The 72,089-nt window shown below is 39.6% G+C and overlaps 1 protein-coding gene across 6 annotated transcripts; it reads left to right on the forward strand.

Annotated features, from left to right (window-relative positions):
* Window positions 1–1,048: 1,048 nt before the first annotated feature.
* SLC16A9 (solute carrier family 16 member 9) lies at window positions 1,049–53,089 on the forward strand. 6 transcript variants are annotated; one of them, XM_055308899.1, is made up of 7 exons: window positions 1,818–1,938; window positions 4,982–5,077; window positions 22,745–22,976; window positions 34,377–34,520; window positions 46,625–46,720; window positions 49,665–50,582; window positions 50,986–53,089. In XM_055308899.1, exons 3-7 carry the CDS (start codon window positions 22,781–22,783, stop codon window positions 51,162–51,164), a joined length of 1,533 nt encoding a protein of 510 aa, XP_055164874.1. In that variant the 5' UTR covers window positions 1,818–1,938; window positions 4,982–5,077; window positions 22,745–22,780; the 3' UTR covers window positions 51,165–53,089. The 6 variants fall into 6 exon arrangements, with proteins under 6 accessions (XP_055164877.1, XP_055164872.1, XP_055164875.1 ...); XM_055308897.1 differs by lacking the exons at window positions 1,818–1,938; window positions 4,982–5,077 and adding an exon at window positions 1,051–1,175; XM_055308900.1 differs by lacking the exon at window positions 4,982–5,077 and having other exon boundaries at window positions 1,798–1,938.
* Window positions 53,090–72,089: the final 19,000 nt, after the last annotated feature.

Here is a 72,089-nt window from a genome sequence, read left to right on the forward strand (position 1 = left end):
GCGGGGTCTTTGTCTTGGTCAGAACCGGAGGCTTCAGGTTATAAAGGGATGGCCCCGTGATGGGCGTGGCCTTAGGCCCCTTTGAGAAGCTGGTAGGAGGAACGGGGCCCCTTCCCAGAAATACGCGTACACCGAGAGTGCGTATTACTTTAGGGGGTCCCCTCACGCAGTGAGCCCCAGCGCCCCCGAGCTGCCCGCAGTCTGCTGCAGGGGCCCTCGTGCAGCTCGGCTCCCGACCCCGATCCTGCAGCCAAAGCGCCCCCGGCGCGACCTGCGAAGGCGTACTCAGGCGCACCGGCTCTCGGCACGCCGTGCACGCCGCGGGGTCGCCCTCCTTCCCAGGGAGCGGTCACAAAGGACAGCACTTGGCATCCGCGCTCCTCACTGCCCAGGAGCACCGACTCCACTAGGTTCTGGTGCCCGGTTCTCTGGGATCCCTGCCAGCTGGGGATGCAGCTCCGGCCAGAAGGGCGCCCGGCGGCCCGGGGGCCCGGGAGAGCGGGGGCGCCTCGCCCTCACCTCTAGACCCGGCTCCCCCCGACGCCCGGGGTCTCGGGACCGCGGCGGGAACGCGGTGGGCGGGGGGCGGGGGGCGCGCGCGTGTGCGCCCCGACTGGGCGCCTGGCCCGCGCTGCCGGCTCTCCCGAGGCCTTTCGGGGGCCCCGAGCACCGCGGCCTCGGGGTGCCCCCCCCACCCCCCCCGCCGGCCGGAGCCGCGAGAGCAGGAGCAGCGCCCCTACCGCCGGCTTCTCCGCCTCCATCGCCGCCGCCGCCGCCTCCTTCCCCCGCCACCCGCGCAGTCACAACCGGTTCGGACTGGCCGGGGCGCCCCGCAAAGGAGGGAGACGGGGGGAGACGGCGGGGAAGAAGTTCGCGGGAGGGAGGTGCGGGAAGGGAAGCTGGAGCCCCGGCGCGGGCCGGCCCCGCTCTGCCTGCACGCGGGGCTCGGCGGGGGCGGAGGGCGGCGGCTCCCGGGGCCGCGCGTAGCGGACCGATTGCCCAATACGCTGGCAGGGCCGGGCGGCCGGGCCGGGCCCCCGGATAAATAGCGCCCGGCAGGCCCGAGCCGCAGGGGAGAGCGGCGGCCGCGGTCCTCCCCGCACCCCCGGCCCGGCTCGCCCGGGGCTCTGCGCCCGGTGCCGCGCCCCGGAGCCCCGGCCGAGGCCGCCACTCAGGTAAGGGGCTGGGGCTGGCGGGACGGCGCCGAGGCTCGGCGGGCGCCTCCCGGAGGCGAGCGGGGCCCCTCTGGCTCGGGAGCGGCAGGCGGCGGCGACGCTGTCGCCCGCGGCAGGCACTTCGGGGCGGGCTGCTGCCTTGGGATGGGCACCGGGGCTCGGGGCGCCCGCGCCCTGGGATGGGGAGCTCCTGCGGGCTGCCAGGTTTCCCCAGCAACCGGAGGGAGGCGTTTTGCACGGAGGTGGGAGAGAGGGAGACAGACAGACAGACAGACAGACAGGCAGAGAGAGGGTCTCGGAGGAGGGACCGGGCGCAGGGCGCAGGTCTCCCGGTGAGCGGGCGGGGACGCGGTGGGCTCGGCGGTCCCCGTGTGTCCCAGGGCCGCGGGCCCGCGCTGCCCGAGGGGACTGGGGCGCGCCGCCGCCCCGGGGAGGGTCGCCCGGCGCCGGGCTGCCCAGGGCGGGGACCGAGGCGGCGCGCGGGGCTGGCGGGTTCCGCGCCGCCGCGCCAGGTTCAGCACCACCGGGTCAGTCCGGGCGACGGCCGGGGAGGCGGCGGCACCTCGGCCGCCCGGACCCCGGGCGCGAACCTGCGACGACGCGGTGCCCAGGGCTCGTCTGCGCCTCGCCCCGGATAGGCTTGCAAAGAGCTGACGACCTCTTAGGAACTTGGTCGTCAGAAAGAATCCGTGCGCCTGCGGCCGCCAGGTCTGGTTCAGTACAGGTCAACCCACCCGGGCTGTTGAGGCGGGATTTGCACTAGGTAATATGCTTACACAGTAAGTTACGAAAATCACCAATTTCCTGGGTCACAATTACTTTGAGTGTATTTTTTTTTTTTAAATCAAATCTTAAACTATCTGCATAGTAGTTAGATTGCAGACGGGTCCCACTATCCCCGGAGTAGAATATTTAGTTGTTCCATCAAATTGTGTTAATTTGGTATGTCCTGACAGTTTCTTAGATTCACGTTGGTTTTAGCTCTGAGAAATTGTTCTGGCTGGTCCAGGGGGAAGACTGTGGAAGCTGGGGAAGGTGCTGCAGTGAAAGTATCAGTATTCATTACATGATCACACTTTCTTTTAAAGAACGTGTGAATGAAAAGGAGAGGGTTAGTATCCATATCATTGCTAGAAATAAGGTTTTTTTTTAAGGCCCTAGGAAATGGAAATTGCATGATAAAATAGTTCAACCTGCAATTTTGAGACAACTCCTAGTTTTAACAGCGTTAAGAACATCCTCTGTTGCTTCCCTTTTGTAGGTAGGCTGGTGGGGGGTGAATATAGGGGAGGACAGGTAATAGGGGGAAGTGGACCAGGATGCTAGGAAATCTCCTCCAGTTTCTGGCTGTGACTGAGAGATGGAGGTGACAGTGTGTGTTGGTTGGTATTGGAATCTGTACCAGGACAAACCAGACCGTGGCGCTTTCGGTTGGTTCTGGTCATGAAACTGGGGCTAGAGGAGGACAATTAAAAGATGAGGTCAGATATTCAAGCTTTATTTCCTCATCTCAATCGTTTGAAACCCCGGTTTCTGTGATCTTTTACTCAGGTGAGATATCTCTTGAGTTTATAGAATACCAGTATATTGAGTATAGAAAGCCAGTGGGAAGGTGCAAAAAACCACAACGTCTTGCTTGTATAACTCTAGGCTTTCAAGAAAATTTCACCTAGTGACTTTAGTTTAATTTATTTAATTTTAATTTTAATTTGTTTTAAAGATTTATTTATTTATTCATGAGAGACATAGACTGAGCAAGAGAGGCAGAGACACAGGTAGAGGGAGAAGCAGACACCTTGCAGGGAGCCTGATGTGGGACTCGATCCCGGATCCCGGGATCAGGACCTGAGCCCAAGGCAGGTGCCCAACCACTGAGCCACCCAGGCATCCCGTGACTTTAATTTTAATTAAAGATGCAAGAGTGCATATATCTTAAGGCAGTTGGCCTTTACTTTGAGAGGCTCTTTGCAGATACCAAAGTATTCCTGTAGATGATAAGATTGAACTAGAATTTACAACTGAGTTCAAGCAAAGAACACATGGTCTCCGCCTTCAAAGAGTTTAGTCTAGTGGGAAAAATGGGTATGTTTACAAATATCTACAATACAAGATAGTATAAAAGGAGTCATATGGCAGTAACATCAATAGTGTGCTATTGAATGGCAGAGAAAAGGAAAGGTTCATTCAAGGTTAAGAACTAAAAAAAGTTACATAGCAGGTGTAGCATTTGAGCTGGGATTTGAAGAAGGAAGAGGATTTCCTCCACTGAAACGAGCCTTGCTGGAACAAGCAAACAGCACAGAGTTCTGGAAGTCCAATGTATCCAAAGGAAGCAGAGTAGTTTGGAGTGGCTAGAGCCTGAAATTTAAGATGATAAGACTGGGAGGTAGGATGGGGCTAGACTGTGGAGAATATGGCAAGCCATGCAAAGAAATTTAAAAATGTTATTGAACATCATCATCGTTATTGTTATTATTATTGATACCAGCAATGTTAGCATCCTTGACTGTAGTTTATACCTTGAAGTTCAGTTTTGTTTATACCCTAAAATAAATAAATGGATGAAATCTCAATGGTATTTGTTTCCTATAAACGTTACTGTAAAAGAGTAATGTGTTTCAAGTTTTTCCCCCAAATCTGGTCTTATGGCATACCAACTCTTAGTTCGATGAAAACTCTGGATAGAAAGACACTTCTACTTCCCTGGGCAATATGCAGAGTAGAGTCATTGTCTATTCTCTGTTTCAGTTGCCAGTAATAATGATAATTATTATTAGTGTTTATTAAACATGATATATCATGTGAGCCACATACCTTATTTCACTGAAGAAGGCATAATTTTGGTCTTAGGTTGATAATTTTAATAAGGTCATTCAGCTAAGTAGATGATGGGACCAGGTTTTGAAGCCAAGAAATGTCTGTTAAAAGCCCATCCTTTGACAAGTTGTCACGTACAAGATAACTTGTTAAAAGAAATTAGAAATTGAGCCTGCTACCTATAGAAGTGTTTCTCTATTTTAAAATTTGCGTCTTCATTCCTAGCATTCTGATTTTATTTTTTAAATTGAGTTATAATTGACCTTAATAGATTATCAACCTAAGATCAAAAACATTAGCGAATGTGACAACATTGAATACAAAGACTGGATCTGCCAGATTCTCAGGGAGAGTGTCCATTTCAAATCTTCTTCTCATTATTTCCAATAACCCCCCCTCAAATGCACCAGCTCTTTTTGTATTTCAGCATCCTGTGTATGTTGCTTTGTGTCTTGAGTTTTTACTCTGAAAGTGACATAGCAGATATACTAGTTTGTATGTGACATAGTCAAATGCATGTTCAGACAACAGATTGGACTCTGCATAATCATGTACAAGTTATGCAAAACCTACAATAAGCAAAAAACACACCAGTGTGGATATCATCATCACACAAGCCATATCAGTGTAGATATCATCTACTGGAAAAGAGAAAAACTGAAACAAGAGCCCAGTAGCATAGGGAACATGATAAGAGTATCAGATGCAGGGAAATGATTATAACAACTGTCTTTAAGTGTCTGGCCCTTATTTTGCCTATTTTTTTAAAAAAATATTTATTTATTCATGAGAGACACAGGGAGAGAGAGAGAGGCAGAGACAGAGGCAGAGAGAGAAGCAGGCTCCATGCAGGGAGCCTGATGTGGGACTCGATCCTGGGTCTCCAGAGTCATGCCCTGGGCTGAAGACGGCACTAAGCCGCTGAGTCACCCGGGCTGCCCGATTTTTCCTTTTTGTAACTCTGTTAAATCTAGATCTCTTCTTCTCAGGCTCTGAGTGGTTTCCAAATTCTGCTACTTTCTCTTCTGAGCCTCAGAGGACTGGAAATGGGTGACTGCTCCCTGGATTGGTCAGTGAGGACCCAGGTACTGGTCTTGCCTATAGCGTGACATCTCTAAACCTGTGTCTTCATACAGAGGGGCGACTGAGAAGTTGATAAAATCAGTGGTAGCAAGTTCACAAGGTTCACCCAGAGGAGACCGACAAAGCGGATGAGGAAGGGAGAGTGGAGAGAGCACAGGTGAAGCTCTAAAAGCAGGTCAACCTTGGTCCTGTGTCAGGGAGATGTTAGAGAGTGGAAGGAACTGGAGAGAACATGTTCATTCAACGAGGGTGAAAGCTATTCAGTCCCAGCCAACTGTTATTTGGGAACAAGGGCCCAGTGTTGCCAGATCTTCTGATGGATTTTCAAGAGAATCCAAAAATTCAGATTTTTACGTGAAATTTTCCAGTTTTAAAACTTTGGCAATTCTGAATGAATAAAAATAAGACAAAAAGAAAAAGAAAAGAAAATATATATTATGCAGGCCAACAAAATGCCTCTAAGAGATTTAGAGATCAGATCTGGCCTGAGGGCTGTCAATTTGCTAGAGGATTCCCAAGGCTTCTGGCTTTATTTATTTATTTTTAAAAGATTTTATTTATTTATTCATTTATGAGAGACACACACACACACAGAGAGAGAGAGGCAGAGACACAGGCAGAAGGAGAAGCAGGCCCCATGCTGGGAACCCGATGTGGGACTCGATCCCGGGTCTCCAGGATCACGCCCTGGGCAGAAGGCAGGCGCTAAACCGCTGAGCCACCCAGGGATCCCCGGCTTCTGGCTTTACACTTCCATGATCCCACACTCAAACCGTGTTATCTCAACCTATTTCTTCCATTTTGCTAAAACATAGGCTAGTACTCACCATATATAAGTTGTGCTTTGGAGGATAACTTAGCTTTGGAGGAGCTCTTTGCTAAGTGCTAAACGATGATAGATCTATAAGGTCTTACAGAGTCAAAGGATGTCCTTTTTGGATGGCTATGCTATTTTCATAACTCAGAGGCTCCAGCAGTTAATTACTTGTGTTAATTATACCTTTTGGGGACAATTAATGTGATGTAATTCCAGGGCCTAGGGTTATTTCTCTAAAACATTTTCCTTCCTGCTTTCCCTTCTCACCCCAATGTGAGATAATAACCAGTTGCGAAATTGATCCTGGTTCCCACTTGGGCAAGTTGCGTTTGTAGCCTGACTTATGGTGCTCAAAGAAATCTTCATTATCTTTACTCTGGCAAAATTTCACCATGTGGTCTGTCTCTCTTTAAACTTGGAAGTATTTCGGAATGTTCTTGAACTGCAGACAGAATTAAGGTTTGGCTTTTGAGTTGTGTTAATACAGCAATTTAAGTTTTTATTTTTTTAAGCATATTTAGATGGACCTCAAAGTAAAAATGAAAACAAAAACTAATGGATTTTTGTGTGATTCCAATCGCAAATTATTTTTAAGAACTCTGGTTCCTCTGCAGTGAAGTTCTTCAATATAAGATTTTTTTAAAGCTCAGTTTATTGTAAAGATTTGACTGGCTAAGATGTGTTCCTCACTTTATATCAATGAGCTCTCTTACAAACAAGAGAATCTGACTCTAACTGAAAAGTTCAGGGCAGATGTTGACAATAAGAAGGAAGCATTTGAGTAAATAAAATAAGAATGGCATGTTTAGAGAAGCCACATATCTTTTTGAGACTGAGCTAATTTCAAGAGGACGGACATCATTTCTGGACGATGGCTCTAAACCACAGTGTGTCCTTGTCCTGGCTCCAGTAATGAGTCAACGCCCCCGTTGCACTTCAGAGTGTGCCAAGCATGTTTAACATTTAAAACCAAATCTGAGAGAATCAGGTAACTTTCTGACCAATAAAGACATACCATTTGATGTTATATTGGTAAAAAATTTAAATTAAGAAAAAGCATAATTTCTTTATTTTTACCACGTATTTGGCTAGTCCTTCAGATGCAGTGATAGAAGCAGGCTGTAAGCTCCATGGAGGCAGGGACACATTGTCTTCATTCCACAGAGCCTTCTAAATGCATTCATTTCATTTTCTTCTGAATAAATGCACAATACCTTCTAAATGCACTTAATTCATTTTGTTGAATGAGAGGTGTTTGATTACTTCTTTTGATATACAGGAGAGTTAGGTAAGTAGGTTTTCTAGCATTCATTAATTTCCTAAAGATTTACTGACCTTTTACTATGAGGCAAATACAATTCTTATTACTTGGGATACTGGCCAGGCTTGTAGGTTAAAAAATAATAACAAATCATGACAATATATTGTGATGAATATTATAATAAGGTTGCCCAGACTGGTGTGAGATCTTAGAGGAGGAACTGCTGACTGTTGCAGAGTCAGGATGGCATCAAGCAGGAGGAGACAGGAGAAGGAGAAGTTTGTTGAAGCAAAGTGGAGACATGCATCTGGCCCCTCTCTAGAGGAAGAAAGGAGCGTGGCTCAAGTGCTGAATTGCGACAGTGGCTTGGGGACCACAGGTTTAAGGGACATCCTGGAGGGGCTGGATTGTTGCAAATCATTAGAGGAAAACAAAAGGAATCTAGTAACTTGCTGGGCATTTGAAGATGTAAGTATCTAATATATGGACAAAACATGGATTTGTAAAACCAATTTTTCATTTTCATTTATGAGTTTTAAATAATGTTATTCATTGATGGGGGAGTGAACGCTTGTTCACTCTTTGCCAAGCCCTGGGCCTCGTGTTTCATAGAGATTGTTTCTTATATTCCTCCTAAAATAAGAGGAAGGAATTCTAACTATTTCCATTCTACAGTTGAAGAAACAGAAAGTCACTAACTTGCTTAGAGTCATATGCCTAATGGCAGAGTTCAGCCATGACCCCAGAAGAAATGACGCCAGGATCCGTGTCCTGGCCCATGGACTTGTGGTGGTTTCGACCGCCACCTTTAGTGATATGTGTTTGTGGGCCTGGCCCTGCACAAACACACACAGGCAGACACACAGATCCTGGAGCACAGTTTCACAGACTAATACTGAGCGCTTACCACAGTGTAGGAGCTGTTCTTACATTTTAGATTCTTACCTATTTTATTCTATTCTAAATTCCAGTTCTAGAACATGCTACTCACAACCCACAGTTGATTTCATGACCCGTGATGCAGTGCAGGGTTTGGACAACACTACTCTAGCCCACTGCTTGACATTCCTTTCCTTTTGTTAGTGAAAAGAAAGGGAAGGAGATGAGTAAATGACTAACTATAATGCATGCCAGAATGGAATAAGAAAAGAATGCTGTACGCAACATATCATGGGAGCATTGAGTGATCAGTCCGGGCTCTAAACGTATATCAATTTGACTAGTAGTGTTTAGTGTCTTTTTGTGCTGTGATAATATTAAAACTTTTATGAAATTAATAGAAATGTCTTTAGTAAAGACTTTTAAGAATAAAGGCCAAAGGAGATTTGAAGACCATGATAATCTGTATATTTTTCTCAAAGGTCCTGAAGTGGTTAAAATACTATTATTATTTAGTCATCAGTTTGTTCAGTGTAAGCCCTTGGAGGATATTAGCAAGCCCAGTCATATACTTTAATAAAAGGGAACCTGGGTGGTTCAGTCGGTTAAGTATCTGCCCTGCCTTCAACTCCGGTCCTGTGGGATTAAGCCAGGCAATAGGAGCCCTGCCTCACCTCATTCTGTCTCTCAAATAAATAAAATCTTTTTTTTTTAAAGATAGCATTCAAAAGTCATTGGTACTGTGTCTGATAAATAGAAAGTGTTAATAGAAAATGATAATTTAAAAAATATTTATTATTTATTTATTTATATTTATTTATTTGACACAGAGAGAGCGCGCGAGCAAGAAAGAGCATAAGCAAGGGAAGGGGCTGAGGGAGAAGGAGAAGCAGACATCTCATTGAGCAGGGCTCCATCCTGGGACTCTGGGATCGTGACCTGAGTCGAAGGCAGATAGATGCTTAACCGACTGAGCCACTCACGTGCCCCAGAAAATGATAATTAGAAGTTACTCCATGATATGGTTAGGTAGTAGTGCGTTTAAACCTCAGAAAATTTTCTTAAGTCCGCTGTTTAGGGAATTCCTAAGAAAGTATGATATCATTGAGATTTAAGGACATTTCAAATATTTCTCCTTTGCCATGATTGATTGAAATGGGTAAAAAAAAAGAAAGAAAACAAATTTAAATAAAAGCAGCCAAGTCTTTCATTTTATGATTGTACATTAGGACATGCAATTATTGAAGATGGCCTGTAGTGCTCTTGTCTCTTCTTTAGCTCAGTGACCACATGATAAAATCACCTGGAGCCTCCTTTCCAGAGATCCTGTTTTCATTGCTCCACCCACGGGTCATTCTTAAGCTCCCAGGGTGGTTCTGTGGTGTAGCCAGGTTTGCAATCCCCTGCACATCTTACTGTGCTAAGTGCTTAGGTATGTATGTGCTGAGTAAGCAGGTTAGGATGCTTTTGATGATTAGAAATAAGCTCAAGTGGATATATAGCCTCAAAATGGGGTTCTTCATTTGCCCATTCAATGCAATTGGAGTTACCACCTTTTCCTGAGACCTGGTTTAGAAAGGCAGAGCTTAAGAGATTAAAATATTTAAGAGTATTAATCTCTTAATATTTAAGAGATTAAGTATTTCTTAAGAGATTAAGAAATACTGGTTTAGAAAGGCAGATTTTAAGAGATTAAGAAATACTTAAGATTTTAAGATTAAGAAATACTATTTCAGGATCTAGTTTCAGACATCAACTCTGTCATTAGGGTTGGTGTGGTCAGTGGGTGAGAACCATGTCTCAAAATGTTTATGTGCTAACTTACTCTGGAGCTGATACTGAAGAATATATATCCGAATCTGTTAATTAATCCTTATTAAATGTTTATGGGTTCCTCAAAAAAAATAAAAAAATAAAAGTTGCTTGTAGCCTGCGTCAACTCTGGTGGTCAATGCTCACCTCCACTCTACCCACGAATACCCTATTCACTGTACTGCAACTGTGTGTGTGTGTGGGGTGTGTGTGCTGGAAAGCTGTGTGGCTTCCTGAGGTGGGAAGAAAAGGAAGGAAGGAAATGAAAAGGAGAAAGAGAACAAAAGAAAGGAGATGATAGCAAACCTCATTTGGACTTCAGCACCTCTTTGTTTTTGTCTTTTCTTGACAGTTGGTGACCTAAGAGCAGACGGTCATTGTCCTTGTGTTCTTTCCTCACTGAATCTTTCCTCTACCCATTTGCTGACCTTTTCTTTTACTGTCAGGAATTATATGAAATGTTGAGAATGTCATTTCCATATCCCTTTTTTTCCAGAGAGGAATTTGGTAGTGTGTGTGTGTGTGTGTGTGTGTGTGTGTGTGTATACGTGCACATGCGCACTGTCGTGACAGAAGGAGAGCAGTCATGAATGTTCTGGCCAGCTGTATTTGTAGGGATAGTACTTTCAGATTTTGCGAGGCTCTCTGCCAACATATAAAAAGAGTATTTTTATGACAAGCAGTTGCATTTAACACGATAAAAAATAATCATTTACATTGAGATTACAATGTGCCAGGCACTTTGCTAAGTGCTTTACATAAATGAGCTCATTTCATCATCACAATAGTCTGATGATGTAAGTGCTATATCATTCCTTCCCTTTAGGGATGAAAAAATCGAGGCACAGAGATATTGCAGTAACTTGCTGAAGGTCACACTCTTAGCTAGTATCAGACATGAGATGTACACCCAGATTGGCTAGGACCCAAGACCACACTCTTATTCCTTATGCTAAATTTTCTAGAATATATGTCTTCCTGTATTTATAAATATAAATATCTGTATATGTACTTGTATGAAGCTATAGCTTTTGACATAACAGAAACGTGGAAATTCTACTAACCATTTTTTGGGACCACATAACACTGTTACTAGAAGATCTCAGTTTCTTTCCACCTACCTTCCCCAACTGGGAGATTGCTTGGCTAATTTGAACAAATTAATAAGTGACTCCATCATTATGTTGACAGCTTTATTATAATTATCACCATCAGCAGCAGCATTATCATCATGATAATCTGCTCAGAGTTTTACCTGCCGCAACATGCTTGCTCTGTTGGGGACTGCAGAGCTGAGGACTGCAGATACTCTCTGTAGGGGCATGTAACTTGGACCCAGAGAAGTGGGGTGACCATTTTTTGCACTGACTGCCTGGAGATTTATGGAGCTGCTTCTGCTCAGGTTTTTCCTGGGCTCCTGTACAGCAGTAGGATAGCATTATGGGTGATTGAATGACTCTCTAGAAGTAACGTGTCCAGGCTTGGCCATTGTGGACAAAGGGAAAGAGAGGAAAAAACTTTTCTCTTTTCTGGCTGGCAATGATGTGTACTTGCTCTCTCTGGAGCCACAAGGGTGGAAATCTGCTCATTCTCCAGCCGGAAACCAGCCAACAGATTTTGGGGAGTTGCCACATCAAAGTGTGGGGTTAATAGCATTGCCACCACCAGTGGGGACAGAGCCAAATGTCACAAATGAAGAGAGAGCAGGCAACCATCCATTCCTTTGTTTGCCCTCTGTGCTTCGGGGTGGTTAGAAAAATAAAAGCTGTGCTCTCCTGAGAAGGTCCAATTATTCTGCTCTCTTGTTTTGTAAAGTTAGGATTCTTTGGAGAGAGATGCTTACTTGTCTATAGCCTTCCAATTCACTGGGAAGCATTAATATGTTGGAAGTTTTTTGAGTTGATACACTTTCTGACACTATTTTCTCCTATTTTCATTAAAGAAGCTTTTGCAAATCTTCAGATAAATGGATGTAATCATCTTTTAAATTTTGTATCAGAGATAGTGTTCCCCTTTTGCATTTTCTCGAACATTTCATAGAAAATCAAGAAAATAACTTCATCATGGTCATCACTTCTATAGGAATTTTTACTTTTGATCAATAGAGATCTGGGGGTAAATAAGCTTTGTCCTTCACAATATTACAGACAACAGGGTTGAGCTAAAAGAAGAGCAAAATGCTGGCTGCTGTGCTGGGGTGGATGGGTTCAGGTAAGAATTTTCACATGCTCTAGTCTCCCTTTTTATCCTCAACTCTTAACCCCTTCTCTCGTTTGCCTGTATCCCTTTTCCACTGGGAGAGATGTGACAGTTGGTCAGAGGCTGTTGCTCCTAGAGGACAGTGATTCTTAGCCCTGGCTGCACATTAGACTGACAGGATGGTCAGGCTGTATCCCAGAGCAGTGTGGGGTGAGACCTCCATCATGGATATTTTAGGCTCCCCAGATGATTCCAGCGTTGTCAACGTCAAGAACCACTGTGGTTGGGCAGCTGTTTTCAGAGTGCATCTGTGCATGACCTCCGTCAGAATCACAGGGTGATTTTTTTAAAAAAATATAATTTCTGAAATTGCACTAAAAATTCTTAGGCCTTGAACCTGTAATAAAAGGAAACCAAATCCGGTAGTAAATATGATTTTTGAATTATCCCAAATTGGAATCTGGCAATATCCAGATCTTGGTTTAAATTTTCTAAATATTAAGGAGTAACTAAAGATGAAAAAGTCTTTTATAAACCATAGGTTTAAATATGATTCAGTAACTAGCCGCTATAAAGCTGTGGCATGAGTAACTAGTACCTACTCCTTAAAGAGGCTATCAAGTTACCAGAAATCCTTTATGATTTTTAAAGTAATAGCTAACATTTATTAAAATGTTTTACTGTGTGCTAGGCACTGAGCTTTGCTCTTGAAATTCACTGTTGTTCCATTTTAAGACAAAAAAATGTGGTTCAGAGACATTAAGTAGTTGGCTCAAGAACAAATGGTAAGTAGCATAGACTGAATTGGAAGCCAAATATATATATATATATATATATATATATATATATATATATATAATATACATGCATATAATTTATTTATTTATTTATTTATTTATTTATTTATTTATTTATTTATTTATTTATATTATAACGAAGCTCCTAAAATTCTGGAACCACCTACTACAAAAATCTCCCTCTTCCTCTCTATCCCATCTTTATGGTAAAATTAAGAAGAATAAAAAGAAGCTATTAAACAATTGAAAATGCTAACTTGCTTCGCATCATTCTTTTTACGTCCTTCTGGTGTATATACATAAAACATCCAAACACCACTGATGTACTTCAGAAATCCTGAATTTACGTTTCATTTTCATTGCTTAGATTCTTCTCTTATGATGTGTGGTCATTCCTGCACCTGAATAGAAAGCAGCTTTGCTTTCTGTTAATTCTTTGTTCAAGGAGTTACACATCGAAATAAGCAACTCATCATCTCCTGACTTCATTTCCTTAGTATAATTTGTTTCTAGGTTAAAAGTCTGGACATGTGTGTTGGGGCAGTGTGTGTGGACATGGCTGAGGAGAAGTACTATTGGCCTGGAGGAGGGGCCTCCCATGGCTGAAAGACCTCATACAAAGATTGTAGGATCAGGCCCCATATCTGGTCATTGTAACTGTGTGTGTGTTTGTAGAATTAATTTTTTTCCCTTTGTAAAGTCAGCTTTATTGAGGTATAATACAGTAAAATTCAATAAGTATAATTGTATAATATAACGAATTTTGACAAATATATACAGGTGGAGTTTACATTAATTTAATAAGTTTTATTAAAATATAATCCACTACTCTATAATGCATCTGTTTAAAGTTTGTTTGATTGTTTTCAGTATATTCACAGACTTGTGCAACCATCATCACAATTAATTCTAAAATATTTTCCTCATGCCCGAAAGAAACCTCATACCCATCAGCAGTCACTTCCTGTTTCTCCTCAAATCTCCTAGCCCTAGGCAACCACTGATCTGTTTCCTGTCTTTGTAGATTGCCTATTCTGGAAGTTTCATATAAATGAGAATCATGTAATATGTGGTCTTTTGTGTTTGGCTTTTTTTTGTGTTTGGTCTTTTGTGTTTAGCATAATGTTTTTAAGATTCATCATGTTGGAACATTTACCAGCAGCACTTCATTCCTTTTTATTGCTGAGTAATATTCCATTGTGTGGCTAGACTATATTTTATTCATCCATTCATCAGTTAATGAATTTGGGTTTTTGCACTTTTTTGGCTGATAGCATTAATTTTTAAAGTGCAAACTTCAAGTAGATATCTTTCTAACCTCATTTTAGCTTCTTTTTCTTCAATATTTAATATACCAGAAGTCTGAAATGGCTTAATTCTCTCTTAACTTCTGAGATAGTCCATTTAAGGCCACCACAATTGGACTTATGGTCATACTAAAATTATTATTTGGAGTTCACTTCCTTTTATAGCTATGGCATATTGTAGAAAATACTACAGAATTGTAGATATAGAAATGTGTATTTATATAAAATCAGAATATCTTAATATGATTTTAAAAAGTTTTAATAGTTTATTAGAAGGACATTTCTTTTAAAAATGATCTTGATCTATAACTAAGTTTATTTTACTTCAGAAGAGAAATCAAGACTGTACTAATTATGAAATGTCATTGGAAAGTGACAAAATTAATTCAGTGACTTTTACTTTTAAAGGACTGACATTGGTGTTAATGTGACTATGTTCACTAATATAGAATCACCAAGTGGAGTAGCTTCACTTGAAAGTTTATATCATTGACCCAGAGGGAACTTAACACTATTTTAAATCTCTATGCTACTCCCAAATGATCAAAAATCAGTATGTTGACTCTTTTGCAATTGATGACTACACGTGTTGCACTTTTTACTTCTCAGACATTATAGAATGAAGCTACTTGAGAAATAGGAAAGTGAAAGTAGAAGTGAGATCATGGCTGTGGTGGAGGCGGACTCCAGTGCCAGTGGCAGGCATAATTACTTGTACTTCTGAACTGCTTCTCTTGTTCTTGCCTCCCATTAAGTGGAATTTAATTAACATATCTGAATTATGAAGCTCAGTATATGCTAAAGGGTATTTTTAACCTATATTTTATTAGAATTTCCAAATAATTATTTGCTTATATTAATTTTTGTTAAAACACCCAAAGAATGATTTGTTTACTTATACATATATATATATATTTTTAGAATTCCCTCTAGTTTTTTTTTCTTAATTTCCAGCATCCCTGGACCCAAACTGAGGTGGTGGAGAATTCATGATGGATGCTTGGAGTGCCAAAAGTCATGGTCGGGAAAGAGTAGTTATCAATGCTAGAACTGCTTCTGGCAGAGCAGGTCTGCTCTGTAGTTTGTAACTTGTTACCGACGTTGGAGTCAGAATGAAGCCATAAGATCCAGTAACTTTAGAACATGTTGTGCTTTAACACGTTTAACACATCTCCACTTTGTGGAGATATAATTAATCTATGATAAAGTTCATCTTGAATGTGTACATTTCCATGGATTTTATTCAGGAGTTGTGCAAGCTGTACCATAATCTACTTTTAAAATATTTTTAAATAATTTAAAAAGATTTTCATTACTTCAAAAAGAAACTTTGTGTTCTTGACAGTCTGCACTCATGCCCACCATCAAACTGTTCTCCAGAGTGACTGCTGTGTTTTCATCCCCACCAGTGACATGCCAGGGTTTCAGTTTGCCTCATCTTGGCCTGTGGTTTTAGAGCCTTTCATTTAACAAGAGTTGCACCGGTGTAACTGAAGGAACTCAAAGCCCAGGATGATTCAGACTTTTGACACACCTGATGAATGACCAGGTCAAGACAAAATCAATCTGGAATCAACCACTTCTTTTCCGAGGGTGTATCACATGATCTTAGGCTCCTAATTAGAATAAAAAACAAAACCAAAAATCAATCAATAAACTAAATATCAAAAACATGCTTCAACACCAGCTAATTTGGCAGTGATGGAGATTTTTTTACTTTTTATTTTTTTAAAATTTTTATTTATTTATGATAGTCACAGAGAGAGAGAGAGGCAGAGACATAGGCAGAGGGAGAAGCAGGCTCCATGCACCGGGAGCCTGACGTGGGATTCGATCCCGGGTCTCCAGGATCGCGCCCAACCTTTGGCGCGCCAAAGGCAGGCGCCAAACCGCTGCGCCACCCAGGGATCCCAGAAAGAATTCTTTTTTTTTTTTTTTTTAAGATTTTATTTATTTATTCATGAGCGCCACAGAGAGAGAGAGAGAGAGAGAGAGAGAGAGAGAGAGAGAGAGAGGCAGAGACACAGACACAGACACAGGTAAAGGGAGAAGCAGGCTCCAATGCAGGGTCCTAGGTCTTCAGGATCTGGCCCTGGGCTAAAGGCAGCGTTAAACTGCTGAGCCACCCAGGCGGCCCCGATGGAGATTTTTTTAAAAAGTTATTTTTACATCCTTTGATTTGAGTGAAAAATGTATCTAGAACTCTTTAATAAGATATAGGTAACAGTCAAAAGGGGGTTATTAGAGAATGATTATTGTCTTATTAGAGAATGTTTATTGTGAGGGGAACAAAGGCAAGAGGAACCATGGACTGAAAGTAAGATCAATTGTAAATCACTCTCAATTTGGTGAATAACAGTATAGCACTTATGTACACACTTCAGGGATAGAAAACTTCCGTGTCAACAGTGAATGTTCATAAATGTCAAATATGCAGTTCTGGGATCCTATACACGGAGAACAGACATTTTCTGCTGGTGTAGACTTAAGGAAATAACAAAGGACTGGAATTATTTGAATAGAACTAAATGCAATCTAAGATATTGGAGCTTAATCATCGTGAGTAAAATGTCAACTTTCATCAAGAGTCCCTTTGATTTTCCAAAGAAAGTATCTTGGAATTTGCCCTTTGACAAAACAAATTCTGGCATTAAGAGATATACTGTCCCTTTTATTATGATAATCTGATAATTGCTCCTTGACAAAACAAATTTTAGCATTGAGATATATTGTCCTTTATACTATGATAATGTAATAGTATCATGTTATGGTTAGTTGTATTTCATACTGCCCTCTCTCTCCACTCCAAACAAGGTTTATAATATGTAGAACCTATTTAATATTTAAATTAAGAACAAGAAGTACACTTAAAGTATAAGTTAACGTTAATTTTGTGATGTTCCATTAAATTGTAGTGCAACAAGCTGCCCCTAATTACAGTGCTCTTCAAATGGTCTTCTCAAAATGGCTTGTAATTTTGAGTTTTATAAGGTGTCTTGTCATGCATAGTCTGGATTTGTGAACACTCTGGTTAAAAAAGATTCCAAATTGTCAAAGAATGTACTAGAAAATACTACAATGTATGTATTTTATAGAAGCTTGTCTTCATACAGTTATATGAATAAGAGCCCCAAACTATGAATATACTTATGGAACACTATTCCAAATAAAAGAGCACTCTCTGATATTTATAGATCTTATCATTTTTTAGGACAAAATAGTTCATCACTTAGATAACATAAATGGATTATTAGTGCCAGCATATATTATGTAAATATGAAAAAAAAATACTATCTTGGGGTTATAAGCTTCTTGAGACACTTTCTTCTTAAATTTCAAATGAGAGTGCTACCTTTCTAATCTTGTTTTCCTCTGTGACCCCTCGAAGATCTACCTTCTTTGTTTCCCATCAAACCTAGTAGGCCTATCTTGATTCCACACCTACATTCATGTTGTTTTTCCTGCCAGACCCTCGCTTTCTTGAATCTCTCCATTGTTCTTTAGGACCAAACTTCTTCATAAGGCCTTCCATTCCTGCTTTCATTTCCCTCTGACTCCCAAACCAGCCACCTTTTTGGGACTCAAAGATCCCATGCCATCTTACACCCCTCACTGGATTATAAGGTCTTCGTGGGCAAAGGCCATGTCTTATACTTCTTTTGACTTCCCCTGGTATCTAGTGCAATATAATTTAATTTGTAAGTGACCAAAAACTTGTTGAATAAAGATAACTTTTATATACTGTATTTTTGTAAATATTAGTATAAGTGTGCTTAGTGGAAATTTCAGTGAATTTGAAGTTTTTACTTGAAAGAATGGAAGAGAAGAGATTTTTTTTTTTTACCATATTGGGATCATAAGATACAAAGAAAGGATAATTAGAAATTTCAGAAAAAAAGATATGGCATATCTATATTTCTTATGTGGTCACGGATTATATTCCTAAATTTACCATTTAGCCCAAATGGAACAAAGTGGGGTATAGAAAGTTAAAATAATCAACTTGAAATTACTGCACACTCAAATTTGTTTATTCTGTTCCAAGGAAAAGAAACAAATAGCAGCTAACTTAACCAGCTAATTGGGTTTGCTCTTAGAGTGAAATGAAAGGCTGGAGAAACCAATTTTGGGTATCCCCTAGGTAGCAAGGTAGTAGGAACTGCCAGAGAGTCTCTTCAAAATGTACTACCTTTGGTATCAATAAATATCTATTTTTTTTCCTTATGGCATTTTTCTTAAAATTCAGAATCCTGGGAGAGAGGTCCTGCTGCCCTTGTGTGGGTCAAGTACTACACTATGGGTCAAGATCAAGGAATCTTGATCAATAGTCCTACCAACTGTCTACCCATAGAGATGACCCAAGTCCCCCAAGGGAAGCTGGAAACCATTGCAAAAGGAGGAAAAATAAAGATAAGTCTATTTGTGAAGTCACCTTGCATATATAATCTCAGAGAAATAGCACCTAAGGAATAAAGGAAACTAGGAGAAAGGTACTCATTATACTGACAGAAAACAATAAATCACAAAATGGTATTTTCCACCATGTTTTGTTGAGACTACATGTATATCAAATGATGAGACAATTAAAGGTCAGAAGCTGTTAGCCAACTCTATAAAAACTTGTCTTTCTAGTCAGAGTTGATATTAACGGGAGCTTTGTATTTCAAAGGTTGTTCTCCCAAATATTTACTGTGAGAAGAATTCTCTGGCTCTTGTCCTATGTGTTGAAATGTCACCCAAGGCAAGGCAAAGTAAATCAAGGCCAAGGTATTTTATGTATAAAGGCATTACTGTCTACTCAGGTCTGCAGACTGGCAGGGGAGATACTCCTCACCCATTCACAACCCCCACCCTCCAGAAAATACTGACTTTCTTCATGATTCTGGTGCTTTGCCTATGTAATTGTGTGCTTTTCTTGAAGTGCAATAATTTGAAGATTTAAATGAAGGACAGTCTCATATGCATTTGTTCTTATACAGCCTTTTAGTCTTTTTAGATGTTTGGCCATTCCTATCATATATTATTTAGCTTAGGAAATCAAGATTATATTTTCTTTAAAAGGGATTTTGAACAAGAAAAATTACAAAGTACCAAATTGTCATTAGAAGGACCAGAATTACATTGCTTGCTTTTACAGCACAGTAAGTACTAGAGGGAGTTAATTTCTGATGAAGGGACATATCTAATTATTTCAAAGGATTTAGACATTTGGAAGTTTGCAGTATTCTGTCTACTAACACAATCTTTTGGTCTAAGAGACTGGCTTTTAGCTCTACAGTTTTATGTACAAATTGTAACATCTTCCAGTTTTCAGTTATGAAATAATGAAAGTTGATTTATACAAAGGCCTGTGGCAGGTGGTGAAGTGATTTCTGCCTAGTGTTCTGAATGTCCAAGTGAAGAAATTCACTGAACCCCAGATATATTGATGGGTGTAACTGTATTCTCTTAAGGTAACCAAATGCTCCATTATCTAATTAGGGATGTGCATGAATGGATGGACGATGATTTCCACTGTTGTTAGCTATTGTCTGATGAAATCACAGCCAAGGGAATGGCTTATAAAAATCTGTGGTCAAAGAAGACTCTGTCGAAACTAATTGTAAACCTGACATGGTGCAGAGACATAGGAGTTATGGATTAAGTGGGAAGCCTTGTTGGAGGCAGGGAGATCAAGGCTTGGGCCTCCAAATCCATTGCCATGTAAACTGTTTTAGAACTTTGAAAGTAGTATTTTCAAATTCTTTTAAAATATCATTTTGATACCACAACTTAGTAAAAGTTAAAACCAAAAAAGACAAATATCACTTATCAATTTAAATCCTTCCCTTTTCCCCCAAAGAGGCTGAGATAATCAAAATAGTGCATGAAGCAAGGATGATTTAATGCAATAATTCAAGGAGGGTTCAATAGTAGAAAATACAGATTTTATTACATTAAAAGTTATATGGAAAAAATCTTAATCATCTTCTGCACCAGAAATACATTTGATAGAATATAGTAAGCATTCTTTATAAGAATACTCAAAAATAGAGACATATAAATGTTTTCTTAACTTTGTGAAATAAATTGATCTAAGCCCCAGAGACAGAACCTTGGCATTTGATAGTGTTCCAACTAAGTTAGGAACCAAAGACATAAACCTTACCTATTATTTAACATTATTCTTTATACCCTGTTCGATGCAAAGGCAAAAGAAGGAAATATGAAGTATAAAAATTCAAAATAAAAATGTAAAACTATCACTGTTTGTAGATGATTGTGTAGCTTTATTGTACTATATATTGTATATACTCAAGAGAATCATCCAAAAATCTACAGCAAACAAGAGAATTTAGTAAGGTAGTGGGACACAAAATTAACATATAGACATCAATAACTTTTACATACACAAAGAAATAACCCCAATTATAATATTAGCAAAAAGAATAGAATACTTAAAAAGAAATGTTAGGGAAAATTTTAACATTAAGAACACAATAGTAGACTTAAACAAATGCAAAGGCACACTATGTTCTTTGATAGAAAGACTCAACATCATAAAAGGATCAAATTGCCTTCAATCCACTTACAAATTTAACTCATGGAACAGTTAAATTTGTAATTAAACTAATGTGGAAATGGTGAGTGAATAGAGAGATCAATGGACCAGAATGGAAAATTCAGATATACACCTATGTATATATACCCGAGAATTAGATAGGAATTACAAATGACTTTTCATCTATGAAAGGAACACAACATTCAAGGAATGCTGAAAAATGCACTATAAATCTATAATCAAATACTATTTTACAGTTACCACGCCAGCAAAAACCCAAAAGTTTTATGACACATCCCATATTGCTGTGGATAATATAAATTGGTTTAATCCCTTGAAGCCAATTTCATAATGCTGGTTACAATTACAGTGTACATGCCTTTTGACTCAGCAGTTCTTCTTTTGGGTTTTACCTAACAGATATGCATATATGGAGAAAGATATATGTATATGTAAGGTTATTCACTGCAGTGTTTTCATTGTAAGTCACAGGGAGCTGGTTGAATTAAGAGAAAGTCCTATACTGAAACATAGTGCAGCATGAAGAAGAAAATAAGGAAGGTTGCTGTGCATTGATGGTAAAGATCTTCAGGATATTTGTCAAGTGAAAAAAAAGCAAGACATATACAAATATATGTGTGTGTGTGTGTATATGTATATATATATAATGTATGTACATCATACTATTTTTCTGTGTAAAAAATAGAGGAAATCTATATTTGAGTTAGCAATATATGCATAAGCAAACTCTGGAAGAATGTAAAGGAAACCAGAAGTATTGTTTTCCTGAGGAGGATATGGGAGTTAGGTGGGAAATAGATAGGTGTGGGCTGTATAGCTTTCAGCCTTCTTTTTCATTTTTGAACTAGATGATAGCTAATAAACTAGATAATATATTATGATATATATATATTATATATCATATAGCAATAGCCAAACACCTAAAGAGACTAAAAGGCTGTGTAATATTTGCCTATTCAGTAAATAAACAAGTGTGTAGCCATCTGGTGAGATACTTTATGCTTATTAAGAAAAAAAGACTAAGGACGCTGTCTATATATTGATAGGGAAAAATCTTGGGGATGTTACGTGCATGCGACAAGGTCTGGAATAGAATGTACAATATGCTACTTTTTGTTGAAAAAGAGGAAAATCTAAGAACATTTGCTTGGTTTTCCTTGTATATTCATGAAGAAAATCTGGAAGGATACTCAAATTGGTGGACATTGTCATATGCTGCCAATTCCTCTCCAGACTCCCTCTGTGAATGAGATATTCCTTGCCCCAGCTGCTAAGAGTACTGCCGGCAGGGTGCCTTCAGTTGACAGCCCTAAGGGAATGACTGACTCCTTTGAAGGGAGCCCCCTCACCTAAGGTCATGCCCTCTTCCTGGATGGCCTGAATCTGGTGAATGATCAACATGGGGATATGATGGGTCAACTCTCCATGCCTAACTCAGGGCAACTCTGAAGGGCCATCTCAGCTTTAGAAGTTCCCTTTCTAGGGGCACCTGGATGGCTCAGTGGTTGAGCGTCTGCCTTTTGGCTCAGGTCATGATTCTTGAGTCCTGGGATCGAGTTCCGCATTGAGCTCCCTGCAGGAGTCTGCTTCTCCCTCTGCCATTGTCTCTGCCTCTCAATCTGTGTCTCTCATGAATAAATAAATAAAATCTTAAACAAAAGTTCTCTTTCTTGACACTACATGTCAGCTTACCTTTTTCCTCTCCTGCCTGTTATAAAAAACCTCCTTCTTACAAGAGTCTGCTTCCTGGGGAAGCCAACATGTGACAAGAAACCAAACTTGGTGAGTGGGGACAGTTTTCACTCTGTGCCTTTTTATAATTAAAAAAATTTTTTTTGAACCATGTGGATGTATTCCCTACTCAAATCATCAGTAAAAATTTTAAAGTTACTTATGTCAGTGATATTTAATGCTTTTCCGTGTGTATTTTTAGAGAAGCTTTTCATGATTTAATTTAGGAGGAGATATTTTTAATCCAAAATACTGTGCCCTACCATGCTCTAAATATGCTTTTCTTCTTTTTGTTTTTGCTTAGGACCTATAGAGGAATACCTCACGATCTTACCTTACGATGGAATTTAAAAAGTCACCTGATGGTGGATGGGGCTGGGTGATTGTGCTTGTCTCCTTTTTCACTCAGTTTTTGTGTTATGGATCACCATTGGCTGTTGGAGTCCTGTACATAGAATGGCTGGACACCTTTGGTGAAGGGAAAGGAAAAACAGCCTGGGTCGGATCCCTTGCAAGTGGAGTTGGCTTGCTTGCAAGTAAGTGGATATATTTATGCTTCTTCTCACCCCTTTATCATTTAATTAGATTTGTTGCATAACTAATGTTGTGCAAGGCATAGGAGGATGTTTTTTAAAGTATAACAGGGGATCCCTGGGTGGCGCAGCGGTTTGGCGCCTGCCTTTGGCCCAGGGCGCGATCCTGGAGACCCGGGATCGAATCCCACATCAGGCTCCCAATGCATGGAGCCTGCTTCTCCCTCTGCCTGTGTCTCTGCCTCTCTCTCTCTCTCTCTCTGTGACTATCATAAATAAATAAAAATTAAAAAAAAATAAAGTATAACATATTTCCCTGCCTTCGTTGAGGTCATGGTCCCTTTCTCTATAATAAATCTGTATGAAAATACAGAGTTCCATGAGATCTTCATTCATTTATTTATTCATTTTTTTGCTATTATGTGCCAGGCAGTGTGCTAGATGCTGGATATAAAAAAGATGAACAGTAAACACATTGTTTCCATCCTTAATAGACTCACAGTTTAGTGAAAGACACACATGAGAAAGAATGACACAGGGAGATGAAGACATAGATCCAAGCATGTCCAGTGAATGATGGTGACCAAAGGACTATATGATGTTAGGCAGTCCTGTAAGCAGTTCCTGTATGATTCAAAATTACTCCTCTCACATTTAGGTACACTGTGATCAAATTGTATGAACATCATTTGTGTCACCTTCATAAGAAAGTCCCATTTCACACTGGTGACGTTGGTCAGAATTTTAATATAGTATTATATATGATACAGATGTGAGGTATTTTTCTCCAAAAGTAATGTTCTTCATAAATATTTATATATAATAGTGACTCCTGTCATCTTTAGAAAGAACAGTAGAGGGTTTTTGTTTATCTTTAAAGGATAAAAATCATATGGCACTTCAGTTTCTGAAGTAATAGTTTGAACTCTGCAGCAATATTTAGTGGTCATCTAATTTACTTGGAACTATTTAAGCACAGGTGTGCTAAGATGGTTTGGGATCAGTAGCCCTGGGGTCTCTTTCTGTGTGCTATGACATGGTTCATGAGTAAATCACAATCTCTATTCTGTGAGTATATAAGGAGAAAATAAGGACATTGAAAGTGGTGCTTTGTAAAGTAATTTTCAGCTTTAAAATGATTTCATGAAAACAAAATGCATTAGCCATACCTTCTCCTGAATATCACTAAAGAGAATTTCTTTAAACAAAACAAAACATTTGCTTCCAACTAATGTATTACCTTGTTTAAATTAAAAGCAAGACTTGAAAAAACAATGCTGGATCATCTGGCCATGCCAGATAAGATAACTAAACATAACTAAACAAATGAAAATAATACTATCATTATAAACTTATGAGAAACAGGAAGAGTTTGCTCAAGATTTTTTTGAAAGAGTTTTTCAAAATGTGGATTGTTTGCAAAGCTGTCAAAGTACAAATGGATGATATGTGATATGTTAATATAGGGGTTTGCAAGTACTGATTTCTAGAAAATGATCTGGTATGAGGAGGACAGAATTTTTTGATGTTCTCCAATTAGTTACATTTCTATTACCGAATACTAAGTAAAACAAAAGTGTCATTACTTTGTCTTCCAGCAGGGGTCAAGGGTAATGGAAATGATGTCTCAGCACACACTCAGAGAACAAATTTTTTCACTAAGCCTGTCCAGGTAGAAGTTGAGGGTTCAGAGAAGCTGAGAGCTCTTTAGGGATGGGTGGGGCAGAACTCAGGCTGAGACTCTGAACTGCAGCTCTACACTTTCACCAAGCTCCCTCTGCTTCAAGGGTCATGAGTGGGCCCCTTAGCTTTTAGGAGGTCCAGCTACATAATTTGCAGGCTCCAGTACAAGATAAAATGCAAGACCTCTTGTTAAGAATTGTAAGACAGCAACAGCAGAGCAGTAAATCAAGTGCATGACCCTTCTAAGAGCTGTGCTCTGTGAGGCCAGAGTAGACTTAAGCCTACAAAGCCAGGCTTGCTTGTAGGAGCTGTGGAAATAGAGCATCCCTCCAAAGTTCAGGGGAGAGAACAAGTATTGGGGCGGGGAAGGAGCATTGGATTGAAGTCAATGGCTAGTTCAAATCCTGATGCTAAGACTACTTAGCTGAGATACCTTGTGTAAGTCCCACTTCACTTCAACTCAGGGTCATCAGCTAGATTAGGAGGCACTTGGACCAGCTGGTCATACCCTTTGAAAGTGAACATGGAATAAAGAGACCAGAGTGTTTATGAATGAGGGAGTGGTAGGAAAAATATAATGGCTGAAGAGCGACCCCTGATAGGTGTGTGTATGTGCACAGGTGTGAGCTGAACATGCATGATATTGGCCTCCCCTGGCTCTTCATAACATAAATTAAAGGACAAGCCTGGAAACCATGCTAGTGAAGTATTAGCAAGAGGTGTCTAACAGCATGTGAACCATGTCAGCCCTTTGTTAACAACTTTGTTGTACAGAGAAACAAACACATTAGTACTACCTTGAAAATGGGAAAAGTATAGCTTATTTTGGTGACCCAAATGGTTATCAGCAGTTCCTAACCAGGGAGGTAGCTAGAATCATCTATAGAAATGGTTTAGCATATAAAGGCCTTTATTCGACCCTCAGACATTCTAATTCAGTCAGTCTATGATAGGGCCCACATATGTGAATTTTTATAACCTGAGAAGTGATTTTCAGATGGGAACTACCACTGGCTTAAGCCCTCTTAACTTAGATTTCAATCTTGCAGTTTTCGATAATTCTCTAATGTATGATTTGCCTTCACTTATTTGTAAAGGGAGCTACTCTAGGTTTCTGCTTGGTTGTAGCAGTACATATGCCATGTAAAACATGAAAAATAGTGCCAACTGATTCTGATTTGGTGAAAAGAACACACATAAATGGACTTCTCTGCATGTTTTTTGATAAAATATAATTTATATTTGTGTATATATAGTTATATTCATACTTTTTTGGGATAAAGATGGACTTTACATATATACATACATATATGCACACATATATGTATGTGTGTATATGTGTGTTTGTGTATATTTACTCTTAAATTCAGGAGTATATATGAATAACTCAAGTTTGTCTAAAAAGGCACTTTCCTACCTATCAGTGCAGTGGGGTGGAGATGGGGGGTGAGGATGGGTGTATTCATTTTAACTAGCTCCCCAGATGATTATGATGCAGGTAGGCCATAATATTTCTGAGTACATGAGTTATTGTCTTTACTCAGTTTTGTCCAGAGAAAACATAGTAGGTCTCTTCTACAATCCAGCTCCTGGGGCTTTATAACTGAGGCAGACCCAGAAGAATAAGTACCTCTCCTAAGCAGCTTACATTTGCTTGTCCCTCCAGTTCACTAAGAGCCCCTTCTGTGCCTGGCTCAATACCAGCCACTTTCACATACTTGATCTTAATTGATCCTCCCAACAATGCCCTGAAGTAGGCATTATTGTCCTTAAGTTTTAGGGCCAAGATGCCCACATGAAGATGAAGCCCAAGATAAAGCCCATTCTCTAAGAGGAATAGTGACACCCAAGCTCCAGTTTTTCTAACCTGTTAAGCCTGTTTCTTCATTTTTAAATTGGGGACAATAAAAGTACTACCTAATATGATTGTTGCATAGAATAATTGAGATGGTGCTTGGTATATGGCGAGTGCTCCACAAACATTAGCTATTTGAGAACAAGAATCAGCCACAAATAAAGTAAAATCACTTTCCCAAGTAGTTCCAACCAGACTGTGGAATCTGCAAAAGAAAGGGACCCTTCAGAATGAAAGACAAAGATATTTCTGGGGCGATGGGCTGAAGGGAGAACTAGAACTTGGTTAGATTGTCCCCAAGCATCTCAAATTTTAAGGCCCACCCCTTTTCTCTGGCAAAATTAGACTTGGACAGTAGCTCACAGTAGCATATTAGAACAGTGCAAGACATGTACTTCTTTACATTCTTCATAATCTTAATTTTTCATTCCTTCTCTTTGAAACTTGAATAATTGAGGAGAAAATACTTCTTCCTCTTGTCTGAATTATTTGCTTGTCCAGGTGATCCTTGGGATGAATAATGCTGGGAATTTGGGTTACACATATTAAGTGAGCTCACTTCCATTACATACATCCATAGAGTCTCCTCTGTGCTCGTGATTCCAAGACAGAAGACATTTTTTGTGCTTATAAGAGATTTTAGTTTCAGGGAGGAGACAGAAAAAAAGCTTACTAATTTGAGACTTCAAAAACGCAAGGGCAAAGCAGTGTCTGGAGTTTTATATAGATTGGTTGTGAGGTGGGCCAGGTGGGAGGATGGGCTGTACATGGTGGACCGTTGAAGGAGAAAGCCATCCATATGGATTCCCTCTATGCAGAGTCTTGGAGCCTGCACTGCTCTGATGCATTCTGGTAGAATAAATCTGGTTGCAGAAGGAAGCAGTGCATTGGGAGATGTGATGGTCAATGTTAACCTGGTTAGGCTGTATTTCCCCAGTTAGTCAAGCAATAGTGTGTTTCTGTAATGGTATTCTATAGATGTGCTCAAAGTCCATAATCAACTGACTTTAAGGAAGGGAGACTATTCTAGATAATTTGGGTGAATGTGATTCAATCCATTAAAAAGATTTAGGAACAGAAATGAATTTTTCCAGAAGAAGAAATACCATCTTCGAATGATAGCTTCCACCTTTGCCAGAGAGTTCCAACATGTCCTCCCTGATTGCCTGCCCTAGGGGTTTTGTACTTGCCCAGCCAGGTCTCACAATTGCATAAGCCAGTTCCTTGCAATAAATCTCTCTTAACATGTATCTTCTGGTTCTGTTTCTCTGCCTGAAACATGACTGATGGAGGAGAGATGAACTTAACTCAAGGGGGGTCATGGCTCTGCATTGGTTTCAGATGAGCTAAAGTGCTTCTTGGTTAGACGTCATTTTTCAAATTTAAGAAGGATGGGGATGTTTTTCAGACAACAGAGTTGCTGAAACAGCAGGGAGACCTTTTGTTCTGTATTTTTGTACTCTGAGCAGATTTGACAGTCTCTCCTCCCTTTTCTCCTTAATTCCTCCACAGACCTGCAGATTGATAATGAGTCAGTAAATCTATCCTCAGATTAATATAGTAAGTCAGTATAGCCATTTGGGCTTGCTGAATGAGTTGTGACTGCTGACAGAGTAGCATTTGAGGATTATCTGGACGATTTTACTCCCAAGCTCTGTTAACTCCTTCAAGTAGGACTGAATTTCTGCCTCCTACAAGAATTCTATTGCATTGGCTAGTTCCCAGTATGCTAGGCATTTCCAGGATTGGTGAGAATAACTCTGGATTTTTGAATTAGCTTTCTGTACTCTCTGTATATCACCAAACCAATCAACAAGCAAGGCAATCACTCTGCACGAGATCAAGGATTTGATTGGGTTTGGCTCCTTAGTGCCTTTCTTTTCCTTTAGGGAGATGAATTTGAATTTCTGGTCTCAGCAGGAACAAGGGGTGAGAAACCTATAAAAATTTGCTGGGCTGCCTGCATTGTGGGTAAAGGGATAAGTCTCTCATGGCCCAATCATCTGCTCTATTAGGAAATTCTTGCTATGCTACAGTTAATACAGCATGGTTACTGCTCTATTTTATTTCTCACTCTATTTATGAGTCAGCCTATTTATGGCTTCAGTGCTGTAGGCCTGGCTAGCCTACCACTCTTAGGATTCTGAAACTGTTTAGGAGAGCTAAGTGCATGGAAGTTGATTTATTTCTCAAAGGGCATTATTTCTTTCCCAAAGCTATCTTATAATAATGAGAAAGTGGAAAACCACATTGTGTTTCTATTTCCTCCATTTCGCATTTTCATCCCTTTTGTTGATAAAACCATACTTTATGGCCCAGTGCAAGGCTCAGTTTTTTTGGCCCAAGGTGCTCTCTCTTTCCTGAAATCCCAAAACATATGAAACCTTTCTTTGGGTGCCTCTTGTCTGTGACTTTGGATTTTAGTTTAACTCTCTTGTGTTTATTTTGTCTTCTGGTTTAGGTCTTGGATTGTGTGTATTTCTCTCTGTGTCTTCTATCATAATATGAGACTCCAGTGCTGTGCTGTCCAGCACAGCAGTCACCAGCCACATGTGGTTATTGAGCATTTGAAATGTGACTAGTTCAAGCTGAGATGTGCTAGAAGTGTAACAAATTCACTCTGGATTTCAAAGCTTACCACAAAACAAAGGAATATAAATGTCTCATTAATGATACTGAAATGATAATGTTTTAGATGTATTGGATCAGATAAAATGTATTACTAAAATTAATTTCGCCGCTTTTTACTTTTCTAACGTGCCTACTAGGTAGTTTAGAATTCCATATGTGGCTCATATGTGTGACTTCTTGTATTTCTAATGTGTAGTGTTACTCCAGTGGACACTTGTGAAATAGTGAAGGAATGACAGTGGTCAAATGTTTAGTCTTTTGTTTGATTGATGCAGACTTAAATATAATGTTACTAACATACTTTTAAATTTTAAGAAGAGGATTCTTCCGTGCTAATTTTAACAGCCAGCAAAACTTTAGCTCTGTTATATCTTCCTAAATTACCCTGAGGACTGAAGCAAACAATTTCATCACTTACTTGGAGATCATTCTGACTTCCTTATAACAACCCATTCTTCTCATTTTCTTAATTCACCCATGATCACAACAACAAAACAATTTTTCAGTTAGAATTTTCATTTTCATTTCCCTTTTTATTCCCCTCATTGCTGAAAATTACCTCAATAAGCATAAAATGAAGCAAAAAATATAAAACAATTTGTTAATAGTTATCTGCAAATCAGACTGATTGAGGTAATCCCATCCTTATCTTCCTTTCTTTCTTTGCTCCTGACTTTGGTTTGTAGGGCTACTCCCTGGGCTCTTACTTTTTTTTGAGTGAATGTGTCTCTGTTGTGCCAATAATGTTGCCAGGAGAATAGAATATCTTTAAGAGCCCTGACTCTCATTTGTGAGGAAGGTTAGAGCTGTTCACCTGTCAGTGCCCCACACTGCCATCTCCATCCTTAGACCATTCTTCTGTGCTGACTGCCAGCTCTGCTACTTAACAGGTAGCCAAGGACTTTCAGTTCAACCAATCCGTCAGGATTAATCTCCCAAACAGAATGTAGTAATGGTAATAATGGCTCCCAAACACCATATACATACAACTGTAGTTCCAAGAAACATTTTCACTGAAGATAAAATGATTATAAAGGCACTGACACTCTGTGTGTGTGTGTATAAGGTTCCCATTATCTTCTTACTATCTTACATTTATTTTATTCTCAAGTCCTATCTTTCTCACTATTTCCTTATTAAAACCCTTCTTCCGGGGATCCCTGGGTGGCACAGCGGTTTGGCGCCTGCCTTTGGCCCAGGGCGCGATCCTGGCGACCCGGGATCGAATCCCACGTCGGGCTCCCGGTGCATGGAGCCTGCTTCTCCCTTTGCCTGTGTCTCTGCCTCTCTCTCTCTCTCTCTCTCTCTCTCTCTCTCTCTGTGACTATCATAAATAAAAATAAATAAATAAATAAAACCCTTCTTCCTCTTGAATGAAATGGCAGCAATAATAGATGGTTGTTAGATTTTTAAAAAGACTTTATTTGTTAAGAAAAAAAAACAACTGGCACCAGATGAAGCTTTCTGTCTTCCTTTCTGTCTAAAATTTCACAGCTTTCAAGAAGTAGAATCACTGGCTCATATTATGAGTTAACTAACTCTTGTTCCAAAGACCCCTTCTGCAAAGTACGAGACCTGAAGCATTATAAGAAATCTCCTCTGAGAGTCGTCTTTTTATTGAATTTATCTCTTGAAACTGATCCAGTACTGAGGAGTACTCTATGGTTTCTCATCTTGGAAAAGTTGCCTGAAATTGCTAGAGCTAATAAGCATGTAAATGTGTTATGTCTTGCAGATGTGACTTAATGGTCAATTCCAATTATACTTTGCCCTAATTGTTATTGATGAAATATGAGGCCGCTGTGGTCTAAATCTATGTAAATAGAATCTAGAGATACTTTAGTTCTGAGGATGAGAATAAAATAGTTTGCTTTGAAATTTTAAACAGCAAAACGAGCTTGAATGTTACATTTTCATCTGCCATCAATTCACAGAACTACTTAAACTGTAAGATATTAACAAAAGTATATTGGCATTCTTTACTAGTATTTTGATTTTTAGGAAGTAATTAAGATGCCAAATGAAATACTTCTCAGTTGGGAAAAATGCTAAGCTGACTTTGGCTTTACCCTTGTCATTGATTGGCTATGGATTCTTAGTCAAATTACAGGGTCATTCTGAATTCCAGTTTTATCATTTTAAAAATGAAGTGTTTGGACTCTTTTCAAGGCCTCTTTTAGCTCTAAAAATCTGCTTTAAATCTGGTGGAAGGGGAGGAGGGCGGGGGGTGGGGGTGAATGGGTGACGGGCACGGAGGGGGACACTTGACGGGATGAGCACTGGGTGTTATTCTGTATGTTGGTAAATTGAACACCAATAAAAATTAATTTATTAAAAAAAAATCTCTGACATCAAGATTTTTTTCTCTAAGTAAGCAGCAGATGGCAGTATGAAAGTAGATAATTTTTTTTTAATTTATTTATTTATGATAGTCACAGAGAGAGAGAGAGAGAGGCAGAGACACAGGCAGAGGGAGAAGCAGGCTCCATGCACCGGGAGCCCGACGTGGGACTCGATCCCGGGTCTCCAGGATCGCGCCCTGAGCCAAAGGCAGGCGCCAAACCGCTGCGCCACCCAGGGATCCCAGATAATTTTTTTAAAAAGAGCTCTCAATTTACTGTTTTTATCAAACAATTTCTGCTCATTTTTCCCCTAAGCTTAATTTTTTTCTCAAAGAGTCATATATTAGCTCAAAATGATTTATGAACTTATCCCATAATTGATAATGGTTATGTACTTACTAGCATGTAATAGTTCTAGTGTAAGTGTACATGCTATGAAAATTATTACCCTTCATCTACATCCCTAGTTTCCCATACTTTGCGTCTCCTTGTGGAGTTATCATGCATTAAGGAGCATACATTTAAAGTCCTTTTTTGGGGTTGGAACTTGAAACTCTTCAGGTATGCCAGCAATTATCTCTGTGTTTTAATTCCATTGTGCTTGTTAAATTTGTTGACACCAAGTCTCGATGTCAGTGCAGTTTGGTAAACAACACAGAAGGGTCATGCTTTTATGATGCTTTATGAAATTTGACCATTAAAATCAGTTCTATTTTTGAAGTGTCTAAGTATTTCTCATTGGTTATATAGACAGCTCAACTACTGGATAATAAGTTTGGTCTTTCAAGTGGATTTTCCTTTTAAAACACTGGCACAAAATATTCCCCTTTGTTTATCATATAAATATATCAGTCTGCTTTTCTATACCAGCTCACATAGAAGGCCTGAAATGTCAGGGGCCAGTTCATGACCAGGGAGAAATGTGGGAGAGCTGTACATGTGGAGAGAGCTATGTGCTATCTCAGTGGTCATATCCTGTTCTTAAGTATGCACTTGAGAGATTCTCTGGTATTGGCAGGAATGTTGGACTTGGAGTGGTCAGATCCTGGCTCTATCACTTACTAACAATGAAACTCATTTCTCTGAGGTTACTAAATGAAAGATATATACAGAAAAGTGTGCATTTCATGAGTATAGCTTGATGAATTTTTTACAAACCAAGTTACACCTGTGATAAGCGCAGTCACATCAAGAAACAGAACATTGGTAGTACCCCGGAAGGTGGGCTGTGCTCTCTTCTGGTTATAACTCCCTAGCCATTATCAAATATGACTATTATCTTGACTTCTAATCATAGATTATTTTTTCCTGTTTTTGTACTTTTTATAATTGCAATTATGCAACGTATACTTTCTTGTGTTGAGCATCTTTCACCCAACATACATTTATGAGATATTTCTATATGTGTATCTATAAATCATTCGTTCTCATTGCCATGTAATAGTCCGTTGTATGACTATACCAGAATTCACTTATACATTCTATTGCTGATGGACATCTGGGTTTTTAGGCTACTGTGAATAGTTCTGCTGTGAACATTTATGTACTTCTGAAACAGGTATTTCTATTGAGTGTGTACATAGGAGCAGAATTTCTGGGCTATACAATGTGCTATGTTCAGCTTTAGGAGACAATATGAGAGTTCTGATTGCTTCATATCCTTATAATACTATCGTCTGCCTTTTGTCATCCTGGTGATTGTGCTTTTTAAAAATTGGGGATGGTAATTTGTACCTGAAAGGTTGTTGGCAACTTAATTAAGGTGTATTTCTCCTTGCATTCAAAGTCTGGGCTCTTTCTTCTGCCATGGGCTTGGATAACCTCTCTGAGCTTCAGTTTCCTTCCATGTAAATGAGACTAATGGGCTGAATAATCCTTAATGTCCTTTCATTTCTGATACGCTCAGCTCTGTAGCTGTAGGTGTCTTTTAGGTATCCTGCTATTGGGAAAGAATTTCACTATCACTTAAATCCCATTACTTGAGTAGTTGCCCACTTACCCATAGAACAGATCCAGGTAGTGTCACTGTTACCTGTCATTCGATGGTGTACTTCCTCCCACAAGTTCCAGGTCACACATAGAATGTAGAACCATGGTACTGACTGACTCATACCCAAATGGGTAGGATGCTTTTCCATTTGACCTCACCTGCCAGAATAGTCTCTAGGGAGTAAATAACCACCACCACCCCCATCTCTCTACAGGGTCACAATTGGTTGTATTCAGTCAGTCATCAAGCTTATTTTCTCATCAATTATATGATCACCCTTTTGCGGGTAGGAAAAATGCATGGAACGTGCAGGAGGCAAAAATCCTCAGCATAGTATGATGGTTAAGGAGTCAGACTGCCTGTGTTTTTACTTCTTCCCCTGTTACTACTCTGGTGGCTGCTGCTGCCATTCTCATCACTGAAGAGCTGGCGTTGATTGGGGACTTCCTCGTGTCAGGCCTTGTGATCAGTCTGACACCTGTGCTCTCTTTTGTCTTTGCTGTAACGCTGTGCGGTGGTACTTTTATTACAATCTTCAGATGTGGAAACTGAGGCACAGAGATCAAAAAAGTTGCCTGAGATTGAATCGCCAGCAAGTAGCAGAGCTCCAAATTTGAGTAAGGTCTGACTCCAGAATGCCCATTTCTTAACTATGTGGCCTTACCATCAGGAAACTCTAATTTCCTTATCAAAAAATGAGGTTAACAGTAGTATCCACCTACCAGGGCTGCAGTGAGATAAAAATGAAATGTGATTGTTTATGGGAAGTATCTCACAGAGTGTCTGGAATATGGTAAATACACAGTAGATGCTTATTGTTAGTGGTGTTGTATGGTGGAAAAAACCATTTTAAATTTATGATGGGATTGTCAAATAAGTGAAGGTTTCATTTATTATTTTAGGTCCTGTCTGCAGCCTCTGTGTCTCGTCTTTTGGAGCAAGACCTGTGACAATCTTCAGTGGCTTCATGGTAGCTGGAGGCTTGATGTTGAGCAGTTTTGCTCCCAATCTGTACTTTCTGTTTTTTTCCTATGGCATTGTTGTCGGTAAGAAAGCTGGTCACTATAATTTTTCTAAGCTTCAGAGTTAAACATCATTTTATCAATGTCAGGTTTATTATTCCATTAATATAAGGCATGAAAATGATCAAAAATAATTTACTTTCAATCACCAAATCACTGAAAGCTACTGCCTTAGTAACATGTCTGCTCAGTGAGTCAAAATGTTTGAAAAGATAAACATGTTTTATCAATGCATATTATGTTCTCTTGCGAGGCACAAGATTTTTCATTTCAGCACTGGTTTCTAAAGCACAAAAAAGGAAAAAAGAGAGGGGGGAGCGTGAGCTTGACAGCACTTCCCACTGACTTAGGAAATGGTCACTGTCACATTTGCCAGTTAAGCAGGGCTCTGCTGAGCTGTTTGTATTCTAAACATCCTGTCCTTCCAGGGTGCACAACTCAAAGTTACAGCAGAAATAAAAAGTAGATGTTAAAACACATCATTATTATTGTTTTTAAAAGATAAGGCACAAGTGAAGAAAAACTGAGTGGTGGGGATAATTGATGATGATCCTGGTTACAGGAGAGGGTCCGGAGCCTGAGAGCACTGACAGTTTTGGTGCAAATGCCTTTGTGATGTATTTTACTAATTGTTTTTTTTAATATTTTATTTATTTATTAGAGAGAGAGAGAGAGAGAGAGAGAGAGAGAGAGAGAGAGAACAAGCAGGGGGAGCAGGAGGAGGAGAGGGAGAAGCAGGCAACCCGCTAAGCAAGGAGCCTGATGTGGGGCTCCATCCCAGGACCCCCAGATCATGACCTGAGCGTACCGTAGACGCTTAACCAACTGAGCTACCAAGGCGCCCCTATATTATACTAATTGTATTCAATGTTCAGCATCATCAGACTATTCCTAGAGGCTGTTGGTAGGGAACTTGAAAAAGATGATTCCAGCAGTCAACGTTTTTCCTAGTATTTGAAGGAACCTAATTTTGTTGACTAGTAATATTCCTTTTTTTACTTGGGACTGTTTCCCAAATAAACATAATAGAATAGCAGCTAATATGCACTGAGTACTCCCTGTGTGCTTGGCTCTGTGCTGAATGCTTTATCTGACCTCAGTTAATCTTCACAAGAACCCAAATTACAGAGAGGGAAAGGGAAGCTCAGAGAAATTACTAACTGAAGATATATAACTAGGATATTTGGTGTTGAATCCATTCAGTCTGACACCAGATCCTGACCCCATTCACATTTTTGTAACTATTTTTGTGCTTTTTGAACACTTAAAGTCTATTTTAAATTTAACTACATACTCTAATATTGCTGAGATCTGAATCTAAATAAGCAAGTCCCATGTTCGTTCTTTGAGAGCATGCAATATATTTTTGGTATTTTATATTCCCTATAGTTAATACAGTTTTGGACTGTGGGTAAAAATACATTAATCTCTTGCGTAAAATTTGAGAGTATCCATTGAATAATCATTTTGCATTGTTGTCTAAAGCCATTAAAATAAAAAGGTAGATATCTGTGTTTATGCATGACTATTGTATTATTCCTTTTAGGACAAATCCCTTTTTACATAGAAAATTGAATTATTATGTCATTGATATGATTTGAGCATTTTCCCCAAACTCTGGACTACACATTTAAAATTTCATGGGATTTTCCTCCTTCACATGGTTTCAAGGTTAATCTAGGCATACAAAGTTGTTACCAACTTAGAAATTGATGTAGTGAGTGATACCATAGCATGCATTACTTATAGATTTTAAGAGTTAAAAATTGGCTTGCAATATATAAGAGTTACATACATTTGATTGTGTTGGAAGGCTATCTAATAATATACAGAAAGAAAAAGACAATATTAACTAACTCCCATAACTAAATTTTAATTTCTGTAGCAATGGAGGGAGCAACGTGAAGTTATTTGGCTTATGTTGTTGAAACCTTTTGAGAACTAACTGTGCCCTTCCACCTCCATGAATCTATGATTATCAATTAATTAAATGAGATCTGAGATTGGTCTTGATTGACACTTTTGGCTGCTGGTAGTATTATAGGACTTCCACTTGGCTTTCCCCACTATGTTAACTCTTACTCCATTGGCCAAGGAACAATGTAGGAGGTTATACCCACCATTATGAATGTGTGAGCCAATGAAATATTAGGAATTTGGCTGGGTCCATGGACTCGGTGAATCCATTGTGAGCCAGAAGTGGGCCATGATCCTATATATTACCTGGCCCCCACATGACCACACTCTAAGGGAAGGCCATGTAAATACTTCAGGCCCCGAGTTAACATTGCCAGCTCATGTCCTGTGTCCAACAATGCTCAAAGGGTATCCCACTTTCCCTGGTGCACAATTACCTAAATAAATGGCCATAGTTATCTTTGGGGAAGTATTTAGGGTACTGTTATCTATACTTGTCATAGCATTTGTTGCCATGTCCTTCCTCCTTGAATCCCAGTCTGTCCTTCACTTAATGTTTCTGGGTCAGGAACAGACTCAGGTCTGAAGACTCTGATTTGACAATAAGTTCTTCTTTATATATATATATCTTCTTTATATATATATATATATATATATATAATTGAAATTCGATTTGTGAGAATAGGTTCTTAATCCCTGCAACTAAGAAGCAATTGTAAGCTTGTGGAGAGATTGCTGGCCTTAGGGTCAGGAGATGGAGATTTTGTGAACCTCAGCAAGCTTGATGACAAATGGCTCCCCCTTCATCTGTGAAGGCACATTGGGAAACCCACCTCACAAGGTTTTGTGAGGACTAAATAAAGTCAGGTGAAATATAAATAAAAATAAAACAAATAAAAGAACTGAGTTGGATTTCAGTTAATAAAAAATCACTCCCCCTGGTAATTATTGAGGCCCTGTGAGCTACTCCTAGCCAGAGATAATTAATACTTATTACTGTGGTAGATGTCTTTCTCTCTCTCTCTCTCTCTTCTTTCTTTCTTTCTTTCTTTCTTTCTTTCTTTCTTTCTTTCTTTCTTTTTCTTCTTTCTTCTTTCTTTTTCAGTAGGTACATAGTCCAGGGCTCATTGAATATTTTGGGGATAAATAAATGAGGTGATAGTGAACAATGATTCTTACATTCTATCGCAATTTAGAATATCCAGTTGAAAAGGAAGTGACAGGAAATTATTATGGCCTAAACTCATTTTCCTTTTTGTATTGAGTTTCTTAGAAAAAACAAGAAAGGTTCATTCTAGTGATAATATTCATTAAGCACCAATTCTGTGCAGAATTTTATACTAAGCATTTTCATTGCTAGAATGAACTAGATGGTCTCTTACGAGCAACAATATGGGAGGGAAGGAGCAAGCGCCAAGAGGCAGGCTCTGGGGTCTAACCATCTGGGTTAACCCGATCTTATTCACTTGCCAGCTGTGTGCCTCCAGACAAGTTACCTAACTTCTCTTTTCTCATTTTTTAAAACAGAATGTAATAATGACATCCACCTTCAGGTTTTGTGAATTGAAGATGTAAGGCAACAACAAATACTAGCTAGCATAACCATTATTATCAGTTTTGTGACCTTGGAAAATTATTGAATCTCTCTGAGCTTCTATTTTTATTTTTATCAAAAGACTTCACAGAGCTATTATGCCTATTTGTAAAATATTGTATACACAGAGACACAAGAGGTGTTTCATACATCCTCTCCCCTTCAATTCCTTTCTGACCACTTAGTTCAAGACCACAGCAGCAATGTTTTGCTACTAAGGAAGCTTTGTTGAATCAATATTGACATAATAGATTAAGGAGATAGATAAAGAAATTAAAGCATTTTAGTATGTTTAATTATAATACACAATATCAAAAAGGATACTAAATTGTACTAAAGAGTATAATTCTGTTTTGCCACTTAGTTGATGTTTTAAAAAGTATCATCATGAAAATATGATGTTATCTCGTTTAGTTTTTCTATCTAACATAAAATGGCAGTTTCCCCTTTGTCAATTGACTGTAAGCCACACTGCCAAACATGGTAATTCAGGCTTCTATTTTTTCAATTACTTTACTGAATCAGGAAAAAGAAAGTGGGGTGCAGGATGGGGGTAGGGGTGGAAAATATGTGCTGAATGAGTTGCTCAGGCATCTCTCCAGTTATTTGTTTTTGCTTTTCTGAAAAGCACAACTCAAAATCAATGTCTTCCATTCTGTTTTCTTCTGAGTATATTGTTATTTAGTTACCTGGTTAGTGTTTTCTTACTGTTCCTTCTTGGTTTTTGGAAAAATTCAATTTTTGCTTCCTTAATTTTCATGATAATATCTGCTTGTAGACTGAATCTGCACAGCTTCTTGAGATTGGGGAGGGTAAGAAAACACCATGTTTACAGAGAGTCTGATTCTCTTACTCAATTATGGCAAATGAGATAAAGGTCATTTCCTCACGTTCATTTTAGCAGTTAGAGTTTTATAAGCCTTTTGTTTAGTTTAGTTTTTAATGGTTATATCATTAAAGATAGTCTTTTTTTCTCTCATGGATGTTCAATTGTAATAAGGAACTATGATTTTCTAATTAGCCTAAGGCTATTAGTGATATAATGCTATAATACTCAGGTGAAAAGTGAAAACATGTCAAAACAATGGTTATTTTTTAGTACTTATTATATTCTAGGCACAGATACTAAATATTTTATATTTTTTATGTCTTTTAATCTTTACAGCTATTTTGTGAGATTGTTTTAAAGATAAAGAAACTAAAATTAGAGAGTTTCAGTAACCTCTAGAGTCCCCAGAGTCACCCAGCCAGTAAGAGATGGAGCTGGGATTTGAATCCAAGCTTGCCTTATTTCCAGACCTTAACTAGTCAGTGTCATGTTCAGAGTACTCATGAACATGACACTGTTTGAGCTACAAAAGTCAGAGCCAGTTTATTAAAAAACCTAGCCAGTCACTTGCATTTTTAAGCTTTCCAGGCAGATGTTTGAAGCTAGCAGCATAAAAGTACCTGCATTTAGGGACGCCTGGTTGGCTCAGCAGTTGAGCGTCTGCCGTTGGCACAGGACATGATCCCGGAGTCGTGGGATCAAATCCTGCATTGGGCTCCCTGCATGGAGCCTGCTTCTCCCTCTGCCTGTGTCTTTGCCCGCCCCCCCACCCCCGTGTCTTTCATGAATAAATAAAATCTTAAAAAAAAAGTACCCGCATTTAGATACACTAAGCTTATTTATCTTTCGTGGTGCCCTAAGTTACCTTCCCACAATTTCATTTCTGGAAGTAGATATTTCTGGAACACCACATGCAATTGCCTATCCTAACCTTTGGTCAGGATAGTAAATCATCTTGTCTCAACTATTCTAAGAGGTGGCTCAAATACTTGCTTTGAAACACACAGTATAGGAATTCTCTCAAACGACCAAGAGACAGGTCCCTCCACTACAGTGACCACTGTCCTGGTTTGCCCAGGACTGATGGGTTTTCCAGGATATGAGACTTCTAGTAGCCAAACCGGGAATGTCCAGGGCACTGCCTCTTCTCCCCTACCCCACACAGTGTCTGGATTCTGTAGCTCACTCATATTGTTTTTTAAGATTGCCATGTTAAAATGCACGGTTACTAAAATGTTTTCTTTTCATAAAATTAATAATTCAGGGAGAAGTTTTCATATGTAAATGTAGGGGCTTGATAGATATCTATTCAGTTACACACAAAAATATGTATATGATGAAAGGATATTAAAAAAATTTGTAGGCATTTTCAAAAATACGTACATGATTTCAAATGTTTTATTGCTTGTCTTCCTAAAATAGACCAGACTTTCACTTTGCATGCTTTTATTCATATGCTAGTTCTTTAGAGATGCCTGCTTTATTTATTTCAAATTAGAAGCATTTTATCATATCAGTGTTTTACCCCAGTTATATTTTCTCCTCATAAGCTTATCAGTTTAATTGATTAGGTTTTTTTTTTTTTTAGTTTATAGATAAAAATTGAGAAAAGTGGGAAAATGAAGGAATTTAGTGTGATTTGCCCAAAACATCATCCTATAATGCATGGAGGTTGTAAATTAGTTGTATCTTATTTTCAAACCATATAATTCTAATTGTCTTTCTAATGATGCTATCCTAGTAAATTAATTACTATGAAAGAAAAAAATTCTTTAATATTTTTTAAGCTAAGATTGAGTTTCTGGCTAAAGTAAAAAGTAAAAAAAAATCATTGAAGCAGGGAGCATATATAAAGATACTATTTAAAAAGTATATACACACATACATACATATATTTTGTGTTTGTTATATGTATAGAGATAGAGACAGGAAGAGAAAAATGCAAGAACTCAAATGAGATTTATGGGAAAAGGTAATAGATTAACTTCTGTGGGAAGGTTCATCCAACAAACTTTTAAAAACACTTAACTCTGTGCCAGGCTCAGACCTGGAACCAGGGTACTTGGATGAATAAAACACAGCCTGCCCTCAAACAGTTCATTGTCTAGTTGGGGGAATAAACTTGTAAATTTGCAACTTGTAACACAGGAAAATAAGTGCAATAATAAAATGAAACCAACATTCCGTGCTGGTGTAATATGTACCTGTGGGGGAGAGGGGTGCTGAAGCCGGCTTCAAGCCGAAGTTTATGCTTGAGCTGGGTCTGGAAAGACAGGTAGGATGTGGTCAGGTGGGCATGGGGTTGGAAAAGAAGTGAGGGGGTAGAAGGAGGTCTCTGAAGGAGCTCAAATGCTCAGAAGTGTGATACACTGTGGATAAGAGTATTTGTTGAAGGACTGCAGAAGTCATGTGGGGAGGTGCAAATACATCAAAGCATGGTATGCACCAGAGGCAAGATGACAAAATGTTTTTATGTGGACTTTACTGCAGGAATGTGATGGAATGAGAATTGTTGGACAACAGCTTAGAAGATAGATTGATGGAAAAGGAAGAAAAAGGAAGATAAATTGGTGGGAAAAGTACTGGAGGCTTGAGACAGTGATCAGGAAGCCAGAATTCAGCTCAGAAAAGATGAGATGAGTGGAGGCAGTGGTGGTGCCGAGACACAGGGAGGTTGAGATAATTTAGGGTGTGATAAAGAGCTTCCCTCTGGTTTGATGGGAGGAGATGAGAGAAAAGAGGCCTCTGAAGTGGTGGTCTTGCCTGGAGCTGAGTGAAATGGAATGTAAGGTGTGGAAAGGAAATGTCAGAACATGAAAATACATTTAGTTTTTACCTATTTAAGTAAAGGGAAACAATAATATTTTACTAATGTTTGTGCTTTGAATTGTTATTAATACAGGTTTTCAGTTTAAAAATTATACTGCATGGGACGCCTGGGTGGCTCAGGGGTTGAGCATCTGCCTTTGGCTCAGGGCGTGATCCTGGAGTCCCAGGATCGAGTCCCACGTTGGGCTCCCTGCATGGAGCCTGCTTCTCCCTCTGCCTGTGTCTCTGCCTCTCTCTCATCTCTCATGAATAAATAAATAAAACATCTTAAAAAAATAAAATAAATAAAAATTATACTGCAGGCTGATGCTCAAAATGATTTTTCACTGAATAGGAGTCTGATCAAAAATGACTGGAGACCAAGGGATGCTTTAAAACAGTGGCTTCCAAACTTCATAGTCTTGGGACCCTTCACACTCCCTTTACGTAGGACCCCAAGGAGCTTTTGAATATATGGATTATACTTATAGATATTTATTCTGTTGAAATTAACTATATTAAAAGCTGAGAAATTTGAAAATATTTGTTTAGTAATTCATTTAAAGATAATAAACAAACCTAGTACACATTAAAATAAATAATGTACTTATTATGAAAATAACTCTATTTTCCAAAGGAAAAACAGAAGTTAGTGAAGAGAGCTGCATTATTTTACAGTTTTGCAAATCTCTTCAATGTTTGGCTTCTTAGAAGACTTCTGGATTCTCATATTGGCTCTGTACACAGTCATTGCAATCTGTTTTTTGATTGAAGTGTGTGAAGTAAATCTCATCACACACGAAGATGTAGTAGGGATTAGTTTTTAATAGCCTTTTCAGGTAATTATAGATATTGTTCTTTGATGCTGTACCAAAACTTGATGAGTGATGACTTTCCAAAGCTGATTGTAATATGGAACCTGATGTCATGTCAATATACTTTTCATATTCTGTTATGTTAAACCCACTTATTTATTCTGTTCTTTCTTTCTTTCTTTTTCTTTCTTTCTTTTCTTTCTTTTTCTTCCTTCCTTCTTTCCTTCCTTCCTTCCTTCCTTCCTTCCTTCCTTCCTTCCTTCCTTCCTTCCTTTTGTTCTTTCTTTTGTTCTTTCTTCCTTAAATACTTAACTTTTATTTTTTCAAATTTTTACTTAAATTGTAGTTAGTTCACATTTGGCACAATATTGATTTCTGGAGTAGAATTCAGTGATTCATCACTTACCTACAACACCCAGTGCTCATCACATGCCCTCCTTAATACATATCACTTAGGTAACCCATCCCCCATCTACCTCCCTCCGTCAATCCTCAGTTTGTTCTCTATAGTTAAGAGTCTCTTAGGGCTTGTTTTCCCAATCTCCATTTTTTCTTTTCCCCCTTCCCATATGTTCATTTGTTTTCTTTCTTAAATTCCACATATGAGTGAGATCATATGGTATCTGTCCTTCTCTGACTGACTTATTTTACTTTGTATAATACTCTCTAGCTCCGTCTACATGTTGCAAATGGCACATTCTGCACTTTGGATTGTCATTCAAGCCTGATTGTGTACTATCGTGAACTGGTTATTTGAAAAATATTGGTTCACTGAGTTATGACAGAACTTATAAAAGTCGACAAATTTCATTATACAACATCAAAAATCACTTTGGTTACTATCAGCAACAGACTCATCAGAAAATCTTTATGTGTTGGGAAGTTGTCCAAATTCATGGTCATGGATACAAGTTTCCTAAAATTCTATTTTTTTTTTCTGGAATGTTTGGATTTTATCATTGGTAACAATTACTGCCAGTTGTCACCCTTAGTTTGTTTTCAAAAAATTTTTTGCCACATACCCAAGTCTAAGTAACCATAGTTTATCTGTCAGATATTCTTTCGAATACAAACAGGGTTACATGGGAGAAGAGAGGCTGTTTGAGCTGGCTACTAAAACAATTGTTTAAGGGCTTTTCCTTTTAACAATTGTTGTCATCCAAAGGAAGCATTTTTTAGAAATTTTCTTCATTTTTAATGTGAGTATATGGCTATGCAGCATATTTTGATACCAAAGTTTGGTACCAAAACCTTGATTTGTGCCAGGGCCCTTGTGGTTTTACTCACCGTCTCTTTTGCTCGGTCAGTGTAAATGCAAACACAGTGAAAGAGATGGCCAGTAATACTAACAAAAGCAGAGATCATGTTAGTATTACAGTAGTCCCCACTTATCCATGGGAGATACGGCCCACGATCAACAATGAATGTCTGACCACGTGAATAGTAATAAACCCTATGTTTTCTCCTATACGTATACACCTATGATAAAGTTTAATTTATAAATAAGGTAGAGTAAGAGATTAACAATAATAGCTAATAATAAAATAAAACAATTATAACAATATGCTGTAATAAAAGTTAGGTGAAGTGGTATCTTTCTCAAAATACCTTATTGTACTGTACTCACCCTTCTTGTGATGACGTGAGATGACAAAATGCCTGTGTGATGAGAGGAAGTGAGGTGAATGGTGTAGGCACTGTGACATAGCATTTGGCTACCACTGACCTTCTGACCACATGTCAGGAGGATCATCTGCTTGTGGGAATGGTTGACTGCAGGTAACTGAAATCATGGAAAGCAAAACTGTGGATAACAGGAGACTAATGTCATAACTAGGAGACCAGTTATGAAACTAGTTTGACTTTATGCACTCCAGAAAATATCTTGGAGATTCTAGGGATCCTCTTTAATAACTTCCAGTTTAAGGTTGGCCTGATACGATGTAGGAAGGCATCATGCTACCTTTTTGAAAAGCTTAAGAAGAAAGCATTTCAAATTTCTGCTACATTTAAAAATAGTGAAATAACCTTAACTGAAATCCATGGCCTTTAAATAATTTTTTAAAATGTCTTTTTTTGGGTCTCAGGCTAAAGTTTAAAATTTGCTGTTTCAACTTTTCTGACATTGACATTTAGCGATCAGAAATGCCTTTTTTCCCCCTTGTCTCTAATGCCTGACATTTGACAGAGCCCTGACAAATAAATCACAAAAAAGTAAATTCATTCCCCCTCCCAAGGCTTCCTGAAGTATAGTCTCAGTTAAGGGTGACATTTTTTTGGTTTCGAAATTGATTGTTTAGAAACAGTTTTATTTCATATCTTGAAGTGTCCTATATATATGTAGTAACTATATAATCAATGCAACTCATGTTTTAGTTGATGAGATATTTTTTTCCCTTAAATCATATAAGAAGGGCACTTTATTCTAAAAGGTTTCCTTGAAAGTGTAATTGTTTTAGTCTATCTTATTTAAGAAGACTTTTTATGGAATCACAGATGATCCTCTGAGTCTTAGATTGTTTAAAATTGTTAATTTCCTAAAACTTGCAGTATATTTGTGAAGCCCATGTATTCTTTCTTTTTTTTTTTTTTAAGATTTTATTTATTTATTCATGAGAGCCACACAGAGAGAGAGGCAGAGACACAGGCAGAGGGAAAAGCAGGCTCCATGCAGGAGCCATACGTGGGACTCAATCCCAGGAATCCAGGATCAGGCCCTGGGCCCAAGGCAGCGCTAAACCGCTGAGCCACCTGGGCTGCCCTGTAAAGAGATTTTTAAACTAAATTAAAGATGTTTTGCTCCTAAATGGGGTAGCTAAGCCACCCAGGGATCCCCCCATGTATTCTTTCTAATCATAGTTTATGTATTAATTAAAAGTAATGAAAATGATCTTATTTCATTTAATGGGCCATGGTTAAATCTGGTTTTTAAACTATGGCTTATGTGTTGTTTATAGAATGATCCTCAAGAGCAGATGCTGTTTCAGAAGAAAGGCAAAAAGTCATGAGTTAAGAGCCAGAGGAAAATTTTATGAAAAACAAACTGTGTTTATCAGGTGCTATATAGAGAAGAAAAGATTAAGCTAATAAACAAATGGCTTAGAGAAATCTGGAGATGAATATTGCCCTTGGGTCTCAAGAAAGGAAAATTTAGTAAGGTATTTTTTTAATTATAAAAGAATCTCAAATCTACAGAAAAATAGAGAGGCATAGAGCAAACAACTGTACACTTCACTTAAATAGTTGCTAATATTTTATTGTATTTGCTTTTTTTGTTTTTTGGGTTTTTTTGTAAAGATTTTTTTTTAAGATTTTATTTATTTATTCATGAGAGACACACAAAGAGAGAGACAGGCAGAGACATAGGCAGAGGGAGAAGCAGGCTCCATGCAGGGAGCCCGATGTGGGACTCGATCCTGGGTCTCCAGGATCAGCCCTGGGCTGAAGGCAGCGCTAAACTGCTGAGCCACCTGGGCTGCCCTGTAAAGATATGTTTAAACTAGGTTAAAGACCTTTTGCTGCTAAATGGGATAGTTTTTTATCTGTGAAAGAAAAAAAAAAACCTTATGAATATATATTTTGCTGTGATGGGATGATCTGTGAAGCCCAGAGGACCTGAGGGGGCGCCTTTGTTTTGTAGACTGGGGTGTACAAACTATAAGCTCTCACAAAATAGCTTGGAAGGGTGAAGGGAACTTGCTCAGATTGTTTAGAGCAGTTTGAGGAGGAAGGACACTGAGCTGAGGGCAAGGACGTGGAACAGAGATAGAATGGGCACATATGATTAAATTTTACTATTTGGTGACTTAACCATTTTCTCTATCTGCCCTTAATGTCTTGATTTAAATTTTATAGTATTCATTCATGCTTCAGAAATTGGACTTTTTTTTTACTTGAGCCCAACCTTAGGAAGGGTGTGGAGTGAGAACTGAGTCTACCCAAACATGTTCATTGTTGCTGTACAACTGACATTAAAGGATCTGGGAATTCGTACTCTAAAGAGTTTTAGCCAGTCAGTAACAGAATGACCTATTGGAGATACCTAATTATTCTTTTTTCTCTTCTTCTTCTTCTTCTTCTTCTTCTTCTTCTTCTTCTTCTTCTTCTTCTTTGCATTGAAGTAACATTGTCTGTCTTAATTTATGTAATGTCTTCTTATGTTTAGGACTCGGATGTGGTTTACTATACACGGCAACAGTGACCATTACGTGCCAGTATTTTGACAGCCACCGAGGCCTTGCCCTTGGCCTGATTTCAACAGGTACTTTTCAAAATAAGTTAGCATTGTTACTATCCAGCCTTCTAATTAAAATAAAAAAGTTACCAAACAGAGATACGTCTAAAACAACCACTTCCCGGCTGCCACTTAGGTAGCACAATTTTTTTACTCTAGGCTAAGAAGGAAATTTTATTTTCCACTGTAAATAAGGGTATAGCTTCCAGAAAATCTTAAGATACATATACAAAAAATCTGGGGCATTTAATGGCCAATATAATAAAGGAACGAAAAGCTTATAGGCCTAGTCAATTGAGAGTCACAAGCTGGTGAGAGCTTGACTCAAAGAAGCAGAGTGGACTATGTAAGTCACCTTCTCTTTGAAAGGTGTAGAAGAAATGCCAGGAAAATGGAGCTGCGGGCACTGTCAAGAAGCCTGATGCTGACTTCTCGTTGTCTCCATTTACTGCACAGGGTACAATTTTTCTAGAGTACTGATTTATGAATGCATCTCACTGGCCGTGTGCATATCCAAATGTCAGGCTGTTTACTCTTGTTCTTCCCTTAATAATCAAGAGATGATCACTGGTGGGAAATGTAAATATAAAAGCCTTCTGGACTTTCTCCACTGTTTTATTTTTATTTTATTATTTTTTTTCCTCCACTGTTTTTAAAGTGGGGTTGCACTTTTCAGATGGATTTTTTTCCTAAACAGTTTAGGGAACTTATCAAAATTTTCTGCAGCCAATATCTTATGAGTTTGCTTAGGAGACAGAATTGCCAAGTTTAATAAAAGTTGTACGTTTATATATGTAACTCACTTGTTAATAAGCATGTATTCCTGGGAGGTCAGACTTCCAGATAACTGAATAAGTTCAATGATCTTTCTGGCAACAGAATCCACACTAATGTTTTATTCCTGAGACCAACCCAGTGGCGACAAAGTGATTCCAGATTGAATTAAATGGAGCAGGATATTTACCAAAGGTAGTTGAAGGAAGCATTGCCAGGTGCGAAATGTGAATCATGGTCTGAGAGGAGACAGGGCCAGAGTCTGAGGACACAGTGAGTTTGAAGCAGAACTGGGAGATGAAATAGCAAAAGCAGAAGACAGAGAATCCAAAGCAGTTGGGATATAATTCAAAGAACCTTCCAGGATCTCCTGCATATGTGGGAGGGAGCGGAAGGGTAGGCATGAGCTTGAAGGACAATAGGTCTTACCTGCACTGTATTTTGTCTTTTTTTTTTTAAGATTTTATTTATTTATTCATGAGAGACACAGAGAGAAAGAGAGGCAGAGACACAGGCAGAGGGAGAAGCAGGCTCCATGCAGGGAGCTCGACATGGGACTTGATCCCAGGTCTCCAAGGATCACACCTCAGGCTGCAGGCGGCACTAAATCGCTGTGCCACCGGGCCGCCCATGTATTTTGTTTTTTAAAGATTTTATTCATTTATTCATGAGAGACACACAGAGAGGCAGAGACACAGAGAGAGAAGTAGGCTCCTCACAGGGAGCCTGATGTGGGACTTGATCCTGGACCCTGGGATCATGCCCTGAGCCAAAGGCAGATGCTCAACCACTGAGCCACCGAGGCATCCCTGCACTGTATTTTTGTGCAGGCATTGTAGTGTAACCACAAGCACAGACCCTGGAGCCAGACCACTAGTTTTGAATCCACTAGGATTCAAAACCGGTCAAAGCCAGACCGGTTTTGAATCCTGCCTGTATCACTCACTTGCTCTCTGGTGACAGACAAGTTATCTAACTGTTCTGTTAAGTGAACTGTTGAGTTAAGCCTCAGTTGTCTGAACCGTAAAACGGGGATGATAATAGTACTCATCACATCAGGTTATTGGGAATATTAAAGCAGCATATGTGTAAGGCACATACCAAGGGCTCTAAAAGCAGAGAGTATTATAATTATGACCTAAGTCTCCCCTAATGTCCAAATTTATGTGTGCTGAAGATGCCAGAAATTGTATGCTGTATGCTTGCACTGAGTCTAGAAAGGAGGGCATAAGGACCTCGCATGGCACACTGAAGTAAAAATGGATCGACTGCACAGTTAAGATTTGGAAGAATTAATGAGTTTTTAGTTTCAACTCACAGGGGGCTAAGGGAGACAAAATTAAGGAGAACCATAGATCTGCTTCGTCTTTTTGGTCTATGGTAACAGAGTACCATAGACTAGGTGGCTAATCTACAACAGAAATTTATTTCTCAGTTCTGGAAGCTGGAAATCCCACATTGAGATGCTAGTGTGTTGGATTCTGTGATAGACCTCTTCCAGGTTGTATATTACCATATTCTTGCTGTTTTCTCACATGGTGGAAGGGGAGGGAACCTCTCAGGGTCTCTTGGATATGGGTGCTACTCCCACTCATGAGTGCTTCATGGACTCATGACCTAATCACCTCCCAAAGGCCTCACTTCCTAATACCATCAAATTGGGGGTTAAGATTTCAACATATGAATGGGGGGGGGGCACAGACGTCTGACCTATAGCATCCACCATTGGTGAAAGATGACAAGCAAAACAAAACTCAAAGGAGAATTTTTTAAAAATTGAAAAGAAACCAAAAATAAAAATATGTGAAATATTGTGACCGCACTGAAAAAAGGAACATGGGCATGAAACAAAGGTTTTGGGGAAGTGATCTTTTTCCCTGGTGAAGAAGGGTTGGTAACTAATGTCTGCAGGCCAGATCTGGTCTACTGCTTGTTTTTGGAGAGCTCCTTAGCTAAGAATGATTTTTACATTTTTATATAGTTAATTTAAAAAATGAAAATAAGGATATTTCAAAGCCTATGAAAATTATGTGAAATTAAAATTTCAATGTCCATAGACAAAGGTTTATTGGAATATAACTATGCTCCTTGGCTTAAAAATCTTTACAATTCTTCTGTGGCCTATATTAATAATGGTTATTATGAGAGTCCCAAATTATAAGAGGTTAAGATTAAACAGCTCCCATTTCCTTTTTAGGTTCAAGTGTTGGACTTTTTATATATGCTGCTCTGCAGAGGTTACTGATTGAGTTCTATGGGCTGGATGGATGCCTGCTGATTGTGGGTGCCTTAGCTTTAAATATATTAGCCTGTGGCAGCCTGATGAGACCCCTCGAATCTTCTAATTGCCCTTTGCCTGAAAAAACAGCTCTGGAAAGTATACCAGATCAATACTCCATTTACAGTGAAAAAGAAAAGGACCTGGAGGAAAACACAAACATTCTTGGAAAGAGCTACAGTGCCGAGGAAACATGCAAGAGCATCTTAGCCAGTGGTGGCCGGAAACAGGAGAGTCTGCTTCATAAAAACCCAACAACAATGGCACATGCAAAAGAGGCTGAAACGTACAAAAAAAAAGTTGCAGAACAGACATATTTTTGCAAACAGCTTGCCAAGAGGAAGTGGCAATTATATAAAAACTACTGTGGAGAAACTGTGGCTCTTTTTAAAAACAAAGTATTTTCAGCGCTCTTCATTGCAATCTTTCTTTTTGACATCGGAGGATTCCCACCTTCGTTACTTATGGAAGATGTGGCAAGAAGTTCAAATGTGAAAGAAGAAGAGCTTATTATGCCTCTTATTTCCATTATTGGCATTATGACAGCAGTTGGTAAACTCCTTTTAGGAATACTGGCTGACTTCAAGTGGATTAATACCTTATATCTTTATGTAGCTACCTTAATAATCATGGGCCTGGCCTTGTGTGCAATTCCATTTGCCAAAAGTTATGTCACATTGGCAATACTTTCTGGGATTCTAGGGTTTCTGACTGGTAATTGGTCCATCTTCCCATATGTGACCACAAAGACTGTGGGAATTGAAAAATTAGCCCATGCTTATGGGATATTAATGTTCTTTGCTGGACTTGGAAATAGCCTTGGACCACCAATTGTTGGTAAGATATTTCTTAAAGCCAACCTATTTTACTGTTTTTTGTAACATCTCTGGATATAGAAATCCAGATTGAATAGTGGCACATATTAGCACAAAATAAATCTGCAAAGATGTCTCATGGTAATGATTTATTCACAATCACTTTGATATAGTTGAGAAGGCCAGTATAGTTGCTCCAGGACTTGTGTTCATTTTTTTATTTGAGAGAAACTCAAAATGCCTGTTTATCCTTGTCCAAATTATTTGGGAGGTTCTCCTCTGCTAACTCCCAGTAGTCAGCTGTAGAGTGCATGGGGTAATATATATCCTAATCCTTACTGTCTCTAAGATTGAGGAAATTAGTGAATGGGCTTCCTCTTCATCCTATTTATATCAAATTCACTTTTTTCTTACTCTCTTTTCAGGTTGGTTTTATGACTGGGCCCAGACATACGACACTGCGTTTTATTTCAGTGGCTTCTGCGTCCTGCTGGGAGGCTTCATCCTGTTGCTGGCCGCCTTGCCCTCCTGGGACACATGCAACAAGCTGCTGCCTAAGCCAGCTCCAACAACCTTTCTGTACAAAGTTTCCTCTAATGTTTAGAGGAATATTGGAAGGCACTACAGACTGTTTTCTCATAGCAAAATTTCACTGTGGCTGATTCTGAATGAATTTTTTTTTAACAAATCCTATTCTCTATGTACTGTATATATGGCTTCTATCTCCTGTATATATATTTTTCCCTTTTTTCTTTTTTCAAGAAGTGGGACTATTCTGTTTTACTATTACTCCTGAGTTCTTGATGTTGTAAAAATTTTGGCCCACCTCGGAAGGCTATCTCTGTATAAAGAGATATAATTTCTCTGTAGGATCCGTTAGTTCCACTGCAAGGCACCCAGAGGGGGCTCTTCTATTTTAAGCCTGATGCAGGCAGCATGATGAGATACATATGAAGGCTGCTATGGGCCTAAATCCGTCTCTTCTCTATAGTAGACCTGCTAGTATGTGAAAACATTTACAAAAATGGCATTACGAATTCCAGTGGAGCAAGCCGATCTTTCTTTTTCAAAGCTATTTTAAATTACAGTCATTAGTTTTCACTATTTGGTTTTATTTACCTTGAGGCAGCACCCCATGTTTGGACCCACTGAGTTTAAATTGTTTCAGTTCCTAAGGTGTTTGCTGAGAGAGAGGCAGTCTCCAAGCAGGAGCACTCACCACAGCCTTGCTTCATGATTGGCTGCCATAACCATGCTCACTTTTCTGTCAGCATCCACTCAACTGATGTTTCTCAGAAAGTGCTGATTTTACCTGTTTCCAAATTGGAAATGTGTAAACCATTCCGTTCTGGCAAATGGGAAACATCCATCTGCTTTGGGCACAGTGGGGATGAGTCACAAATCCTTGCATTACTTCTCAACAAAGCGTTTATTTGCCACTATCAGATTTTACCACTATTAAATTTTAATTCAAGGGCAGAACTAAAATGTGTGTGTGTGTGTGTGTGTGTGTGTGTGTGTGTGTGTGTGTGTACTCCAAGTCTGTATGAGACATAGAAAGAGAATAAGGAATGGCAATAAGAAACTGATACCCTGATCCAACTTTATTCAATCTGAAGAAAAACTTTTTTGGAAGAAAATCAATGTTTAATAAATGGACATTTTTCTAAAGAAATATTTTTTTAACTTTGCTATATGTTGGCATCTTCTGGATCCTTTAAAAAAATATAGTTGCCTGAGTACTACTCATAGAGATTTTAATTCTATAGGTCTAGGCTGTGGGCCAAGCAACAGTATTTTTAGTGAACTCTTGAAGGAATTTTAACAGCACAGCCAGGTGGAGAATGGTAGTTATAAGACTGGCAATGGGAAAACAATCATTCTCTTAAATACTAACAAAAAAGCAGTTTATTGAGGTGAGGGGGGTTTTATAAATAGCCAACTGTGGTTCTTTAAATAGGACGCACTGTTCTTATTGTGCCAAAATTGTCTTTTCATTTCTTTTGAAATATGTAAGATTTTATACTTCTATGTTGCCTTTCTTGGAAGGCGTCTGAAGCACTTTATAAGCATGAAGGCCCACCACACCTCAGTGAGGTAGGTAGATAGTGCTTTTCTATGCAGTAAACCCGGAGTGTGGGGCGATTTCACAACTGAGTTAACCCTACTCAATAATGCAATAATGGGACTCCAAAGTGCCTTGGACTTCTACACCATACTCAGACTTCTGGAAAGTTTTCTGTACCTCATTCTTTAGTGACTGTCAAGGTTAAGAAATAAAAGAAGTGACATTTTTAAAAAGTTAAACTAAATATTTTTGTGTTGAAAGTTCCTTTGTGCCAACATTATATTCAGGACATCCTATAACCTGAAAAATTAGTTTAACTTTCATGACATCCCCACATTCATCAATGTTGATAATTGTCCAAATGCATCTTCACTTTGTCTACTAATGTCATCCAGTGTGTGCATTTTCCCTAGGGAATGAATTTTTCATTACAATAAAATATTTCTTTGGTTTGTTTTGCATTGGTTTGGTTGCTTTTTTCTCTTCTTAGCCGTCCTCCCCCTGCATTGCAGCGACATTTCATTTGAATGTAAAAAAATTAATTATCACATGTTCACTCCAGGCCCAGAATTTGGTGAGTGGACCTCAGCTTATTCAAGTCGATCTGCTATATTATTTTGACCGCTGCCTTCCAAGAAGCTGTCATGATATGGGCAACATATATAAGTAACTTCCAAAAGCAAAATGAAAAAAGCTTCTAGTAATCCCTTGATTTCGTTATAACATGGCTAGGAAATGGGGCTTAGGTGGGAAGGTTGCAATAAAGCCAGTTCTTTATTGAATAGGTAAGTCATGTTTATGTGAATAATTATTCAAGAGGTGCCCATTTCCTAAGAATTAGCATTTTTTTAAGTTTATGCATTTGTTTATAAAAGGGGCTGAACTCATTACTCTGGGATCCAGAGTCCCCTGCTCTTCTTCTACTGAGCCCACCAGATGCCCCAAGAATTAGCATTTTAAAAACACACTTAATGAAATTATATTGATTAGAATACAATCTTTCTTTTGTGACTCTAAAGGTATATTTTGACCTTCCAAGTGCCTGCTGCTGAGCTGGGGAAAGATGTGAAGTAAGAAACTTTTGTTAGCTCTCCTCTTTCCCTTCAGCCTTCTGCCTTACTCTGATTCTCTCACCATTTAGCCTCCTGGGAGCCAGTTGCTGAACTAATTTTCTCGAGGGTGACTCTGTCATCAGGAGAGAAGTTTCAGCCACCAACTTTTAAAAGCCCCACGAGGACCAATTCCCAAGAACCAGGAGTTGTAGCACTTCGAGGTCATGACCTCACGGTCTTCCCTAGTGTTGTGGGGCCAGAAAGTCTCCTGACCTCAGAAAGCCTCAACTTTCAGCAATCAATCCAGGATTATTTAAACTCAAGATGTTCCAGGAAATAAAGGGGAGCTCGCTTTTGAAGGAAAAAATGCCTCGCTTTTTTCCCCCTCTTAGTTAGGAGTATTATTTTAAACGCATAAAGTACACAGTTTACATTAGCAGTGCCATAAAATTTCTCCTTCATGAATAACTATCTTGGGAACTTTTGCTCCACAGTCCATTGTCTGAAGGATGCCAGTTAATAAAATGCCTCTTTGAGTCAGGAGTTCAACTACAGTCAGTTAAAATGATCAGAGATATTTGGACAATATTGACAGAGATAAATGGACAATATTCAGAGATGCAGTATGCTTACTTGTTAAGGCTCTGATTTCTAGGTTCAAATCCTAGCCCAGGTCCTGTACTAGGGTGATGTGAGCATATCACTGAGCCTCTCAAAGCCTTAGTTTCCTCTTCTGTCAAACTTGCCCCAGAGCTGTTAGGGGAATTAAATAACATAACCCGTATACATTCCTGGCACCCGTTCAGTAAATATTAGCTATTATTATTTTTGTTGCTATCATTATTCCTTAGTGTTGGCCTCTCAGTATCCAAGGCAGATGTCAAGTGTTCCTGGGCACAGGTATGGGGTAAATGCTTGCCTCAAAGGGCCTCATTTAGAGGAAGAATGAGTCTTCTGTTATGCCAAATTTGTACAGCTCTCACAGCTAATGCCCTCCCCCACGCATGTTCTTGTCAAAAACTTTTACCCTTAGGGATTCATGACTCAGCACATTTTTTTCTGGAATTACCATTGAGAGGCTCTGACACAAAACAAAACACAAGCTGTTCTTCCACAAATCGAATAAAATTCACTTTGGAAATTGAATTGCTATGGGAATTTGAACTTTTATTTCCTTAAGAACTCATCATCTGAGCTGTTAGGAAGGTGGGCCTGAAATTAGGCAGAAAGCAAAATGCTCACATTTGTTTATCGAACACTAATTGGCTTCAGCTCATGGCTCTTGCCTCCCTCTCCCTTCCTGGGACATCTTTCAGATTGACTCTTGGGGGAGTGTAATTCCTTACCAGGTCTTCTGGGATTCTATTCCTATCAGGTCTGTAACATTAGTTGCTTCTTACTACGTATATTCTTTGCCCTAAAGAGTGATTTACTTTTATTATCTCTCCTTCCAAAAATAAAAACAATATATATTTAGAATTTATTTTTTTTTCTAAATGATAGTCTACAAACATTGGCAAACAGCGTATTTTCTTTTTTTTTTAAGCAGATTTTTTTTAAGTGGGGGGAGGGGCAGAGGGAGCAGGAGAGAGAGAATTCCAAGAGGCTCCACACCCAGCCCAGTGAGGGCTCTCACAACTCTGAGATCATTACTGAACCGAATTAAGAGTTGAACACATAACCAATTGAGCCACCCAGGTGCCCCAAAAGCATATTTTCTATAATGAATAATTAACTGTGGTCAAGGTGTGCCCTGCTGTAGGTCACCTTAAAACTATAAAGCCCCGGAGATGTGTGCTTTTCCTTCCTGAAAAATGCCTCATGTGATAAGGCAAGCTGTCATTCCTCCAGCTTAGATCTGAAAGCTCCTCCATATCTGTTGCTTTAATAGGGCATTTGTCAGCATAGCCTAAATGACTCTAGAACCATAATAACCAAGGAGAATAGATGGCACTGGCTTACTAACCTCTAAAAGATGAAGGGCCAGGTTCAACAGTCCATTTTCATGTAATCACTATTGCTGCTGGGAGAGTGGCATTTTGAGAATTCCTAAGCAGGATCCCCTCCTGAAGGAAATTCTCCCTGAAGGTGAGGTGTGAACAAGGCCTGATGGAGAAGTCACCCGAAGCCAACAAGACTGCCATGCTGCACACAGAGTCAGGATGAGTTCACACCCCTGGACAGAACTGTTGAATGTCAGTTTGATAAAATGGGATAACATAGCGGACCCTCCTCTGCTCAAGACTGAACACAGCTGCAGCTTCCAAGTGGCATTTTAGCTGTCACTAGCTGAAAGGCACAAGTGAGGATAAGAGCTGGCTCTCTGGTTCGTTGTCAAAGCCCTGGGTAGTGGTGTGAACCAAGGAAAGGTGTCAGCAGAAGCATGAAGAAACCCCCACTGGCAGCTCTGATGGAACTGGGAATGGATGTTGCAAAGAACTCTGAAAGTGTGTGCATGTGTGTGTGTGTGTGTGAGAGAGAGAGAGAGAGAGACAGAGAGAGAGACAGAGACAGAGAGAGACAGAGAAAGAGAGAGCTGTAAAACTGTGGGTGTTTGAGAGAGATTCTCCTCATTACTTCAGCCTGCAGTCCACTGAGGCAATAGTTATGAAACTTCTCAAGAAGACCTTGTTTCAAGACCTGAGGCATCCCAGGCTTTCCAGAAACACCTGAAAATTGAAAATCTCCAGGTTGTTTTTAGGTAACAGGAAGCCTCCTTTAGCTGGGCTTCTTCAGGAAGTTGGAGATAAACTTCCTTTGTGGGATATTGGCTTTGCCTTAGGGGACTTTGCCCACTGGGGAGAGACCCTCCCTGACAAATTTTTGGGAGGGATGGGGGTTCTCAGTAGAGAAGACAGACAGAAGTTTAGTGCCTACTTAGCTGGGATTGTTCTGTGACTAGGATCATGCCCAGGAAATCCATGGAGCAACAACAGCTGTTGTAACTACCTGGGGTCTGGTAAGCTGAACATCCGGGATAGATGCTAACAAGAAAATAGCCTGGCATAGGGGGAAAAGCATGGGATCTGGAGTCCAACAGAGCAGGCGTGAGTTCTGAGCTCCTCCAAATACCATCTACTAGGTGAGTAATCTCAGTTTCATTTGTTAAACTCTCTTAGCTTCATTTTTGTTATTGTTGAACTATATTGTTGGAAGATTTAGAAATAGTAGATGCAAAATGTCCAGTATGTAGTAGTTTCTAAAAACATAGAAAACCTTTTTAACCTCTGCTCCCATAAAGTGAATCTGGTAGATTGGATTCTTATCTCACTGCTATATAATGTGGGCATATTATCAAACTATTCAGCAAACAATGTGTGCATAGTGATGGTATGGTAGGGGAGAGTGTATCACTTGCAGGGGCCATTCTAGCTTCTAGAAATACAAGAATAAATAAATAAATAAAATAAATAAATAAGAATTTTATGTTTCAGTAGGACCAACTGATATCCAGTAAAGTATAAATACAGAACTCACTTTTAAAAAATTTGCTTTTAATTTATATATTCATTCAACAAATTTTTATCTAGTACACACCATGTGGCAGGTACACAGGCATTAAGGTAATGGTGTTAAGACAAATGTGGTCCTTTTGTTCACAATGATTTCTTTTCTTTTTTTTTTTTTTTTAAAGATTTCGTTTATTTATTCATGAGAGACACAAAGAGAAAGGCAGAGACATAGGCAGAGGGAGAAGCAGGCTCTCTGCGGGAAGCCTGATGTGGGACTTCATCCCAGGTTCCTGGGATCATGTCCTGAGCTGTAGGTGGGCGCTCAACTGCCACCTAGGTGCCCCCACAATGATTTCTTCTAGCAAAAGTTAGATCCCATGGTACTCGAATTAGTAATTGTGCTTTAAGGCCAATTCTCTCTGTAAGATTGTCCTGGGGGAAGAAAAGGTATACATGTACATTTGCTGTGATAGTAGATGCGATAGTGTGCCACCTAGATACCCTTCAGTACTGGGCATTCATTTCCCTAGAGACTGGGATTGGCTACTGAGGGCTCACAGTGGAGTCCTGCTCTGGGAACTGCCTTCAGCTGGAAGGATCCTACTACCTCCTCAAGGAAGACAGTGTCTAGTGACCCTGGACTCAGTGGCTGATGAATGGCTTCTTTGACTAAACTTGGACTACTCCAGAGAGCCATCCCAGCTATAAAGCTTCCTCTAGAACCGAGGCCTCTGTTGGAATTGATTCATAGCTTAACTTTTCCCTCTGCCCCATCTTCCTTCCCTAACCTCTTTACAGGTGCTTTTCTGGAAAGCACTTCCCAGTAAACTTCCTGCCATGCAAATTGCATTGCACAGTTTGTTTTTCACCAGGAAACCTGACAGAAAACACCAGTAATTTCAATACAGTGGGATAAAGCCCTGCACACAGGGTGTTCAGGCACTCTCGCAGGCACCCAAGATATAGCTGTGTGCAAGATAGACAGGTTCCTGTCATCTTGGAGCATGTCAGGGCCTCAGAGCTAGTTGCAATAGAAGCCTCAGCTCCTATGGGAAACTCTGGAGCTGGAATGATCCTTCAACATTGTCCCAATTGAGTTGTCACCTCTGACTCATGCTAAAATTCCTAAAAGAATATATATAGGAGCCAAAATGCCAATTACTGATTTGTATGAGCAATATAATAACCAAGAGGACTGGACCTTCCAGTTCACCTGGTAGTCTCCGTTTCCATATAGTTAAGTTCAATGGGAAGCCAAATACCACTAATTGGAAAGTATTTGAGGTTCCGGGGATCAGAGCCATGGTAGCTCATTGAGTGATGTGCTAATAGCATCATGAAGAGACAGCTTGGTTTAAACTTTGTCACTCTAAGGAACTGCCTCTAGACAGTGCATAGTTGGGCACAGACAGTATTTGCCCTCATGACAGTCCTTTTATAAAAGCACTGTGGCTAACCAACCCCTGTTCTCTCCCCAGTATGCTACAAATTCTGATCAGGTTACAGCCAAGTGCTACTGGTCATAGCTTCTGGGCAAATGTCTACTCAGAGGCGTTATGTTTCATTGCATATTTTATTGCTCAGAAGGTAGTCTGCATGGGTAGAACTTTTGCTTGAGGGAGCCACCATCACCATGAGACAGATGAGGAAACCAAAGAATCAAATGAGACAAGCAATGTGCCCAAGGTCACCCAGCCAGTGTCTCAGGCACAGGCCTACCTCCTGTCTATTTATGGTGATGGGGAAGTAAATATGCATCTGGAAATGATCTGATCCAACCCCATGACCTCACAGAAGAAAAGTAGGCCAGAAAAGAGACAGGGTCCAGAACACAACTACATGCCCAAATTTTCCTGTCAAGTTGACTCTTAAGTATAAATAACACAAGGTCATTGTCTTTGCTAGTTTCTTTACTTCCTGATGTGACAACATGTTTTAGGCTCATCGATCTTGTATATTTTCTACCCCATATCTGGAGTTAGCCATTCCTCCAAGGAGACTAAGGGGATGATTTTTAGACCACAATCCAGGTACTTGGGATTCTCATTGCTGGTGGGTTGGGGATTGTTTCTACAAAATAGATATTTTTATTTTTTCAACAGAAAATGCATCATGTGCTAATATTGATAATTCTTTTTTTAAAAAAATGTATTCTTTTATTCATGAAAGACATGCAGAGAGAGAGAGAGGCAGAGAGGAAGAGACACGAGCAGAGGGAGAAGCAGGCTCCATGCAGGGAGCCCGACGTGGGACTCGATCCTGGGTCTCCAGGATCACGCCCTGGGCTAAAGGTAGAACTAAACCGCCGAGCCACCCAGGCTGCCCTAATATTGATAATTCTAATTTAAATTGAGGATCACATTTTTTTAAACCTAACTTCACTGATTTTATATTTAGACTATTTGATGTTGAAAATTCCAATTTGCATGACAATATTTGCTTTATCCTGTCATGTGTATAACATTTTCAAAATAATGATATTACTATTATTACTGGTAACACAATTACTGAAATACTACTTTACAGGTCTTTTCATCCTAAGGTAATCTATTCAGGATGTGCACTCAGATTAGTGTATTTTAGTCCTTTGAAATAGTTTCTCTCTGTGTAATTAAGTCACCAACCTGACCCTTGTAAGTTGTATTTCTTCTATTATGTGAGCTTAAACATCTTTCCATATATTTAAGGGACATTTTATTCTTTGTAAATTGCTTTTCTATAGAATTATTGATGTTTTATTCTCTACTTTTAGATACTTCTATATATTAGGGATATTTGCCCCTGTACTAAAAGTTAAAATTATTTTTTCCCAGTTTGTTATTTGTCTTTGTACTTTACGATCTCTTTTGCCATGTTGAAACATTTTTAGTTTGTATTTGACATATTTTTATTGAATGTTTTCAAGATGATTTTAAATACAAATTTATATATTTTAGATACTTGCTATGTGCCTGTTTTAAACTTGTATTACCTTCCTTTTTTTAGGATTTATTTATTTATTTATTTATTTGAAAGAGAGAGAGAGCCGCATACAAACTGGAGCCCTGTGAGAGGTGAGGGGGGAGTGGTGGGGGGCGAAGACTCCCCACTGAGCACAGAGCCCCTGCAGCATTCCATTCCAGGACCCTGAGAGCATGACCTGAGCCTAAGTCAGGCACTTAACTAATTGAGCCAACTAAGTACCCCAAACGTGTATTAATGTCCTGTAATCATAATATAAAGTTTTAATGTTATAGGGTGAACTTCATGAATACTTTCATTTATGACTTTTGTGTCACATTTAGGAAGGCCCTCACAACTCCAAGAAGGTTAAAAAAATGCATCAGGATATATTTGATTATAAGCTATAGAATATCAAGCTAAAAGTTGTGACTATATTAAGAATATTTATTATTTTGTATAGCAAAAAAAATCTAGAGCTACAAAAATCCCAATATTCATTAATTTTGTGGCTCAAGAATGTCATCAATTGACACAGGCTCTTTTTATAATTTTGTTTTGCCATAATAACAGTTCATCTCTCAGGCTGGCCTCAGAAGGCCACCACTGTTGCAGGTATCACAGACAAACAACTACAGATGTAGACACTGGAGATACCTCCTTATGGTTCTGGAAAATCATTCTCAGCAGTCCCATGGTGAGTCTCAAGTCCCAACTGTGTCTTACACTCATTTCCAATGTAATCCCTGGCCATGGAGATGGAATCAGCAGGAGTGACTAATGAAGATTTATCCCTGGGACTTGGGAAGGATTTGAAACAAATGATCACCACATATCTGAGCATAATTTGGATTTTGTGAGCAAGAAAAAAAGGAAGAAACCACTAGTGGGTAGTTTTACAAGTTCTTTTTTTTTTAAATATTATATAAAATTATCTAAAATTTATGTTGATATAAGCAGTGAGCTAGGGATCAAACTTACTATTTTTTCCTAAATAACAAGCTATACATCCTATTTATTAAATACTTGATCTTTTTAATCAGCTCTTTTATGAGAGTTTTGAAAAGGAAATATTAAGGAAAAAAATTTGCTGATCCCATTGGAATTTTTGATCAAGTCTTTTGAGTTCATAATCTAACATAAACTCCTGTAAGATAGTACCTGAAACTGCATTGCTCACGCACGCCAAGTCCATACTGTGGGAGCTGGAGATGTGATTTCTCTCTCCATCTGAAACCTAGATAAACATATGGAATATAACTAAAAAATCATGAGTCTTATGCTGAGAAGTCATGTGAAATGCTATAGCCATATTTTTGTTTTGAAAATTGAATGCTCAAATATACTTGTATCTTATTTATTATAGAAATAACCAAATGCCTACTATCTGCCAGGCACATAGTATTCTTTAGAAGCTAAGATTTTTAAGTAAAGATGAGAGATAAAAGCAAATATATTGTGTGTGTATGTGCATACATGTGCATGTCTATGCATGCATTGACATAAATGTGTGCATGTGTATGTATGTTTGCACATGTGTGGGTAGGTATGTGTGTACATGAGTATATGCACATGCACACATGTGTGTATGTGTGTATACATGTACCTGCATATGTGTACATATATACATGCAATGGAAGAAAGGCAGTTAAGAGGGATGGGAGTGCGAGGGCATGAGGAATTTTTAAAATATTGTTAGGAAAGATTTTGTTGGTGAGGTGACTTGTGTGTAGAGGTGTGGTGCAAACAAGAGGGTGAACTATGTGGCTGTCTAGGAAGAAATCAGTCCCAAGAGGGGAAGCAAGTGCCAAGGCCCTTAGGCAGGAGTGTGCTTGGCACTGGTGGGTGCAGTGGAGAGAATAATGATGACATGAGATAAGATTGAAGGTGCTTATAAGAGTTCATATGGGGCTTTATACACCATTGTAAAGATGTTGGCTTTTCCTCTAAATAGGATTGATAGTACCTAGTGATGAGGGTGAGAGAGGGAGAGAGGCTGAGTGAGGGAGGGATGAAGGAAAGATGGTAGGAAGGGAAGAAGGAACAAAGGAAAGAAGGAAGAAAGGATGATCTGATTAATGTTTTAAGAGGATTATTCTGGGTTTGGGGTGATAATGGACTATAGGAAGACTAGGGAAAAAGCAGAGAAACAAGGCAGGAAGCTACTGTGGTAATTTAGTTGGTAAATGAGGGTGAATTGGAACTGATCAGGGGTGATGACAAGTAACCAGATTCTGGATATACTTTGAAGGTAGGTAGAGCCAGGAAGATCCATTGACAGGTTTGACGTTGGGTATTAAAGAGAGAGGCAAGGATGGTTCCAATGCTTTTGGCTTCAGCAACTGAAAGGATGGATTTGTCATTTGCTGAAATGAGAGCAATTTTGCAGGTTGTAAAATAAAAGTTCTGCCATGGATATGTTAAGTTTGAAATATTCATTCCACATTCAAGTAGTGATATTGAACAGGCTATGGATGCACAGAAGTGAAGTTCAGGGTTGCTGTCCATGCATTTGGGAGTCATTAGTCCCATAGAAAGTGAAACCTCAAGTCTGGTGAGATCACTTGGTGATTGTACATAGAGGGGAGAAGAGGGGCAGAGACTGAGTCTGGGCATTCCACCATTTAGGAATTTGGAAGATAAGATGGAGCCAACAAAGGAGGCCAAAAAGGAGCAAGCAAGGGGATAAATAGGAGGAAAAAGAATGGCTTCTCTGAAGCACAGTGGAGAAAGTGATGCAGGAAAGGGGGATAGTCACCTGTGCCGTCTGATGGATGGGTCCGGTAAAGGGAAGGCCACAAACACTGTTGGTTTCCCCAGTGTGGAGACAATCTGGTGCTTGGTAAGTGGGATGGAGGAGCAGTCAGTACATGAGTGTCTTGTTTAGGTTCAACGGGAATGGGGAAACGTGATAGGGAACCACGAATACAAACAACTCCTAAGCAGTTTTATTCTTATGTGTGATGAAAATATCATTAACTCTGTTGACTAGTTGACTTGGGGCTGTGCTAATTAGCCAAAAATTACTACTTCTGTTGCTCTGTGAGGTTTAAATACAAGGTCAGTTTGTTTTGCTTTGTCTCCTGGGTAAAAATGAATTCCTGACTTTGGTTATCCAGAATAATCACTTCTGGTGATGACCTGAGAGAGTGTAGACAGATAATTACAAGCTTATCCGCAGTCCTGGAAGAACAACGTGAGATGTCTGATCCCTGGCTTTATTTCCTATGGAAGTTATCTTTACTGCATTGAGCAAACTGGGACAACCCATTCCCATGGGGCCTATAGGATGGCAGGTGCTATGAGTGAGTGGGGAAATAAGAACTCGCCTTGATTCTATAGCACTGCTTGGCTTACAAAGTGATTTTTTTTATCCAGTATCTCGTTTGATCCTCATAACACCCACACTATTTAGGCCAGGAAATGATGTTAGCCCCATTTTATAGAGGAGGAAATTAAGGATTCCAGTGACTGAGGAACTGCTTTATGGCATAGAACTGGGGTGGACACCTAAAACTTCTGACCATGTATCTCCTATTCAGTCAGATACTACTACCACTTGGCTTCAGTGAGCAGCAGCTGGTCTGTTGCCCCTGGGTCATGTCTTCCTGGTCATATGAAGGGAAAGAAGGAGAGCATGTAGGCCTCATCATGGCACTTCTGCAATCTGAGGCACCACAGTCTGCCTCAGTTTCTGGAAGTCAACTCTAGCCTGACCTCTGGCCCTTTTGGACAGTATTTTTCACAAGTTGTGATTCAAAGTTTGATGAGAGGTGACAAGCCTAGCAGATTGTGCTGGATGACCTCTACTTCTATTAAAATCAAATGTAGCTCCTTTTAAAACCAAGAGAGATTAAAGCATTAGATGAAAGGACAGGTGTCCCTTCATTTTGTGTTCTTGAGATTATATAACTTCTCTTCCATTTCCAAGAATGTTTGAGAACTAATTTTAGAGAATGTAGTTCACATACTAATGTTCTTAGTCAAAACAAATGAAATCTATCTATATTTTAGGCTTGGATGAGAGGAAATTAAAGGGAAAATTTGGAGCTGAGGTGATAGAATTGATGAAGCTAAATTTTATCTGAAGGCTGGTTCTCCTTTGAGACATTGTAATGGCTTTAAAAAGGTGTCAAGGTGGGGCATCTGGGTGGCTCAGTAAGTTAAATGTCTGCCTTCATCTCAGGTCATGATCTTGGGGTCCTGGAATTGAGCCCCATGTCAGGCTCCCTGCTCAGCAGGAAATCTGCTTCTTCCTCTCCCTCTGCTCCTTCTTCTCTCCCCCGACTTGTGCTCTCTGCTCTCTCCCTAGTGCTCTCTCTCTCTCTCTCTCTCAAATAAATAAGCAAAATCTTAAAAAAAAAAAAGATGTCAAGATGAGATCATTAGTATCCTCCACCAGCAAACACATACTGAGTGTCTGAATGTCTGCAAAATGGGGGTCACTGGTCTGATTACTGATTACAGAGTAAGGTGAATTCACATATGACAGGGTTCATTTTTCTAGGTTAACCTCCAGTTTTATGGTTCTTGACACTTAATGGAATTACTAAGGACATCTCAAATTCTGGAGGGAGAGAGGACAGATAGAACATCCTCCACTGGGTCACCTGAGTGGCTCAGCGGTTGGGAGTCTGCCTTTGGTTCAGGTCATGATCTTGGATGGGGGGATCAAGTCCTACATCGGGCTCCCTGTGAGGAGCCTGCTTATCCCTCTGCCTGCGTCTCTACCTCTCTGTGTCTCTCATGAATAAATAAATAAAATCTTAAAAAAAAAAAAGAACATCCTCTACTAATCACACTTGCTACTGTAGCCCTGAGAGCCAAGTTGCATAAGACCATCTAAATGAAGGACCTCTTGAAGACCATGAGGGAAATAAGATGGTGAAGGCCACATAGTCTAAGAGAGGTCTTCTTCCAGGCCAGCAATAAGTTTGTATCCAAAGAGATGTGTGCATGTGTGGTGGGGTGGGGAGAGGTGAGAGAGAAGGGTAAAAGGACTGCACATGCTGGAGAGACCTTGAATCAAACAGACTACTTGGGAAGTAGTGAACATGCATCTGGTCAACAAGTGCCTATATAGTCTTACTCACATTCTCACCATGATATTCATAGGTAATTTGACGGTATTCATCAAAATTAAAATGTACATACTCTTTGATCCAGCAATTTCACAACTAAGAATTTATCTTCATCTTGTAGATGTATGCAAAGATGTACACAAATACTCACTGCAGTATTGTTTGTAAGAACAAAACTGGAAACCACCTCAGTGTCTAACAAGGGAACTTGATAATTGCATCCTATTATATTGATATAGTGAGTTACTCTGCAGCCATTAGACAGTAACTGACTGAAATGGAATGTGTTTCAGAACATATTAAGTGTGAGTATAAGGATGTGTGTGTGTGTGTGTGTTGTATATATGTTAGTCAGGATCCCATTAGGAAACAGAATTTGTCCATGTGGAGCAAATGAGTGGGTGCTATACAGAAGTGTGGGCAGAGGCATCTAGAAACTAGTACCAGTGGGAAGGCATTATCATCCTGTAGTGGAAACTGAGGTTCTCCAATCAGGTCTCTTTTTCATGGCTGATGCACACATTCAGGGGGCTGAAAATATGAACCGTGGTTGGCTCACAGATGACTCCTCTCTTGGTTGCCCTCAGCCTCTATAGGGGAGAGCCTCATTCAGGTTATGTTCCCTCTTAGGAGCAGCCATGGCCAATGACGTAGGCATACAAAAGCCCAGCCCCTTCTTCTCAATTCGGGACAATTCTGAAGGGCCATCCCAGCTCCAGAGCTCCTTGTAGCACCATCTGAGGTCTCACTGAACTCCATTTCATGTTAGCTTCTCCTTCTGGTCAGTCCTGCTTTCCTCTCCTTATAGGTGTGTATCTAAAGGGCATTCCTCAATAGACCATCTGCATTCACTTCACCATCTTGGTGTGTTTCCAGGAAACCTAGGTCTAAGGTCTATCCCTAGATCTGAGGGGGCTAAAGGTGCTGGTGCCTGGAGTTGGTGTTTTATGCAGGAGGTATGATGTGGAAGGGTGCAGCTACCACCAGGGATGTGGGGCCAAAGCAAAGGAAGAAGAGATACTCAGACTTCTCTCGCCTACCCTCCAACCCCCTTCATTGTCTCTCACTGGATAAACCCAATAGGAAACTAGCCAGCAAAGAAATCTGGATAATGAGGCATACATGGGGGACAAAAAATAGGGGACATATTGTCTCCTGGGGACATTTGTCTCCTGGGGACAAAAAATAGGACATAAAATAGGTTGGGAATGGGAGTGTCAAAGGGAGAATAAGTGACACAGTATCTCCCACCTGTAAAAACAGGAGGAATATATAAATCTATGTACATATACGCACAAATAATATATACTTGCTTATGCATAGAACATTTATGGAATGATTTCAAATAAAACATAGTGGTTACTTCTGGTTAGGGAAACTGTGCCCTTCATTCTCTTCTGACCATACAAATGTTTTTTATATATACATATGTGCTTAATGTTGTATTTGAAAAAAAAATGTGTGCTTCTGGGTAAGGAACTAAGGAGAGAGGTTAGACTGAACGATTGGTTCCTTCACTCATGGTTGATACTAAGTGACTTACTTTGTCCCGCATGAATACAGAGAGGAAAGAAAGGTCCCTGCCCTACAGGAATTTATAGTTTACTGTGGTGTAGACAGTGACAATAATGCAACAGGACAGGTATCATAGAGGTAGATTGTAAGATATAATGTACCAGAAAAGACGGTTGGTCTACATCTCTTAGAAAGTCTTCAGCTTCTAGGAGACAGAGCCAAAGCAGAGGTGAAATGATGAGTAGAGGTTTTATCACACTTGGCCTGTAGGGCTCATGAAGAGTAATGGAAGGATAATGGATAAATAATGGCAAGAGAAGGATGGACCTTGTATACTATTGTCAAGAGTTTAGGTATTGAGAATCCATGGAAGATAGTTGTTGTTGGGGTTTTTTTAATTGAGGTAAAATGAAGTATATGCAAAGTGATGACTTCTGTCAAATGTATGCACCAGTGTAATTACTTAGCCCAGTCAACATTTCTAGTACTCTAGAGGTTCCATTGGTTAATCTCCACCTCCCACCTCCCAGAGGCAACCACTATTCTAATTTCTATCAGCAAATATTAATTTTACCTGTTGGTGAACTTCATATAAAAGGAATCATTTACAGGATGCCTGGGGTGGCTCAGCCGTTGAATGTCTGCCTTCTACTCAGGGCATGATCCCAGGTCCGGGAATCAAGTCCTGCATAGGGCTCCCCACAGGGAGCCTACTTCTCTTTATGCCTCTGTTTCTGTCTCTCTCTGTGTCTCTCATGAATAAATAAAGTTTTTCTTTTTAAGGAATCACTTAGGATCTACTGTTTTGCATCTGACTTCATTTACTTAACATTATGTTTTTGGGATTAAGCCCTGTTGTTTGCAGATAAAGTATACAATGCTCAGCTAAATTTGAATTTCAGAAAAACAACAAATAATTTTTAGTAAAAGTATGTCCCATGCAACATTTATATTTAATTTGCTAAATCTGGTAACTTTGATCCATATCGTGTTTTTAATAGTTCTTTTTAAAAAAATAGTTCTTTTTTTTAAAAATGCTGAATAGTATTCAATAGTATGAATGTACCACAATTTGGTGATATTTAGGTTGTTTATGGTTATTATGAATAAAGTCCCTATGGATATTCTTGTATAAGTCTTTTTGTGGGTGTATGTTTTTATTCCTCTCTCTTTTTTTTTTTTTTGTTTTTATTCCTCTTGAGAGAAATACTTAGAATAGCTGGGTTGTGAGGTTGGAAATGCATTTTTTTGTTATAAGAAACTCCCAGTTTTTCTAAAATTTTATTTATTTGGGAGAGAGAGAATGAGCAGTGAGGAGGGGAAGAGGGAGAGAGAAAGAAATGCAGACTCCCTGCTCAGCAATTCCAGGATCAGGAGATCATGACCTGAGCTGAAGGTAGATGCTTACTGACTGAGCCACTATGCATCCCAGAAACTCTAAGGTTTTCATTTTATATTCCCTGGAAGAATTTGAGCAAAGGAATGATGGAGTGATGGGCACTGCAGGGCTGAGGGACTGAGCAGCAATGAAGATACAGGAAGGGCTTGGGGACTAGGGCAGTGGTATCATCCAGATGGTATGGAAATATCTCAGTATTTTATTATTTTATTTTATTTTATTTTATTATTTTTTTAGAGAGAGTAAGAGAATGCATGGGCATGTGGTTGAGGGAGCGGGGGTTGGGGGTAAAGGAGAGGGAGAGAGAGAATCTTAAGCAAGTTCTATACTCAAGGTGGGGCTCCATGTCATGATCCTGAACTCATGACCTGAGCCAAAATCAAGTCAGACACTCAACAGACTGAGTCACCCAGATGCCCCCAAAATGTTTCAGTATTTTACAAGTGATATAGTTGTGCCAGTGTCTAGCTCCTAGAACAGCAATGTCCAATAGAAAAACAATGTGAGCCACATATATAAAGAATTTCTAGGAACCAAATAAGAAACGGGAAATTACTTTTAATATTTTATTTTACTCAGTAGATCCCAAATGTTATCATTTCAACATATAATCAATATGTAATGTGATTAATGAGATCACATTGTTTTGAAATCCTGTGTGTATTTTAAACATACCTCCCACCTCTCTTCAGGAAGTAGCCAATGGCCACAAGTGGACCATGCCATTCTAGAAATTGTGGGGAAGCCTGCCTCCTTACTCTCTCTTTGCTTCTTGGGTTTTGGGGAGGTGACAAGCTGTTTACAATTTCCTGCAGGGCCTTCCTGGGGGTTCCTTCACTGTTTAACTCACCTGTAAACACACACAGCCCTTAACAGGCATAGAATTTACAACATAGACTTGGTGGCTTTTTCGGCTCTGAGCTCAATTATATTCATTAACCGGCCCATTGCTTAATGCTGGCTTCATTACTGAACCAAAGTGTGATTTAATTGCTTTTTAAACTCCTTCGAATTTTCAGACCTAATTTACCAGCAGCCTGGAGCTCCAGAAACTCAGGCATCTGTGGGGTTTACCAAGAATAAATAGGAATTCACTATGCACTGAGGCCTTCCTTGTGGGGCCTTCCTAGGCCTGCGATTTCCTTTCTTATTCAGCTGCCCAAGATAAAGGATCTTTGCCTTCTCTTTTTGCCTTTTCCAAGCTGGCAACACCTGACCGCTTAAGAAGCATTTCCTGTGCTTCAGCCCCACCTTGTGGTATAGGAGGAAAAAGTCCAGAAGTAGGCCGCATCCATCTTGGGATCATTGAGCATAATTAACAGCCTTGAAAGGCCATCTGGCTTTTGCAGTCTTCTTCAGTCTGAGAGGAAATGAGATTTGTTGCTGGGCATGGAATGTCTCCTACAGGCTAAACTGCCTGCTGAGAAATCGGGCGGTGTAGTGGGTCCAATTTGAATGAAGCAGAGAGTCACGCAGAATCACAAATCCAGGCTGCTACTGTTCTATTATTTGAATTGAATTGTGTCCACGTTTCACAGATGACTTGGCTCAGCCAGGGAGCTTGGCATCTCCATTAGCTGTTACTGTAAAATGTTGAGTTGATGCCTTCAGTTACTCCAAGTTAGGAATTAGCTCTGGCCGTGGACGATACACCCTGGAAATTGCACTCACTTCGTGGGTCTGCAACCCAATCTGCAGCTGAATTTCACTAGCAGACATGTTGGCTTGGGCAGCGTAGGTTGAAAATAAGTGGCATTAGAAAACCAGGAGACAGAGCAGAAGCTTTACTGATATCCATAACTTCACATGCTTCCCTATTACCTCGCACCCATATTCCTTAATCTCTTTATCGGTTGCTTCTGTTGGAAAGATGTGAGTTTGCAATTCCCTTACTGGTCCAGAAATGCTGATTGACTCACTTGTGGTCATACTGTTAGGCACTGGGAGAACTTTATTGATTAACTTACCGTTCTTAATCATTGCTTCATCCCACAAATTTCCTATTAAAAATAAGTCATCAGATTTTTGCAGAGATATGTTTGTAGTCAGTGCTGGATAGAGTCAATATCCTGAGGCTCCCGGTTTCCCAACATCAGAACCTTAGCTTGATTGTGGTAATCATTTCACGATGCATATGCTTGTCAGATCATCACATGACATCTTAAATATACACACTCTTGAATTTGTCAGTATCTCAGTAAAGCTGGGGAGGGAAGCACAAACCTTAGGGGACCTGTTTATTGTCAACAATTCAAATATAAGCTTTACCCTTCATTAGCTGTGTAGCTCAGACAGGATGTCTATTGATCCCATTTCTGTGACTCCATTTCCTCTTCTAATTCACTAAATTAATAACATATACAGGCCTTAAGCAGGGGTCTGTAACCTAAGTATTTACTGATGACAGTAATCGGTGCTGGGACTAAGTGAAGGTTCAAGATGAACCTGACATGAGTGCCTCCCTGGCCTCCCTGAAATCCTTGCCCTGATGGTGATGCTGCTGCTGCTGCTGATGCAGCTGGTATGAAATGGCCTTTGCCTTAGTCAGTTTGGGCTGCTATACAAAAGTACCATAATCCAAGTGGCTTATAAACACAGAAATTTATTTCTCATGGTTCTGGAGGATGGAAGTCCAAGATCAGGGTGCCAGAATGGTTGGATTCCAGTGAAGACCATCTGGTTTACAGATGGCTGACTTCTCGCTGGATCCTCTGCTGGAAGAGCAGAGAGGGAGAGCTAGCTTTCTTCCTCTTCTTATGTGGACTCTAATCCCATCATGGAGGCCCCACTCTCATGACCTGATCATCCCCCAAAGGGCACACCTCCTAATGCCATCACATGGCGTTAGCATTTAATATATGAATTTTGGGTGGGCAGAGGGGTACCCAAACATTTCAGCCCATAACAGCATTATTCAGAGTGTTAATGTCATTGTGTCAAAAAGAGGGTCAAGGAGGCATTCTGAGGAGCAGCTGGACAGCCCTGATCCCATCATTGCTGTGCTCACCTTCTGGGATTTTACCCTAAGGACTTTGTTCCTAGGATAAGCATGAAAAGACCTCAGGAGAACACCACATTAAGCTCTTATCCTGTCTTATTTTATTTTAAAATTTTTAATTTATTTTTTCATGAGAGACACAGAGAGAGAGAGAGAGAGAGAGAGAGAGAGAGAAGCAGAGACATAGGCAGAGGGAGAAGCAGGCTCTATGCAGGGAGCAGGATGTGGGACTTGATCCTGTTACTCCAGGATCACGCCCGAAGCCAAAAGCAGACACTTAAACACTGAGCCACCCAGGCATCCCTCTTATCCTGTCTTAACATTTGTCCAGTATTTAGCTGAGAGGATCTTTTAATGAGGACTACTGGGGAGAAAACCAATGTAAAAGATTTGAATAGATAGGCAGGCTTGGAATTGAGAGGAGAGCGGACAAAAAGGGATTGATGGCAGGTCCTGGACACAAGCTTCCCTGACTCCTGGCAGTTGGCTGAGCAGTGCCTTGCTGACCCTTTCCTGTCTGACAAGTGAGCTGGGGATCCCATGACCCCAAGTGGAGATCCTTCCATGTTGAGAAACGCACGTCTGCCTATAGGATTCTAACTACATATTCTGACCAAGGCAAGCAATGGTGGTGGTAATTAACAGGGCCACAAAATATATTCCTCCAGCCTCTAATCCAATAGGGTCAGATGGCACTTGCAATTCCGATACTAAATAAAAATAGAAACAGCTCCCTACTTTGAATGCTCCTTAATCAGGCAACACTGTGGAGTCCTGCTCTTAGCTCACTAAGTTTAATTTTTTTCTCAAGCTTGCAGACTACCATACCAGTCACAACTGTGTCTGTGGGAGGGAGGTGAGTGGCACAGGAAAGGAACCTCAGAACTAAAAATTTCTTCCCACCAGGTGGCCTCAGTACCTCTGCTTCCTGTGTGACTTTCTCCTTTGGGTTAAGGCAGTGGAAATCCTTAAAGTACAATTCCGCTAAGGGAGTAGATTGAAGCTTTTATCTGTCACTTTAACC

The sequence above is a fragment of the Nyctereutes procyonoides genome, unplaced genomic scaffold (genome assembly GCF_905146905.1).
Source record: "Nyctereutes procyonoides isolate TBG_1078 unplaced genomic scaffold, NYPRO_anot_genome, whole genome shotgun sequence".
Taxonomy (NCBI): domain Eukaryota; kingdom Metazoa; phylum Chordata; class Mammalia; order Carnivora; family Canidae; genus Nyctereutes; species Nyctereutes procyonoides.

Bases quoted from the DNA above. Each gene is read 5' to 3' on its own strand.
- SLC16A9 (XM_055308897.1), top strand. From the start codon at position 22,781: ATGGAATTTAAAAAGTCACCTGATGGTGGATGGGGCTGGGTGATTGTG. The intron at 46,721-49,664 runs GTACTTTTCAAA...TTTCCTTTTTAG, and splicing joins CCTTGGCCTGATTTCAACAG to GTTCAAGTGTTGGACTTTTT. The intron at 50,583-50,985 runs GTAAGATATTTC...CTCTCTTTTCAG, and splicing joins CCTTGGACCACCAATTGTTG to GTTGGTTTTATGACTGGGCC.